Consider the following 72089-nt stretch of genomic DNA (forward strand, 5'->3'; position numbering starts at 1 on the left):
TCTGTAGTTTCATGATTTAGGATTTTAGATCCGTGCATTACTTGTCCTGTAATCGTGCACTGTCTATTCCAGTCACATAGGCTTGAAGTGTTGGATGACTTTTAAATGATACCAAGAGATATTCTCTGAGCACACACTGCAAGCCAGACAACATGCTAAGTGTTTTGTGTGTGGCGCTTGAGTTGATCCTCAAGACAAGTCTGTCACTGGGTGCAAGTGTCTTGATTTACGGAGAATAGGCCTGAATACTCTGCCCTGGTCACACAGCGAGACGCCACGGAGCTGGGCTCAGGGGTTCCGTGGTGTGGAGCCAGGGATGTGTGACCCCAGGATTCTTCCTCCCACAGTGATTTGTGGATTTCTTAGGGTTACACATCTGTGTCTTGTGATGATAGGTCATCACAGTGTGTGGTTTTTCACGTGTTCTAGACACTGCCAGTCCCCGGGAGCCCCTGCAAGCTTCGGAACTCACTCTGAGCTCTTCTTCCCCAGCACCCACAGACCAGTGGTGGCTCCTGACATTTCTCTCCATGTCAGAGTTGCCAGAAAGAGGTGACACCTTTCAGTCAGTTTTGCCTTGTAAGTGCAGAATTTTTATTTCTAAATTCTGAATACTTTGTACGGTTAGGTCAAGTTCAATTCTCTTACAAAGCCCTTTTTTGGAAACAAGCACCCACAAACAGAAATGAGAGAGTTTTTTTTTTTTTTCTCTATACCAACTTACTCTATTGAAAGAAAAACACTCATGGAAAAATAAACTTTCTTGATTAGCTGCTCGAGTGTTGATGTCTCTGCTTTGCTGAGGAAAGTTCTAGCTGGAAACACAGGTGGCTGCTGTGTTAGGCAACCTTCCTCAGGGCTAATTGGATTGCTTTAGGACCTTCAGATCCTACTTTTGGATTCAGAAAACTAAGAGGAGATGAGTGTTTTGAGCCCAGTTGTCCCTTGTGTCCAGTGTTACCTGCAGGCCACAGTCTGGCTCAGCATGAGCTGGACAAGCAGCTCGTGGGAAAGACAGTGGGTTTGTCTGCATTCAAACGCTCACCAGTGTCGTAAAGTAATTGAGGTAACGTTCACAAATATCAAGTTAACTCATTTTAAATGAACAGGACAGTGACATTTAAGACACACTGCACACAGGGGTTGTGCCAGCTCTACCTCTCCCTGGGTTCTTCAATATCGGCATCACTCCGTGTGCTCTGGGCTATCTGCTTGGAAGATTGCCGCTCCAGAAAAAGTCAAGTTGAAATACCATCTCTGATCTGTGAGAGCTGCAGATGTACCAAAGATGAAGGCTTCGGCTGACCAGGATCGGTCAGCAGGAGGAGGCAAGGAACTGGACATGGAAGAAGAAGGAGGCATTTCTGTTGTGCTGCAATCGCCCAGGACTTCCCAGGAAGGGGAGGAAGGATGGCTTCGCATCCCCGCAGAGGTAACTGCAGTGTGAGTGTGTGGGGAGACTCGGGGCAGGGTCCTCTCCCACCGCGTGAGTCCCCACAGCAGAGGGCAGCCGCAGCAAAGTTCCACAGGCTGAGAGGCTTAAAACCACAGAAATGCACCATCTCTCGGTCTGGAGTCCAGGAGTCTGAAGTCGGGGCGTTAGAAGGGCTGCCTCCTCTGCAGGCTCCATGGATGGCTCTGTGCCGGCCTCTCTCCCTGGGTCGTAGACGGCCGTCTTCCCCCCACGTCTTCACACCACCTTCTCCCTCTGTATGTCTGATCCTGTGTCCAAACTTCCCCATCAAATACGAACACCAGTTATTCGATTAGGGCCCACCCTAATCATCTTCACCATTACTTGGTCATCTGCAAAGATTCTAGTTTTAAAAAAGATGGCATTTGCAGGTACTGAGGTTGTGATTTCAACATCTTTTGGGGGAACAAAAAAACACAAACACATAGCACTCATTACTTATGATCTGGAAGGGGTGCAGCTGAGAGATGTGATGGCTATTAAATATAATCTGGGGGTCACAGCTGTGAGATGTGACCCCATTAACTATGATTTAGGGGTGCAGTTGTGAGATGTGACCCCATTAACTGTGATCTGGGGGGGTACAGCTGTGAGATGTGACCCCATTAACTATAATCTGGGGGTACAGCTGTGAGATGTGACCCCATTAACTGTGATCTGGGGGTATAGCTGTGAGATGTGACCCTATTTACTGTGATCTGGGGGTACAGCTGTGAGATGTGACCCCATTAACTGTGATCTGGGGGTGCAACTGTGAGATGTGACCCCCTTAACTTTGATCTGAGGGTACAGCTGTAAGATGTGACCCCATTAACTGTGATCTGGGGTGCAGCTGTGAGATGTCACCCCATTAACTGTGATCTGGGGATGCAGCTGTGACCCCATTAACTGCGATCTGGGGGTACAGTTGTGAGATGTGATCCCATTAACTGTGATCTGGGGGTGCATCTGTGAGATGTGACCCCATTAACTGTGATCTAGGGGTGCAGCTGTGAGATGTGACCCCATTAACTATGATCGGGGGATACAGCTGTGAGATGTGACCCCATTAACATGATCTGGGGGTACCCCATTAACTATGATCGGGGGCATGCAGCTGTCCGATGTGCACCCCCATTAACTATAATCTGAGTGTGAAGGATGCAAAGTACTGATCCTAGGTGTGGTCATGAGGGTGTTGCAAAGAAAATTAACATTTGGGTCAGTGGGCTGGGAAAGGCATGGGTGAACACCCTCTAGTCAGCTGCCAGCACAGCCAGGATATAAAGCAGGCAGAAAAACGTGGAAAGGCTAGACTGCTTTAGCCTCCCAGCCTACATCTTTCTTCTGTGCTGGGTGCTTCCTCTCTTGGAACATCAGACTCCAAGTTCTTTAGCTTTGGGACTTGGACTGGCTTCCTCACTGCTCAGCTTGCAGCTGGCCTATTGTGGGAACTTGGGATCCTGTGAGTTGATACTACTTTATAAACTCCCCTTAGTATACATGTATATGTGTGTGTGTGTGTGTGTGTGTGTGTATATATATATATATATATATATTATATATAATATATATATAGAGAGAGAGATAGATATAAAGGTATCTATCTCCTCTCTCTCTCTCTCTCCCTCTCTCTCTATGTGTATATATATATATATATCTGCTATTAGTTCTGTCCCTCTAGAGAACCCTGATTTTAACAGAGGGGGTGCAGCTGTGAGGTGTGCACCCCCATTAACTATAATCTGGAGGGGGGTAGAACTGTTGGTATGAACTCCCATTAAATATGATCTGGGGGGTGCAGCTGTGAGGTGTGAATCCCCATTAACTGTAATCTGGAGAGGACTACAGCTGTAAGATGTGAGCTCCTGTTAACTACGATCTGGGGGTGCAGATGTAAGGTGTGAATCCCCAAGATAAGGCCTAGGGAAAACAGCTCCCATCATCTCTTCACCACAAACACTGCTTCATTCTATAAAAAGTTAGTTTGTCTCAGGTGCGGGTGTTAGGTTTTGGCTGATTGTACCCTTCCAAGGTTGTGTTGGAATCTTATTACCATTGCCATAGTATGAACAGGTGGAGCCTTTGGAGGTGATCAGGACGTGAGAGCTTTGCTCATGAAGGCGGGCCGGGTATCTTATAAAGGAGGGAGTTCAGTCCCCACCGGCCATCTCTGGGATGTTCCACCCTCCACTGTGTGAGGCCACAGCACAAAGGCTCTCACCAGATGCTTCGGCCCGGATCTTCCACTTGCAGGACTGCGAAAAACAAGCTCCTGCTCCTTATACTCCACCCTCTTCTCAGGTGTTGTGTGATCACAACACAGTGAACCAAGACAAAAGAATCTGGATTTGCAGAGTCTTATTTGCTCATACAGGAAAAAAAATGTTCAAGACATGCAAATCCTACTTTAGCTCACCATTGCTCACACAGGGAGGAGCTGAACGCTCCAGTGTAGGAGAACTCCAGCACTGTGAGTTACCTTCACGGGCTGCAGTGTAGACAGCAGGCTCTCTGGGGATGTGTCACAGCCCAGGAAAGGGTAGAATGCAACACCGGCATGAGAGGTCCGCTGGCATTTCTCTGATGGCCGTTGTTCACTCTTCGGCCCCAGCAGAAGTTTGCTCATTGTCATCTAGCATGTCAGAGGTGAGTTTACGTGGCAAAACAGTGGAGTGTGTCAGATGCATGACGTTAGAAACGTCTGCACTCTCACTGAGGAAAGTGGTTGTGTGCAGGATTATGCAGATGAGTTAAAACATCCGAGAAATGCTTCCCAGCTTGAATACCTGGAGGATAAGAATCTAGCAGCAGCTTCTCTGGACCTGGAGGATACAGCTGAGGCATGCCTGGTAAGCCACCCTCTGTTCAGTCCTTGAATTAGGGGGGCTTCTGTTGCCTAATGGGGTAACATTATAGTCCGAATTCTCCTGGAAAACAAAACCAATAGGAGAGACATACATTCAGAAAGAGAGGGAGATTGAGAGAGAGAAAAAGAGACAGAGTTTTACTTCAAGCAATTGGCTCACCCAGTAGTTGCAGCGGCAAGTCTGAAATGTTCAGGGAAGGCCAGCAGGCTGGAAATTTCGGGCAGAGTTGGTGCGGCAGCCTTGGGCCCCAAATCTGCAGGATGAAAACCCTGGCAGAGTTTCCCTATTGCTCCCCGAGGCAGAATTCTTCTTCCTGGAAAACCTGAGTCTTTGTTCTTAAGGCTTTCCACTGATTGGACAGCATCACCCACATCATGGAGGATACTGGGCTTCACGCGACGTCTTCTGGTTTAATGCTAATGGCATCTAGAAATAGCTTCACAGCAATATCTATGCTGGTGCCTGATCCGACCTTTGAGCCCAGCTGACACATCCAGTTCACCAGCACAGTGAGCACGCCTGCTGCTCTGCCCAGGACCTTCTGGTTACAGAGTCTTGGTGTCATTGTTAGTAGTTTCCAGCACTTTTGAAAACTGTTGCCATTTGGAAGGTCCAGGCTCATCTCATTTCCAGGAAGTGGGCTGGGACTTCATTAAGCCTACAGAGCAGGTTATAGGAACTTTTAAACCTGCTTGTTAATAAGGTGTATTTAATAGGTTTCATGGGTGTAGCCTAATTGAGTCTAGCGTTTTTTCAATATAATTACATTATGAAGTTAGGGAATTGGGGAGTTCACTCTCACCCATCTAAGGTTTTCTATAGCTATAGTTAGCCACCACAAAGCACCTATGTCTTCCAAACTGACTTAGGTCTGCTTGCAACATCCAGAGAGAGAGAAGATACAGCTGTGGTAATTTTCCCCCTGGGGTAGCCCATGATGATTTGATTTGAAATAGACCTGAGCTGATGGTGTGTGATAACTGTAGCATCTGAGAGGGCTGTGGGAACGGCGTCACGGTTGCTGTTGGAAGTGGTGGTTGGAAGATGATTTTCTTCCTGAAACTCAAGTCTCACCAGCTGGTTATTTCCAGTTCATATTCTTCAATGGGATGTCTTTATCTACACTGGAGTTTCTCAAAGCAAGAGCCACACATCCTCTGAATCAAAATAAAATGACATCTTGTTTAAAATGCAGACCTCTGGAACTCCACTTATACCTGAGCAGTGAGAATGAGGAGGGCAGTTGGTCTTCGGGTGGCCTTCGGGGTCCAGCCTCCTTGTGTCATGCGCTTGGCAGCCCCAGGGTGTTAAGCTTGGTCTGTGTGAAGGCAGCAGGCACAGAGTGATGGTGTGGCTCTGCCAGCCCAGTCACAAACTACATCATGTCCTCTGCCTGGTGTGGATCATTCACTCGGTGGAGCCAGCAGCCATGTCAGGAGGATGCTCAAGCAGCCCTGAGGAGAGGTCATGTGCTGAGGCATCAAGGATCCCACCACAGCCGCATGAGGGGCCACTCTGGAAGCAGACCCCACAGGGAGCCTGAAGGTGACTGTGACTTTTTGAGAAGCTCCAAGCCACAACCATGTGGCTAGGCCATTCTGGATTCCGGCCCCCGCAAGAACTGTGTGAGATGAACATTTGCTGTTTCCAGTTTCACAGTGTTGGTTGATTTGTTACACAGGAGTAGGCAACTCACAGCAGGGCAGAGAATCTGTGATTGTCAGAAGCTGAGTCTCAGGCATCCTGAAAGGTGGGGCCCCTGGGGTGGGAACATCCGGGCTCCTGAGATAGACCCGTGAGACATCATCTACACCTGGGATCAGGCCACCATTGCCAGTCACCTGGGCCACCATAAGGACCCCTTACTTCTGTCCTGTGTCCACCATGCTCTCTGGAGCTGGCCCTCCACACATCAGCCAGAGTGAGTTCTTACCAGGCTCATGAGATTTGGGATGTTTCCTCCTAGATGTCTAGAATCCTCCTTGGCTCTCATCTCATTTACACACAATTCTCAGGCCCACCGTGCCCACCCTGGTCTCACGTCCCATGCTCTCATCCCTGCTCTCTGCCCTGGCTGTCCTGGCCTCTGCTCTCCTTTGACACAGCAAGGGAAACACTTGGTTGGGGATTTTGTTCCTGCTGTCCCAGGTCCTCCTGACTTGCTCTAAATTCCCATAGCACACACCCTACTCCAAGTGCCTGACTTGTCTGTTCATTCTCCTTCCCCACCCAGAAGGCCAGCACCATGAAAGTGACAACCCAGTCCACCTGGCGCATGGCTACCAGCTGCCTGATGCCTGGCTGTGCTTCTGCACACATTCGAGGCTCAGCTGGTGCTTAGCATGAAAATAGTGACAATACGTGTCTGGAAAATACCCTGGAAGCTGAGCTCCTGTGTTTACTGCTTCTGTCTAATTTTCCTCAGTGAATTTTCCAGTTCATTTTGTTTTCACTGGTTAGTAATTAAAATGAGAATAATGATAACATGTAATTGTATTTTAAATAAAATACTTATCTTTAACTCTCAACGTGGGGCTGTCCTCCTCTTGGTCCTCTGGACCTGCACATGCTAGTGGCTCCCGTGGGCTGACCTCTCCCGGCATCTGTGGTGTCTCCTGGAACTTGTCCTCCCAAACGCTCCTCTCCACCATGCCGAAAGCTCCTCTCCGGCAGGAAATGATCCCATTTCTCCAACACAGGTGTCAGCAAGCTGGCCCACAGGCTAAAGCCAGCCAGCACCTGCCTTTGGAGGTCAAGTATGCTGGAGACTCCCATTCTTTCATGTACTGTCTGTGACCACTTTCACGCTACAAAGGCAGAGTTGAATCTTGTGAAGCCTGCAGAACTAAAAATATTTACTATTTGGTCTTTTATAATAACAATTTGCCAGCCCCTCATCTAAGCCACAGGAGAGAATTGACTACATTCAAGTTCATAAAGAAATAAACATAGAGAATGAGAATGGGGCAGTAAGTCAATACAAGTAGGTTAAAAAGATAGGATCTGACCATTTGCTGAATCCCACTAAAGTAGCTCGCTTACTGTTACCCAGCATCAAGAAACAGGTCACGCAGAGTGTCTGTTATTCAGCAACACACATGTCACAGAACCCAGGGCCGAACATTCCAGCAGCTTCCATGTTAGTAAGCAGTAACTCTGTGCCCAAATATTCTAAATTAGAAAAATTAAGAATAACTGAGAAACCTAAAATAATTATGTTACATTTTATACCGAAATACATTCCATGATTAATGGATCCTTTAAAATTTGTCATTTTATTACTGTCATATAACTTTGATTTGCCTTTAAAATGGATGAATGGCCTGAGGAGCTTCCAATTTATGGTCATTTCTATTTGATACCAACACTAAATGCACGCACCTAATCTCCCACAGAAGTTGGATTCTCATGGTTCCTAAGAGCAAACCTCGGCTGCGCCCTGTGGGTTTCGGCACTCTCCCTAAGGTGCTGCGAGTGCCTTCCCAGGGTCACCTTTCCCGGCCTTGCCTCAGTCTAGGCTCCCGTTACAGCGCAAAAGGAGGCGTTCCCATGTTATCCAAAACGGCTGGAATATCCTCACTTACACAGAGTTGAAACTGAATTTATACGAGGAATGAGAGCAAATGAATATCAAAGGCAAGGCCATTAAACACCATTAAAGACAAAATTATGACCCTGCTCTTCCCAGAACACTCTGGGCTTGGGAAGACGAGAGGTTCCCGTGGGAGGCGGCGGCTCTCCGCCAAAAGCCCTCCAGCAAAGCCACCGCGCCCGGCTTTCTCCCTTCTGTGCTCATTTGCTTGATCTGAACCATGCAAAGTTTATTTTATTGTCGGATTTTTAGCCAGTATCTGTCTAGAAAAAGTGAAGAAGTGGCTGTGGTTTCCTCTTCTCATTTCTTCTCAACGTCTCTATTTTAGCCAAGTGACCCATTAGCGTGAAGGCGCTTCTGTGTATTATCTACGGATCAGTATTTTCTGAGTTAAGCCAGGCCCGTGAAAGGTCACAGAAACATTTTTTAAAAGTGACTTTGAAGTTTCTGGTGACTCCTCACTTGAGTGAGGAGCAGTGTCGCGGCCTCGATGCAGGGAGCGTACTGCTGGGGTGGGCACCTGCGGGGCACCTGCTGCTAGCCAGGCCTGAGGCGCGGCGCGAACAAGGGACACGGACGCTCTGCCTTCAGGGAGCCTCCACTCCGGCGACGAAGAAGGCAATAAAACGCAGAGAAGTCAAACGGACAGCACAGAATACGCGACAATGCGGGGCCAGGAAGCAGAGCGAAGCCGGACCTGGGCTCCGGACTTCCAGCGGAGAGCCAGGGAGAGGAGGGACTGAGCGCGGGGACAGATCCTCCCGGCCTCGGGAGCAGCAGCTGCCCAGGCCCGAGGCCCGGGACGCCTTTCCTGCGCAGGCAGAGCTGGGAGGCCCGGCGACCCCGGCAAGGGCCCGGAGCCAGGACAGCCTGAGGCCCAGCACCAGCGGCCCCGCCTCCCTCCCCACTGTGCCGCCCACTCAAGAACCAAGCGGTGGAGGGATCACATCCCGCTCTCCTCTGCCTTGCTCTGCAATCACATCGTTTACATCTGCGAGGGGTCTTCAGTCCAGTCCATCCCAACGCTCTTCAGGCTGTTGACATACTTATTTTCATCCAAAAGCGTGAGCCAGCCGGGCCTGTGGCTGACGCCTGTAATCGCAGCACTTCGGAAGGCCGAAGCGGGCGGATCACCAGAGGTCGGAAGTTCAAGAGCAGCCTGAATAACGTGGAGAAACCCCGTCTCTACTAAAAATACAAAAATTAGCGGGAGTGGTGACACATGTCTGTAATCCCAGCTACTCTGAAGGCTGAGGCAGGAGAATCGCTTGAACCTGGCAGGTAGAGGTTGCAGTGAGCTGAGACCACACCATTGCACTCCAGCCTGGGCAACAAGAGGAAATCTCCGTGTCAAAAAAAAGAAAAAAAGAAAAAGAATGATCCATCAGTGCACCTCAAGTGAATGCAGAGTGTCCCCCACTGCTTGAGAATACAGCACATAACATACCATGAGGCGGTCGGAGTTTGTGATCCCGGCGCTGACTACACCGGGCAGACACAGCCGAGGGCTGAAAGGCCATGAAGGGTCCCTGGTACTGTGATGTAAGTGAGGTGCACCTCGGTGACCTCAGGAAGGGGATGCCACCCTGTCAATGCAGCTGTCAGGGCCTGAATTTACTGAGGGCGCTGTGTGGGGGTGCAGTGCTAACTCTGCTGTGGGTTACGTCGAGCTGAGATGTAAACACGAGAAGCCTTAGTCCAGGGACGGAGGAACTCCCCCCAGATTCTTTGACAGTGAAGGGAAAACGCCTCCTGAATGGCAAAGGAGGTGCTTAGACCGGGGGCAGTGCCCTGCTTCAGGACCGGTCTGTAGCAGCTAGAGGAGTACCTGGAACACAAGTACTCAGGGTGTGTTTGTTGAATGAATGAATGAATCACTTTGATGAAAAAGTTTGGGTCTGGTGGTCTTGGTGGAAGCTAAATTTTGTGCTGGAAATCCCTCACCTCTGCAGGATACCGCATTGGGCCAATGGAATAGAAAGGTTCATATCTTTGACCCCTCTCATCTTTTTCCCACCTTTTGCCAATTTCATTGACAGTTTCACCCGGGTCCACCGTCTGTCTGGAGGGTTCCTTCGGGGGCCGGGGCCCCTTTACATCTGTGAACATTGTTGCCCTATGCAAACAGACAGTGGAGGAAGGGGTTGGTGCTGATTACGGAAGATGCTGAAAACCTCTCCCTCTCCTTCTTTTAATAGGAGATTTTAAAGATTCATTTCTGCTGGACACTGTAAATATTCACCAACGATAAGGAACACCAATGGCTGGGACTCTAGGGATTCACATTACACTAATTATTTACTTGGGCCCATTTGTGTCTGGGGCATTCAATTTCTTCAATGAAGGATTTCTTATTAGTAATGTATGCTGGATAAATTCTGAACTCCCTGAAATTGTATCTTGAGGAATTATGAAATGGTCTACAGGGTTGCATATTAACTGTGGAGTGGAAATTAACAATCTCTGACTAGGAACCATTTGCACCGAGGACGAGGAACAACCTGGCCTGGACTGGTGTGGCACAGACACGTGAGGCTCTTCCTCCACTCGGAAGCAGCCTCTGCAACGCTCGGAGCTTCATCATCTTTGCACACGTGAAAGGCATGGACTCTGCATTTTCGAAATAATCTGTATCTGCATAGGAATCATTGATGTTAATGTAATAGAATATGTTATTCCTAATTTCCTCTTGTCCACACAAAGATCAGTCTCTGTGATGATTTAGTTTTCGAAACCTTTATAAGAAAAAGGACTGCATTGTGACCAAGTACAAGTGGAGGACTTTGGATGAAAGCTCCCCATGTAGCAGTGCCCGCAGCACTTGAGCAAAGTCCTGAGCATTAGAGCAAAACCATAAACCCAGCGTCAACACTGCTGACTTAATGCTATTTTTACGTAGAATACATTGCAGTTTCGTTAAGTAAACCTGCCTAGCGATTGAGTGTTTGCCTGCTGATAAACAGCCAGCACTACTTGAGATGTAGAATGTTCACACTAAGAACTCAAAGATATCATTGAAATACAGACGAAAACAGAGGCAGCAAACAGGACCACCGAAAGTGCAGACTCCCAGCCCAACGCCTGGAAACAGAGCACTCACTGCGTGGAAGTCAAACACACTGGCCTCTGGGATTAGCACTGCTTACATCAAGAAGTGGAATGATACACAGGTGAGTGTGTGTGTGTATGTGTGTGTGTGTGAGAGAGAGAGTGTGTGTTTGTGTGTGTGTGTGTTTGTGTGTGTGTGTTTGTGTGTGTGTTTCTGCACAGTTTCTGCATTTTATTAAACTATCTTACATAAGTTATAATTTTTTTCTAATCATAAAATATTTGCCCAATGATGAAGAAAACTTCAAAACAAAGTTTCCAAATTAAGTTAGAAAGATACGTGTAGATTAAATTTAGTGTAAGCAAAAGAAAAAACTAAAATGAACATCAATTAAATAGAAAATCGAAAAACATACAAAAAATTAAAAAGTCAAAAGTTAGTTATTTTAAAATATTTAAAAAAACAATCTCCTAAAAAGAGTAATGAAGGCGGGAACAGAACTACACATCGTGGAGACATTTAACTCTAAATGATATAAAATAGCCTCTTAATATTCGTAGAAGTTGTAGCGTCCTCTCTTCCACGACAATCTTCTGCAAATGCTTTTAGGAAATACAGAAGAGAGAGCAGCTTCCCAGCTTTTATAAAGCTGATAATGCTGAGAATGGTTTTATGAAATCTTTTATTTCACAAAAATTAAAAAGTCAATATTCCTTATGAAACGTAACACACAAATTTTTTATAAAAAACTAGTAAATTGAATCCAGCAATATATATATATATATATATAATGATTTGGTTTGTTTTATCCCAGAAAAGCAAGGCTGATTAACAGTTGAAAATCAATTAGTGTAATTCACAGACTCATGAGGAATGGTGTGTCTACCCCACTAGCACCGTGACACTCACAGCCTCTGTGGGAACGGTAGGTGCATACGGACAAGCTGGAAGTCCAGCCTGTTATCAAGGAAGTCGCTGGTGTAATGAAGACTCTGTAGAAAAATCCTGCAGGTATGACTAGGTGATCAACAAAATGTAAGGTGCATGTTTGGTACATTAGATTCTAATAAAACTGGACACATGGGTTTTATAGGTTTTGGTTTCATTAACTTGAGAGTGCAGCTTCTCCTCATTATGGATTTGCACATGTTATTTCTTCTTGTGCTCTGTGTGCCCATATGGGTTTTGAGCTAATCCTTTTGGTGTGTAATGCAATAATTTCCTGGCTTATCCAGGCCAGAGGACAGTGTGACGATCTGCAAAGCCTGTGAGCCCCGCTCGGACTTGCTTCTCTACCAAGGATTTAGGAACGGACACTTTACTAATGGAGTTGCTAAGGCGGCATCAGGTGCAATTAACAAATGTTTTCTGTAATTGACTGCAACATAGTCCTCTTGCCATGATTGCCTGACAACTCCTAAACTATCCTATAAACTGGAAATAGAGCCTTTTACAAATAGATATTTATATAACATATTGTCTCAATACATAAGTGCTTTTAAGAACAATTATTTATCAATTCCCAGAATATCTCTGTGATGTGGTGGTGTGTGTGTGCCTGAGTGTGTATACATATGTGTAAGTATATACATGTAGGTCTAAGTATGTTATAAATCTATAAATATATCTTGCCCTTCTTATAGAAACGAATAAACTCTTGCATAGGAATCCTAACACATGCATCTGGCTTTGTATAGAAGGCCTAAAACCAAAACACAGATTCGTTGGCTTTCTTGCCCCATGGTGGGGTGGGTATTTACAGAGCTTCAGGGGTCAAAAGGTCAGGGAAGTTCCTGTGTATTTGGGAAAGTGAGAGTTAATGTTGATCCCTCTCTGAGGGTCGTTCCGCATAGGACTAGAGAAGGCATCGTTAGGAATGGGTTGGCGGTGGGAAGCTGAAACAGGCAGCCAGAAGCCCACACCAGGTTACCGGGTCAAGGGCTGGGCTGCGACCCAGCTCGGCTGAGATTCGTACCAGGCCAGGAAGACCTGCCAGTCTCCTACCGGGAAAGGGATAGTGGCAAGTGAGAGCCGGGCTCAGGCGTCTCATCTGAAGGCTCCCCTCAGCGGGTCCAGGTCTCACTTTCCGAAAGATTTCCTAACAGCACAGACGTGCTGGTGTCCATGGGCATGACGCTGTCTTTAAGGCATCGGAGGGTGGGGGCTGCAGCGTCGTCCGGTGGGGTCAGCGACTATTCAGTCGAATAATCCAGGTGTCCAGCAAAGTATGAAAGCGTGTATGTGTGTGTTTTAAAATGAATTATTTATACATCAGCAATGACTATGAGCATGAGGAGGAAGCTCTCTTTGGTAATATTCATACATTTCCATCAGTAAGTTGAAAATACAATATGTATTATATGGAAAACAAATCACTGGTTTGATAGTAGGGTCCTGAAATTCCTCGTTTGATGTGCAGGAAGGAAATAAGTCTCTAAGAAGCCGAATGCTCCATTTCTGGAGATGGCGATGTAAGCCCAGATGTCCGACATCCCTCCCCGCAAACCAAGAGCGATAACCAAAAGAAGTTAAAAATAGATTACTGCTGGAATCCAGGAAAGGGCCTCGACAGAGTGCCAGGAATGATAATGAATTTCTTCTACATAAAATGCAGCTGGGGCTGGATGGCAAGGAGCCCTGAGCACTGACAAGTCGCCTCCGAGGAAGACTCTCCGGCCTCCTGGCTGAGCTCCTAACACTCCTCCAAGGAGGGCATTAGACCTGGAAGAAATTGAAGGGATGCCATCTGGACGCCCACATCCTCTTCAGGGACAGACCGATGGGACTCAGAAGCAGCAGTGCTAGCAGTTCCTAGGGTGAGAGAGGTGGCACCCAGCAGAAACGCCAGTGTAACTGGTTTTTCCTGGGCGCAGGTTTCTGCTGAGAGGTTGAGGCCTTGGCAACCTGGAGGTTTCCTTCCTGACCCGCTGGAGCTGTTCTCCAACCACAGACAGCAAAGCCATTCGGGAAAGTCAACTTGGCCACACAAGACAAGAAACCCAGAGTGATATTCTACATAGGCTCTACCCGGAGGACACTGGTCCCTGGAAGAACCGGTTCGGTGAACACGAGGAAAATGCCTGGGAGGACAAATCGGGTGGGTTCTGTCCAACTCTCCATATTTCCCCCGTTTTCCCTAGGCCATGGCGTCACTGGGCAGGGAAACTGAGCTCAGCACCCGGTCCTCCGGGTGAGTCATGAGGACGCCTCCAGCGGCTCCAGGGCACCTGTGGAGGGAACCCACCATCTTGGCACCCCAAGATGCTCCTATTAAGGCTGGGAAATTCAGAGAAACCAGAGTGGAACTTAACAAAAATATGCTACTTTGTTACAAAAAGAGGGTATATGCCTAGACCTAAGAGAGGGAAAGAAAGTGTTTTGAAAAAGAAGTTTCCTGAAGGAAGTCTAAGTTACGTGCAATCAGAATCTTCTCTGTGCTTTCTCTGAGTGTGAAGAAAATACAAACAAGGAACAAAAAGAGGGGTGAGGAGAGACGAAGGCGCAGAGAGGAGGGAGTTCGGGGGAGAATGAGAAGAAATAGCACCCAAGGGCAATGAAAAAGCACATGGAACAGGAAGGGTCAAGCCACCGGCAAACGTCGGGTCGGGTTTATCAATGAGAAACTCCAGAAACATTTCCCAAAAGCCGGTGAAAAGGTCAAGGAGACGAACGTCATCAGAGAGAAAAAGGGAAGAAAACAGATTTTTAAAAAATCGTTTCCCGAAAACTTCCTCAGTGAGGTCCAAGCCCTTCTCTGCACTGCTGCTGTTGCTTCTCTTGACGTTTCCAATCCCTTTAATTTTTCTTGAAGAGCTGAGTTTCCATCTGGAATCTTTCATTAGTGTGAAGAACTTCATTCAGCATGCCTGGTAGCGCAGGGCTGCTCACAACATGTATTTCTAGTTTTCTTTTATCCATTGGTATCTTTATTTTGCCTTCTTCTGGAGCGCTTTTTGCTGAATGTAGAATTCTGGATGAACCTGGGTAATTTTAACGTTCCAGCACTTGCTGAATGTTATTCCACGGTCTCCTGACCTCCACTGTTTTGTATCAGAGGTCAGTGAACACTGGATCCCAGTTCCTTCTCACGCAGTGTATCGTTTCACTCAAGCTGCTCTGAAGATTTTCTGTTCACTTTTGTTTACAAAAGCATGGCTATAATGTGCTTGACTTCGTAGCTTTGTATTTATTCTGCTGGGTTCTACTAAGATTCACAAATCAATACATTTACATGTTTAAGCACATTTGGGAAAACTTCAGCCACTGTTTTATTAATAGATAGATACACATATGTATGCGTATATACATATATATATACACACACACACACATAGTATAATATGTATACACACAGCACATATATACACATAGTATATATATATATATATATATATATATATATATATATATATAGTATATGTGTGTGTGTGTGTGTGTGTGTGTATTTTCCCTTAGTCTCTCTTCCTCTGCCCTTTGTGACTCCACTATCTGCGTGTTAAGTACTATTGATAATATTCTCCTTAGCTCCTTTCAGTCTTTTTCTTTTCTCTCCAGTCTTAAGATTGAAACATTTCTATTGATTTTTTAACAAACAAATTCACTAATTTTCTGTCATGTCCATTACACTGCTAAGCCCATTTAGTGATTTTTAAAAAAATTTTAGATATTGTAACTTTCAGCTTTAAAAGTTTTGTGTTGTATTTTGTTTTAGTTTATGTTTTTCTGCTAATACCTACTATCTTTGTGTTCGTTATGAACATATTTTCCTTTACATTCTCGAGCAGCGACAACTGCTTCTTTAAAACCCGTGTCCACTGATGATAACATTGGGATCATGAAGCTGTTCCTCACTGATGGCCTTCTCTCTAGAGAACTTGACATATCCTCCTGTCTCTTCATCCCAAAGGTTGTAAAGAATATGTTGCAGAAATTATAGATTGTTTAAAATGCCTCAGAAGACTTTTGCTTTATTTTTAATTATGCAATTAACTTGACAAAATACACATTATATCTCTTCTGGGAGGACAACAATTTAACTATCAGTTTAATTCTTCTAGCTTAAGCAGAGCTGCTTGGATCATAGCCTGTGAATGTCTGGTTAATGGATCATCAAGAAATGTAAGCTAAATATACACACAAATTTTGTCTGTTTTTACAATATAGTATGAAGTAGCAGTAGAGATAGTAGACATAGTGTTTTGTTTCTGACTTTTATAGGCAACATTTAATATTATTTAAGAATTACTAATCAATTCCTATTTTTGAGTGTTTTCAATATTAATTGTGATAAATTTTATTAAATATCTTTTTTGCAAGTCTGAAGATGACTGTGTAATTTCTCTTCTTATCTCTATTTGATGACTTTCCTAATATTGAACAACCTTTATATTTTTTGTAATTTCCTAAATCGGCTATGTTGTCATGTTTAGAATGTATTTTGTGTTTTGTTTACTGCATTTCTTTTTAAGGCTTTTTGCACCAGTATTTATAAATTACATTGTTCAGTAGATTTTATTTAAATTAGTTGTTAGGTTTTAGATCAGTGTATAAATCACAAATTGGATTTGTAAGTTTTCCTTCTTTTTCTCTGCTCGGAAGTAACTGTAATGGTATGATCTTTAAAGATTTGGTAAATCTCTTCTGAGAAATCATGTAAGTGGTTTATGGTTCCTTTCTATGGGGGTCGTCTTTAATCATTAGCTTTTTCAGTAATTGTTTTATTGGACTTTTTAAAAATATCTACTGGAGTCAATTTCAGTAAGCAGTATTCTTATATTAATTTGTGACTGGTTTTAATGTTTTTTATAGATTTATAAAAAGTAGTTTCTTGTGCATTTAAAAAAATAACACTTTGCTGCTGTTTTTCACTGTGTGTGTGTGTGTGTGTGTGTGTGTGTGTGTGTGTGTATAATTACACTTTAAGTTCTGGGATACATGTGCAGAATGTGCAGGCTTGTTACACAAAAAGATCACTTTGAATGTTACTTCCGCCTCATTTTAAATTTCTTTGGATTAGTAGTCTCCTCCTTTCCCCCTTACACTTTTTTTCTTGAGTAAGGTAGCCAAGTCGGTGTTTTAATAAGCCAATTTTCAGCTGCTAAGCCCTGCAGATCGTAAAGGTTGGTGACCCGTTTGCTGATGCCTGCTTCTGCAGCCTGTCTACTACCTGCTCCGAATCTACCATGGTGCTCTTGCTCTTGCTTTTTGATTTGGGTCCTTCACTTACTTGTTTTTACTCTAGTAATTTTTGTTGATATTGTTATTTAGTGCATTTCTTTATCACCTAATAAGTATTTTAGCTATGTCTCATAGATGCTAACAGGTACTTTCAAGAAATTCTGTATTCTTTTAAAATTTCTCTTTTAATTTATAATTTGTTTAGTGATAGTTTTTATAAAATGTAAAGGTGGAAGAATACTTTTTGTTTTAAAAAAATTATTCTATTTTCACTGTGTGATAATTAGAGAATTCTGGTTATGTTTTTTTTCCCCTGTATTTTGGAATTTATTGAGTTTTTTGTAGTGGACGGAGACATTGCCAGTGTTGCATGTGGTCTTGAAGAGAAGTTTCATTCTCTTATTATTGGAAATTCAAGTTCAGTCCATAAGATTTTCCTATGGAGTCTGTTATTTAAGTCATCTACATTGTCGTGCATGCATTGTCCACTGTATCTCTCCTGCACAGATAGAAATGTGTCGATACCTCCTTATTAGGATGTGTTTATCTATTTCCCCTTACATCTCCTCCAGTTCCTGCTCTGCCAGAACTCTTAACAAGACTGTGAATATTACTTGCTGTTATGCCTTAATTGAGACTTGTAGCCATCAGAAGTTTAACGTGATTTCTTTCCCTTTAATATTCTTTGGTCAGATACAAAAATTGCATCTATTGTTCTTTTATATGTGTTTGTCTGATATGTTTTTCACTATCATTACTTTTTCAGTCTTCCTGGGTCTCTGTTTTAGATGTGTCTGTACTAGGAAGCACAGCTTGGGATTTGGCTTTGTTCGTTTATTTGAACAATATTTATTGTTCAATAGGTGACTTCAGCTGATAGATACAGGCACTCTATCTAGAGTCAGCTCTGTTACACTCTTAGGTTAATCATTCTTTTCTATTAGTATAGACACATAAGCCTTGTACATACTTATTCATTATATGGTTTATAATTTTTTCTTTTCATGTCTCTCCCTTTTTAGTTTATTTTTGGATTTAACTTTAATTTACATTTGTGTTTCAGCTACCTTTATATCAATCTTTTACCAATTTATTTCTATCATCTTCCCTTTTATTTCTCTTTATCCAATGAGAAACAATAGTTACATTAACTATAAACTTCATTCTTTTCTCTCTCGTTTATCTCTCTGGCCACTGATATGAAGTAATATCCTTGTTTTCCCATTAATAGCTTTAAGGCAACGTCATTTTTCATAGAATCTGTTCATCACTTTTCAGTTTGAACGACTGTAATTTATTTACATTTCCAAGCATATAGCCATTACACAATATAGTCCACACCTTATCATTATTATTTTTCTTTGTTCTGCAATTAAACATTTAATGCTCACCAACAGTTCCTATAGAGAATGTTTTGGTAATATTGGGTGTCTGAAACTAATTTGCTAAGAGAATTTTCAGTGCTCAATAGAACAACACATCCTAAATTTTTGCACGTTGATAACTATTTTTAAGACTGTATTTTATATTTAAGCATCAGTTCAGCTGGATGTCAAATCCATGACTCACTTCTATCTCTGCATACTTTAAAAGTTTCTATTATTTTTGTGATAAAGTTTTGCTGTCAAAAATTTGTATGAAAAATTGTTTTTTTTTCCGTAGGAAGCTTAATTTTTCAGTTTGAATGCAAAAGAGTTTTTCTTCTTGGTGTTTTTTTTTTTTTTTTTTTTTTTTAAATCTCAGTAGCTTTATGTTAAAATATTTCAATGTTGGTTATTGTGATTTTCTTTTTCTTCTAAGTAGACCTTTTAAGTGCGTAGTTTTTAGGCTTTCATTTTACACAAGTTGTTTTATTTCGTGTTCCTCTGCCCCCTTCCTTTGCTTCCTCCCTCTGGACTCCTGTTATAATTAGATCAGATCTTCCTGGACCGTTTTCTGTTAGTGTCATTTTCTTTCAAATTCTCTTCCACATTCTCTTCATTTCTTTCTTACTTGCTCATATTTCCTTCATTCCCTCTTCCATTTCTTTTAAGCTACTCTCTGATATGTTTATTCACCCTGTGTTACTTCTAGTTTAGTCTTTTAAAAAATGATTCCTTCTTGTTTCTTGTTACCCAGGCTGGAGTGCGGAGTGCGATGGTGCGATCTCTGCAGACCACAACCTCCGCCTCCTGGGTTCAAGCAATTCTCCTGCCTCAGCCTCTCGTGTAGCTGGGACTATGGGACTACAGGTGTGTGCCACCATGCCTAGCTAACTTTTGTATTTTTAGTAGAAACGGGGTTTCACCAAGTTGACTAGGATGGTCTCGATCTCTCGACCTCGTGATCCACCCGCCTCGGCCTCCCAAAGTGCTGGGATTACAGGCTTGAGCCACCGTGCCTGGCTCCTTGGTCTTTCTTAAGGTCTGTCTCCTTGTTTCTTGGCCTTTATGATTTTGTTTCTTCTTTCTCTATCATTCATCTATTTTATCAGTCTCTTAATTCTTTGACTGGTCTTAAAATACACTAAAATTTATGTCTCTGAAATCTAAAACTACCAAAGGAAAATGAACAGGAAACAGCCCTTTGGGAAAAGCTATTTGCAACATATAACTTATTTGTGATAAGTTGCCTAAATATATGAAGAAGTTTTACAGATTAATTTGAACAATTTTTAAAACCAATATAAGGATAGCAAAATATACATATAGACACTAGTCATTAAAATTTTGGCCTTTTCTTTCTTTCTTTCTTTCTTTTTTTTTTTTCAAATTGACAGCTACATAAGACAAAAGCTAAAGTCGTATCAAGACTGGTTGTGGAACAGGTGGAGCTTCCCGAGAACGGTGCGCCATTTCTGCCATGTGCAGGGTGCTGATGAAAGTTGAACTTGGCAACATTTCTAGAAAATTTTTAGAAAATATGTATTAAGAACCATTTAACAGGACCTTGTGAATCTAATTCTAGGAAATTACCATAAAGAAATAATCAAAAGTGAAAATAGACTTTAATTTTAGTTTCAAAAGATGTCAAAAAGTTAAGAGTGAAGATAATGTTAACTTTATATTTATTATATATAATTATGCCCCACCATAGAATATTTATTTTAAATCTTTGGGACTGCCAAAGTATAGACCATTAGACAGACGACAAAATAATGTTTCAGAAACATGTTTAGTTTTATAAAGAAATGCTATTCTATGCATTAGAGAAAATTATCCATTACCTTATTTATAAAATAAAAAATATTTTAAAAAACTGTACAGATAATATAGAATCAATTTCAAACAAAAATAGGCATAGAAAAAACATGTATATATATATATATATATATATATATATATATATATATATATATAAAAGATATTTGTCTGAAATTTGAGACTACAGGAGATACTTGTCTTCCAATGCTTTTAAAATTTTCTAAATTATGGAGATACAACAGATTCTACTTGAATAATCTATTTATCTAATGTTAAAGAAAAATCTAAAGGGAAAGCTTATTTCTGCTACTATTTTTTTCTCTTTGGATTCTTCTTTGCCAATTTTTTAAATTGAAATAATGCATTTATAATCGAATTTTTAGAATAAAGGCTTATTTGTAAATCAGAATATCTTTCTATGTTCAATCATTTGTGACCGTGATAACATATTAACATAGAAATATGGTATACTCATACTAGATTTTAAAATAATTGGCCACTTTGTTAACAGGGTTGCCTTCCAGTTAATTAAAATTAATTCATGTACCATAACTAAGAGTGATGGGATATTCATCGTTTTCTTTCATGGAGGGTCATCACACTATAGCTAAGTATAAGACAGTAAAGGCTTTTTTGAGGTGTAAACTAAGAAACACTTTGGCTTCCACAGAAGTTATATTTTAGTCTCTAAGTGCTGAGATACTCAGTTGTGTAAATTTGCAAACAAAGTTTAAATTTCAGGGTCATATATGAAACGAGACTTCCAGACGATTTCTTTTCTTTGCTACCATTCCCGTAATTCTGACTGCAGAGCCTTAAGTGTGTGGGTCTGTCTGTGTTTGTGTCTGTGTGTCCATGTGTCTGTGTATCCATGTATCTGTGTGTCTGTTTTTCTGTGTGTCTGTGTGTATCTGTGTGTGTGTGTATCTGTGTGCGTCTGTATGTATTTGTGGATGTCTGTGTTATCTGTGTGTCTATCTGTCTGTGTGTCTATATGTCTGTGTGTGTCTGTGTGTCTATATGTCTGTGTGTGTCTGTGTATCTGTGTGTGTCTGTGTGTTTATGTATCTGTATGTGTCTGTGTGTGTCTATGTATCTGTGTGTGTCTGTGTATCTGTGTGTGTCTATGCATCATGTCTGTGTATCTATGTATCTGTGTGTGTCTTTGTATCTCTCTGTATCTGTATGTGCCTGTGTGTGTGTCTGTGTCTATGTATGTCTGTGTTTCTGTGTGTCAGGTGTGTTTGTGTGTCTATATGTGTCTTTGTGTGTCTGTGTCTATGTGTGTCTCTGTAACTGTGAGTCTCTCTGTGCCTGTGTATCTGTGTGTGACTGTGCTTGTGTGTTTGTGTGTCTGTGTATCTGTGTGTGTCTGTCTGTGTTTTTCTGTGCATCTATGTGTCTGTACATGTCTGTGTGTCTGAGCCTGTGTATCTCTGTGTGTCTGTATGTGTCTGTGTGTCTGTGTGCCTGTGTCTGTGCATGTCTGTGTGTATCTGTGTGTGTCTGCATGTATCTGTGTCTGTGTGTGTGCCTGTGTCTGTGTGCATCTGTGTGTCTGTGTATCTGTGTGTGTCTGCGTGTGTCTATGTATGCCTGTGTGTGTATGTCTGTGCACTGGCCCCCGGGTAATGCGTCTGTGCTGTCCTGGGCCCCCGGTGCTCCCAGGGAAGAGACGCAGCTCCCCCATCCACATGCCCCTCCCCAGCCCCTGGATCCCCAGGGCCTCCCAGTGCTGCCACTGTCACCTGCCCACAGACCCACCCCAGGCTCTGCCTCTGGAGGAGTCAAGTGAAATCCGTCTTTTAGGCCTTGTTGTTGTTTAAATGAAGACATCTCAATTATTTTTGAAAGTGCCACCTCTTGCCTTCTCAATCAGAACGTGCTCAGCCGAGAGCCCTGGGCAGAGACAGCTGGGACTTGCTTCTAAACCTGGTCACAAAGAGTGGGCCGTGGGCTGTGTGTGCCTCTGCGCAGGGCATCACTGTGCCCTCCTGGCCCCGTTGAACATGGTAGAGCCACACTTCTTAGGCAGTAGGGTTGAGTGAAGAGCTGGGAGGCCTCTGTCTGCTATTGGGGACTTTTTTTTGTGTGCGGAAAATTCAGATTCTCCAGCAAAAAAGAGACATGGCTCCCCCCACCGCAAAGAGTTGTTCTCGCTCTGTTGAAAGGGACTTGGTTTACAGGAGTGGGTGGCTCTGAACCTCCTAACTGCTGCTACTGCCAGACAAAATCACATCCCTGCTACCCACAGTACCATCTGCTGCGAGTGTGGCCGGTAAACAGCTCACAAAGATGAGAAATATCCCATCGGGGTCCTTAGACACACACACACACACACACACACACACACGGCTTACACACACCACACTGGTACACACACAGCCCACACACATACACACACATATACACAAATATGCACACACCACATGTACGCACACTGCACGCATACCACACATGTACCACACACACCAGAAACACATGGAAACACACACAGGCTTTCTTTGAGGCCAGCAGACTTTGAAGGATTGGAGTCATCATTCTCAACCTATGTCATTTTATCTTTCTCCATGAATTAAAATCATTTCAATGAATGACTGAGTTTACACCGGTCCATACAGTCATCACTTCCAAAACTCATCGTCATTAGAAATCTCTTACAAGAGATCCGTCTTTGGCAAGGTTGCTTGTTTGGTTTAATTAAGGTGTTAAGTGAATTAGAAGTGACATCATTAGAGAGAAATGGATGAGTGGGCTGAAGTGGGTCAGGGCGCCCTCACAGGAACGCCGCGGAGGACCCGGAGGCCCGGGCACATTCACTTATTACAGGGTCATGTGTTTCATGCAATTAAAAGAAATCTTCCATGTTCGGCCTCCACGCCCTGCCAGTCCCCTTCTCTCCAAGGTACCCTGCGTTGTACTCTGTGAAAAGTAGCGTAGATGAAGACTGTGATGTTTCTAAAAATGTAGTTCATTTTACCTTTTCTTCCTCCCCAGGATACTTGGAAGATCATTTCTTAGGCTCCATTTTAGTTGTATTATTTGTATACGGTGTCATGTATAATCTGTGTGTAAGTCTCAGAAAAGGAAATGGTCCTTTGGGTCACTTTCTGATGTTTCTATCACTTTATACTGAATTATAAGCAGTATCACCCAAAAACGGAATGAGCTTGCTTCCTGCTCCAATGCCCGAACTTGGTCACACCTCACAGACAGGTAAGCATAGTCCTCTCCCTCTCTAAAAGGCCTGCTATTTGCTGCTAATAACACAACGCTCAGGACGTGTGCAGGGTGAGTGCAGACAGGTGAGTTTCAGATCCACGTTACAGGGCTGAGACAGTCTGGCCCTGCCAAACCGAGAGGCAGGAGAGGGGGCTCTGCAGGGCCAGGCAGGACCAGGGAATGTGCCACCGGCTGCCTAGAGGGGCCCCTTTGCTTTGCCAATTTGACGGCAGGTTTTAGAGCTGAGCACTGAAACTGAAGGCCGGGTGCCAGCAGCGGGGCTCCCACCGTCAGTGCTCATGCAGGGAAGTGAGCGGAGGCGGGCGCAGCCGGCCACGCCCAGGAGGAGGCTGTGCAGGTGAGGAGCCCCAGGCGGCCCTGGACCCCTCTTCCTAGAACGCTCTGTACTGTTAGCATCTCTGAGGCTTCTGTGTTACGAGACATGTCCAGAAAACATGTCTAATTCCCCTGCTGTAGTTATCTCTCTGCTCATCTGTATCCATAAATAAACTGTGCATTCCGGGTGCTGGGTCCCAGGGCAGCTGCCCAGAGACAAACCCCACGGCATGTGCAGGCAGCGTCCTGCTCCCCAAGCACGGTCAGACCATGTCTGCACCGGATGGGCTGCCGGCAGCTGCTCGGAGGCTGTGGGCCCGGCTGCATTTCACTGGGACGGTTCTGGAAATTCTGGTGTGCACACTGGCGTGGAGACTCCCAAGTCCAAGGTCTAGGGTGACTGTATCAGCCAGACTCCTCTGACGCCACGGGGGAGACACCTTCCAGATAGGAGAGTTTGATGGTCTCGATCTACGCTGGGAAAAAATCATCTCTGGAAGTCGGGAGATTCCATGAAGGGCGTCTGCAGTATCCAAGACCCTCTTTCTAAGACACAGCTGGGATTATCCGCCCACCGTCAGCCCCAGCCTGGGCCCTGGGCACCCCTCCCCCATCCTCAAGCCTGAAGCACCCACAATTCCCTTCTTTTCCTCCTATCCCCTCGCCCACTCCCAGGAACCAATCCCACAGCACTCCCCAGACCTCAGGATAAGCCTGTGCTCCTCCCTGGGACCTCTCGGGCCCGTCACCACCCTCCGCTCTCATTGGTCACCCACATGGGCTCTGCTGGGGCCCCAGTTCCCAGCGTGGGTGTCTCGGGGGTCAGCACCCCTTTCCATCTTCCAGGGCTTCTGGCCTCCCTCACTTGTGCTCTCTGCCTCACCTGTCAGGGCCTGGCACCCTTCTCCGTGCCCCTTCGGTGACTTGCCCAGGGTCTCCTCCTATCTGCAGAACCCCGACTGCACTGCTCCGGCTCCTCTACTGGTCTGACGAGGGTCGTCTGGCCTCCAGGGACACAGGAACCCAGAGAGACCCCATGGCCCCTGCTTCAGTTCTAGCACCTAGAGCTCAGCAGGGCTATGTCCACAGAAGAAAGGGTGGGGGTGGGTGGGAAATGGAAGAAGTCAGAGTGTGGGGATCCCCGGGATTTTCACAGGATGTGTGAAGGGGGCACTGAGTGCTAGGTCCACTCTAAGGACAGTGACATTCAAAGTGTTTCCCAGACAAGCCACAGCAGCCCTACCCGGTGACCGAGGAAGGTGGGTTCTTGGCTGCCAGCCCACTCCCCACCCCTGCTGGGCCAGAATCTTCCCCGGCCTTCCTCTTGACTGGCTTGCTTGTTGAAGTTGAGAATCCCTGGCTTAGGGGACAAGCAGGACTGGTGTTTATTTCCTTATTTTATTTCATTTCTTTTCAAGACAGAACAAGTCTTGCTTTGTTGCCCAGGCTGGAACGGAGTGTTGTGATCTCAGCTCGCTGCAACCTCCACCTCCTGAGTTCAAGCAGTTCTCCTGCCTCAGCCCCGCCACCCCCCAGTAGCTGGGATTATAGGTGCGCACCACCACACCTGGCTAATTTTTGTATTTTCAGCAGAGACAGGGTTTCACCATGTTGGCCAGGCTGGTCTTGAACTCCTGACCTCTGGCGATCCGCCTGCCTCAGCCTCCCGTGGTGCCGGGATGACAGGCCTGAGCCACTGTGTGCCCAGCCGCAGACAGTTATTCTGAAGTCCACCGACTGCAGAATTCCCTTCGTGGTCCGTGGAAGGCACCACCCATAGAACACACCTGCGTTTGCACTTTCCTCCAAGGAACATTTGGAAATAGGCACCACCGTTTATAAAAAGCTAGTCACAATACACTCTTTTAATTTCGGTCATGATCTGTTGGCCTGTGCCTTCCCCACAGCCCTGGTCCCAGGCTGTCTGGGGAGTCCTGGGGAAAGCTGCCCCAACCCCCAAGTCTGTTGTCCAAGCATCCTGGTGGCACAGGGCATGGGCTTTCTGGCAGCCTGGACATACTGGGGCCCTTTCCGAGGGCAGAGCTTACACCAACCCGCCAGGGGGCTTGCAGTGCCGTCAGGGGCTGAGGTTGTGAACGGCTTCATAAATTGGCTTACATCAGCTGGTTAAAAGACAAGATCAGGTTTCTGAGTTTGCCCTGCAGCTTTGTGGGAGAGATTTCTGTTCACTAGTTTTGCCTATCATGGTTTGGGGAATTTTTAGACTTTTGGAAATACCTCAGAGAAAGTCACTGTGGCTCTCTGGTGTCTTACAGTTGCTAATTGACTTAGGCTATAATCCACTGTGCGTTGTCAGTGTTCTCTCACCATTATGCTGCACAAAATAAAGCTTTGTGACCACGCACAGGACGTGTATCCTGTCTCGACAGGAGCAAATGTGCTCTCCTGTCTCTGCTCTCCCTCACCTAGGTCTCTTAACGGCACATCACACAAAATTCTGTGCCCTTTCTAAGCATTCAATTAAATCTGGGTAATAGCTGATTGATAGACAAAAAAGATGAGTAAAGAATGTAGGAGGTTTGGAAATTTGGCACTGAGAACAAATTGAATCCTAATTAAGAAACAGGAAGAACCTAAGTCATGCTTGCCGTGGAAACCACGTCTGCTTGTCATCAGAGATTGATGGAGATAATGCACATTACTAAAATGTAAATGTGGAAAGGCATGGCTGATTCAGAAATACTCGGCCAAAACCGGGAGGCAACCACCCTATATTCTCAACAGAATGTATAAGTCAAAGACACATGGAGAGGGGGAACGTGAGGGGTTGAAAGCACTTACACGCTTCTGTTCAGTCCAATCCCTAAGAAACAGCTTAATAAAATAGGTACGTCTCCGGTGACTGTGAGCTCAGAACGGAAATGAGAATATTGCTGGCAGCAAATCAAGGGAACCTGATTAAGCTACATTACAAGAGTTAGACGGCCCCACCCAAGTGGGCACGGAGGCACACACATCACTCCACCCACGGGCTGGTCACGAGCACCCCACGCCACCCTGTTTTCCAAAGAGAACTGGCTCTATCTTCAGGCCCCATCTAATTAAGGACATCAAATTTTATCTTATTTTTTCATGGAAGTGAGTAAAACACATTTGTTCTCCTTCTGTCCCGTTGGAGCAAATGGCTCGTCCATTGTTTTCCGGCCGTCACCGAGAACGGTACTGTGTCGGAGCTCCCTTTGCGGGGGCCTTTTCTTCCCTTCCTGTCTCCTGCTGTGGCTGCTCCCAGAAGTGTGGACAGACAGGGTAATGGGGATGGCTGTGGGTCAAACGGGGACTAGGAAAGATGCCACCAAAACTCAGGCTCTCACAGAACACCCTCACAGAGGAATGATTAATATTTTATTTCCATAACCAGAAGGAAAAAGTCCCTTGTAAAAGACATAATACATGCAAATCAAAGGGATCGCTTTTCTCTCAATAGGCACATTCATAAGTGCTCATGTGAAATAGCAAAGCAAGCGGAAGACGCTGCAGGTGCGGCCAGGGAAGCACGCTGAGCTGCCTGCCGTCGGGATGGCCTCTCCGAGGCCGGGGCACACCGCCCGGGTCCCTTCCCCTCGTACTTGCTGGGTTCTAGCTGTAAATAGATTTAGAGAATTCAGCAGTAACACATACCTTCGGAATTCTGTCCAGCAAGTCCAGTGTGCAAAGTGTTAAAATGCAGGTAGTTCTAAGCCTTACATGCAATCGTAGCATCATCTGATGTTAAGTATGTTTGTGCCTTCTTATTGGTTATCTTAAAACATAAAACTCATATGAACGTATTCATCCTCTTAGGACTTTTATTAAGCTTTAAAACAGTTCACCAAAAGAAAACATTAAACGGAACAGTGTGCTGATTATTTTGTATTATCAGGCTTCCAAAAGACCAATCTCAGTTTGCCATTGAGAAACCTTCAGTTGATTACAAAAGGCCAGCAAACCATGGGCATAAGGAGCTGTGTGAAGACAGGCTGCAGGTGAGAGGATGCAGGTGGATCACCCCATCCATCTGCAAAATACTGAAATCCACGTTCCCTGGGCTGTCTCTAGGATTCTGGCTACAGCCAAATCCGGAATATCAATTATTGTTGAGTAATACATGATAAAAAACAAAAACAAAACAAAACAAAACAAAAAACCAGCAGGTTCAAACAGCATGTGCTCATGACCTGGCTGTTCTGTGGGTCCGAGGTCTGGGCATGGTGTGGCTGGATTTTGTGCTCAGCTTCTCTATGGGTTTAGATGAAGGGGTCAGCCAGGGGTACTGTTCACGGCTGCAGCTGGGACGCTCTTTCAGGCTCACTGACTGTTGGCAGCTTCACTTCGTTAAAGTTGTGGGACTGAAGTCCCATTTTCTTGTCCTTCACCTGGGCACCAAAATTCGGAGCTAGAACTCCGACTCAGGTCCCCTCCCTGTGGCCCCCACAGGTGGCCCACAGGGTGGGTGTTTGCTGTCAGGCCAGCCCTGCCCAGTCCATCTACCTTTCTTTTCCAGCACCAACTGGGGACAACTCTGCTTCGTAAGGGCTCAGCTGATGGGGCCAGGCCCACCCACGGCCTTTCCTTTCCCTGTGGCCCAGCACAATTGTGAGGGCGGCACTGAGTCACAGTCACAGCTCCCGCCACCCTCCAAAGGCTGCAGCTACACAAAGGCCACCTGAGAATTCTGCCCATGGAAGATGGGCGCTAAGGAGGAGGAGAAATGCACGCTGCGCTCCAGAGTCGACCCCCATTGCCCCTGCTGGGGTGGCCGCCGCATGTCCTTCTTTCTGGGCCACTGTGGCCCAGGGATGAGCCCTACCTCTCAGAGGATGTCAAGGCCAGATTGTCCCAAACTTCCTCTGGTTCTGCAGGGCTGGAGTCAGGTTTCTTCTTCTGAAGTCCTTCACCATGTGAGCAGAGACAGCCACTCCCTCCAGCAGTCCCTGAAAGGATAGAGATGGCCCCGAGTGGCACTACAGGAGGCACAGGGGACCAGCGGGAGCGACTCCAGATCCTGAATGATGGGGGTACAGGCAGGACAGAGATTCATCTTTCTCGAGTGTGTGGGTGGAGAGGGATCTTTGAGGAAGTTCACACGGAGGACATGCCAGGGCCCAGTTCACCCACGTTTGACCGGAGCATTGACTCTGGCCATCACTTTGCCCTGGTTCGTTCTCAGGAGGTGAAGAAAGCAGAGGCAGGGACAGGAAGCACAACTACAGCCGAGGCCTTAGCCAGAGCCCTCTGCCCTCCAGCCACTGTGCACGGCTGTGATGGGGTCCCACGTCCCGGCTCCATGCCCTGACCCTCATCACACACACCAGAACACACCCACATTCACTCAGGTGTGCACATTACCTCCCTCCCTCCACTCCTGAGATAGCAAAAGCAAAGATACATGTGTGACCTGAAGTGAAAGGAGAGGAAACAAGACTTTATCCATGTCTCCTTTTGCTGTCACGGTAACCGTGTACGGGTACCTCTTCCTCTCTCTGCAGGTAAACATAGAGCGTTGCCCAACGCTGCCTGGCCAGCACAGCCAGGACCCGACCTGAGTCCACGGGATGTGCTCCTGGCCACTGATCCAAGTGGGTCCTATATCCCTACGTGGGGTCACCACCTGCCAAATGGCTCTGATGACTCCAAGCACCAACTGGAAAGAAAGATTTTGGCGGAGAATGAGAATGGGCACAGAACCTACTTCCCAGCAACCCACACAGGGCTACTGTGTTCTTCCAACCACACGGACTCCCAGGAGGGCCCCAAATGGTCCGGGGTTACATGACGGGTCTCTTCAGTAACGGAGGACAAGGTTCTTGCCCTTGACAGGGTGGCTCTCCCTGGCTACCCAGAGTGTTTCCCGTGTCCTACTAGGGAAACATCTTTATCTGTTCCCAGATAGAGATGCATTCAAACAAGAGTTGCATATGACCCAGCAGGTGATTTCCACTTTAAGGCAGTTCATGGGAAGAGGAAGAGCCTAGAGTGGAAAGAACTGAGAGGAGACAACAATATGAGGTCCCGGAGGGAAAACACGGTGGTTTCCAACTGCATCCCCAGCACCCAGAACCAGATTCTGTTCAGTAAAGCGGCATAGGGATGCTGGCCAGTGCTGAGTTCCCCCAGGACCCATGAGGAGGTGTGGTATGAAAGGGAAAACCAGGACATTTGGGGACACTTTAAGTTTCTACTAAGAATACTTCATCCATCCATCCATCCATCCGTCCATCCAACCATCCATCCATCCATCCATCCATCTATCAATCCATCCATCCATCCATCTATCAATCCATCTAACCACTCATCCACACATCCATTTACTCATCTACCCACCTATCCATCGGTTCATGCATCCATCCACACAACCACCCATCCACGCATCCATTCATCCACCCATTCACCCACCCATCAGCCCATCCACCCAACCAACCATCCATCCATCCATCCATCCATTCATCCATTCATTCATCCATTCATCTATTCATCTATCCATTTGCCCATCCACCTATCCATCCACCCACCCATCTATCCTCCCATCCACCAAACCACCCATCCACTCCACCACCTAACCATCCACCCACCCATTCACCTGTCTATCCATCCACCCATCCACCCACCTATTCATCTATCCATTTATCCACCTATCCACCCATCCATCCATCCATTTACATATCTGACTGTCCATCCACCATTCACCCATCTATTGATCCATCTACACACTCATCTATCCATCCATCCATCCATCCACCCATGTACTCATCCATCCATCCATCCACCTATCTACCCAAACATTCATCCACTTATCCAACTATCCATTTACAGAACCATCCATCCACTCAGCCACCCATCTGTTCACCCACTCATCCACCCAACCACCCATCCATTCACCCATTCACCCAACCATCCGTCCACCCAAACCATTCATCCATCCAGCCATTCACCTATCTGTCTGTTCATCTGCCCATCCACCCATTCACCCATCTATCCAATTATCCATCCACCAACTGTCCATCCACCCAACCATCCATCCATCCATCCAACCATTCATCTACTACCTGTTCATCTATTCATCTGTCCACCCACTCACCCATCCACCTATCTGTCCACTCAACCATGCATCCATATATTCATTCATCCATCCATCCATCCACCCATTCACCCATATATCCATCCACCCATCCACCCGGACATCTACTCACCCATCAACCCATCCATCTACCCAGACTTCTATACATCTTCCACCCATTCACCCATACATTCATATACAGACATACATACTCACACTCACCCATTGGTCTATCTGTCCATCCATCCACCCATTCATCCTTCCATCCATTCATTCATCCATGCACCCATCCACCCAACCACCCATCCACCTAACCACTCATTCATCCATCCACTTAATCATCCATCTACCCAAACACCTATCCATTGACCCATCCATCTACCTGTTTATCTATCCATCTGTCCATCCACTTATCCATCCACCTATCGGCCCACCCAACTATCCACCCATATATTCATCCATCCATCCATCCATTCATTCATTCATTCATTCATTCATACATTCATACATTTTATGTACATCAGACACTATTCTGGGCCTAGGATAAAGCAAGCCCTTGGCAAACCACCTTACCTTTCAACCTCAAGCTTTCTCCTCTATAAAAGCAGATAAGAGCACCTATCCCTCCCCACTTTCTCTGAGGAGGTGCCAGTACATGTCCAGGAGACAAACTCCCCATGCACATGCGCACCGCTCTCATGCACAAGCACACCTTGGGCAGGGCTTGGAGACAACCAGAGCACTATGCCAGGCAAGGCGCAAAACAAAGGCTAAGAAATGAGAGAGAAAGAGACAGAGAGACACGCATGCAGAGAGAGACAGAGAGACATGCAGAGACAGAGAGACAAAGAGAGACAGAGAGAGTCAGAGAGGAAGACAGAGAGAGAGAGAGACAGCGGAAGCTCAGATGCACCTCCAGGCCCTCTCCAGGTACCAGTGCTCCATCCATCCCATAGGTGCAACCCTTCTTCTTCACCACCTCCTGCAAGGAAGGCTCAAGAGACTGTGCAGCTCAGCTTAGAGGAGAGGCAAGAGGAGACCTCACTACACCCTCAGCCCCTCATTCCCAGAGCTTTTGCTGGGGACCTGCCATGTTTCTCCACCCTGTTCTGGGGAAAGACAAGAGTCAGTCCTGGCCATGTGACAGATCAGGACCTCTGGCAGCCACCCCAGGACCCACCTTCCTCTTGCCCCAACATCAGTTACCAGCCTCTGTGGGAATGTCATGAAAGCCAACATTGGCTGGGTGTGGTGGAGTTTGAGACCAGCCTAGCCAACATGGAGAAACCCTGTCTCTACTAAAAATAAAATAATTTAGTCAGGCACCTGTAATTAGGCACCTTTAGGCTTGCACCTGTATTCCCAGCTACATGGGAGGCTGAGGCAGGAGAATTGCTTGAACCTGGGAGGCAGAGGTTGCAGTGAGCTGAGATCACACCACTGCACTCCAGCCTGGGCAACAGAGTGAGACTCTGTCACAAAAAAAGAAAAAAAGAAAAGAAAAGAGAAAAAGGAAGGAAGCAAGGGAGGGAGGGAGGGACAGAGAGAAAGAAAGAATTATACCAATCCTAGCAACTCCATCAGATTTTTAGAGAATAATGGAAATAATTCAAGCTTGTATCATCATTGAATCTAAGCATTCCTAAATGAAACAAATTGTAGTTTAAGAAGTTCGATGGAGACTTAAGAACTGTCTTAAGATGTTGCTTTTATTAAAAAGACAAGTTCTTTAATAATTATAAAAACAACCTGTGTAGTAGCACCAATTTATTGCTATGCCCATGTTCCTCTCTCTCTGCTTTTTTGAACGCCTCCCTATCTTACACACACCCACACACACGCACGCACACCTGCTGCCTCTGGGAACTGAACCCTTCTGTCTAGCAGCTTGGGAGCCATTGTGTGTTCTGAGCCCCAGCAGAGATGGCTGGTCCTCTGGTATGTCACATGATCTGAGCTGGACCCTGGAGAGGCTTCACTGGGAACTGAAAATTGCAAGTCAGAGAGGCCGTTCTCTGGGAAGCAGGAGTCTGAGTTTCGGCTCTGTGAGCAGCAGGCATCTTCTCCAACATGTACTAGAGAGAGAGCGTCAGACGCTCAGGCACAGGAAGTCCTGGCTCCAGCTTGCCCCTGAATGATGCTGACTCAGAATTCTCAGGGACTCCGAAGTTTCCTTTGATAAAGTCACCTATTGCTTTCAGCCAGATCAAAGCTGATTTCTCGCATTGCATCCATGGAAATCCTCACTAAAACCACGAGAAGGAGTCAACCACAAGCTTCGTAGTGAGTACTGCTTCCTGATGGAATTGGGGTGGTTTCCATTTTTTGTTAATTCCATGGCAAAAGGCCTTTTGGAAGCTTTGATTTGTCTTACTCTCGGCAACTTGAGACTTCAAAAAGTATAAAATCAGAAAAACAAACAGATGACAAGGATTTCAAAGCGACTTAATAAATTGGCTATCTAGTTTATGTCTTATGCCATTGATTATTTTTGTCATAATTATTTTCCGTCAGGTAATGGGGCAAAAGTAACGAGATGTACACAGGACAGATAGCATTACCTGATAATAGACAGACGATCTACGGGAAGCGTCTATCTAAAACACGGGCTGACAGGAGATGAGATGTGTGAACAGAAGTAAGTCAATGACGCTGGTGCTGATGACCAGGCCACTTGACAGAACCTTCTGGAAGGTCTTTTGCTAGAGGAAGTATTTCGTAGCCCAAACCACTTCCACTTCTCTCAGTAATTTTGCATGCTTTTCAGAGGTTGTTAGTTAAAGGATGTAGGGGCAGGCCCTTTTAGGGAGTTTGCAAAGAGCTTATAATTTCCACCCTAAGACGACACACTTTCAAATGTCTGCTGCTGTAAATTCAGAAAGTAACAAGGTTATCTCACATCTCTCAGGTGCTCCTGTGCAGCGCCACAGTGATGCCGGCTGATTCAGAGGTAAGAGTGCCTGCCATCTACTGAATCTAAGACCTCACTTCCGGCAGCCCAGAGCTGATCCTTGAAGACCGTCCACCGGAGACCCCAGCAGGCCACCTGCCTGTCGGGAAAGGATGGGTGCACAGAGCACAGGCATCCAACGGCCCGAGCACGAGGCACGATACCAGACCAGCGCTCTCAGGAGGAAGGAGGTCAAAAGATAACGATGGCACCAGATCTGAGAAGACTCGAAGAGGTGACGTCATCGAGAGTGCAGCTCAGAAAGAAAGAAGACCACATTTAAACAACCGAGCCACGGATGGGGCTGGGCACCCCTTCCCCAAGGACAGGGACCGCTTGGATGCCTGGGGTTCCGACTCCACCGTGTGTGAGTGTGCGTGCACGTGTGTGGGTATGTGTGGTGTCCAGGGCATTCATATAACCACTTTTCCTTAGTTTCTCTGTGGGCAAATCACAGGTGATAATAGCACACCTGTGCCTCTAACTCACTTCTCGCTGTGGTGGAGATTAATTTGTTAATGTTTTCAAGAAGCTTTGAAGATGCTAAGCGTTATTATGATAATTGCCACATAGAGTTTCGGAAAGAGCTTAAAGCAAGCTTGAAGTCGATTTGTTTCACTTTCATCTACGTTGTTAAGCTACCCGATAATTTGTACAGATACATGATAACATTTAAAACAGCAGTGTCTCATAGAAACGTTACGTGACGTATGCAGTGCGAACGGCCACGTTCCATTGCGTTCGGTTTGGACCTCAGACTGCCTTCAAGTCCGTGGGCAGAGGGCGGTGAAGAAGTCACCTATCCGATTAGAAGCCTCCTCTGTTTTCCGGGGGTTGGGATTGGGGTAAAAGGATGGAGAAACCTGGACGAAATGGAACATGTAGTATTTGGAGAAACAGCACCAAATTCAGAGAGGAAAGCAAAGGAGGAGGCATCTCTCCGTACCTCAAACATTTTTAGAAGATATGGGCCCCCAGGTGCCCACCCGTCTGGGCTGAGAGCTAGCACTGCAGCTGCTGTGCCCATGGCTTTAAAGAACGCCTTCCAGGAGACAGATTTATCCTCCAGCTTCCACACTGCACTGGTCACTCTTAGGGGTTAGCTTGGCTTTTAGACATGGAGTGTCATCGATAAAGTTGGCTGAGGCTGTCCACAGCTCAGCCCCTACTTCCATGAGGAAACCACAGTCCTGCTCAGAAATCGAGGGGTGATCACCAACAGAAACACGTTCAAGGGAGTTGAGAATCCTTGTTTAGTTGACACGTGGCCACATGAGAGGCATCCAGATGATGTGCAAGTGGTCACCAGGCAGGAAAAGCAAGGGGGCAGCCCCTTCTGCCCCGTGCATGGGCTTCCCAGCTCCGCAATGATGCGGTGACCCCTGGCCTCGCTTCCACCCCAGCCCCTGAGCTCAGCACGGCTGCTCTCCTTCTCCTTCCCTAGGTGACACCTTGAGAGCCCCGACCCCAGCCTGGGCAGACACAAAGCTCAGCCAGTCAGAATCAGACCTGGAAGGCGAGACCCTACATGTCAGCAGAGGTTCCTCGAGGGAGATGGCATGACTATACAATGGCTGCAGACATTGCTTTAAACCTCTAAATGTGGGTTGTGGCTCCGCTGTGTCAGAAATTCAAGGACTGTTGGCAGGACACAGGGAGCTGAAGGCAGAGAATGGAGGGGGTCCTTTCCATGAGAATCCTCGGGTCACACGGGCCCAGCAGAGGACTCCCAGGCTGCACTGGCTTCCCAGGAGTCCGCCAAGGCCCTTTCTGGGCAGCGGTGAAGGGGGCGCTCCCAGAAGCAGCTCTGGATCTGCATGCTGGCACGCAGCAGGCACAGCAGGGGCACAGGGACAAGGCAGACCCATGTTCACAACCTGGGCTTCTCAAACATGGCTGGAGCCACTTTGGGGCCAGCCACTCACCATGTGGCCAGAGGCTTGAGGCCCCCATCGTCAGAGCTGGAACCCATCTTCAGCTGCAGTTTGGAAGGGCTGCAGTCCGCCCCTGGCACTGTAGACAAGAGGATCCCATGGCTCACAGTCAGAGTCAACAATGTAAGCATGAGAACCTGCTAGGGGCTTGTCCACCACTGGATTTAAGTCCAGCCTGGCATCTTCCCTCTCCAGAGCTGCATTTTGTTACCCAGAGGGGCCCGGGATCCGGGGCTAGACACATTGCCCTGTGATGGTCTGCCGGGGCTGTCTCAGCACAATGCCACAGACCAGGAGCTTAAACAGTAGGAGGTACATTCTCCCAACTCTGGAGGCTGAAAGTCCAAGATCAAGGCATCTGCAGGCTTGGATTCTCCTGAGGCCCCTCTCCGTGGCTTGTAGACGCCACCTCTTCCCTGCCTCCTCCCACGGTCTGTTCTCTGTGTGCCTGTGCCCTCATCTCCTCTTCCTGTCGGGATAGTCGTGTTAAATAGAGCCCACTGATATGACCTCACTTTACCTGCATCACCCCTTTCCAAACTCTATCTTGAAATATAGTCAGCCAGGCATGGTGGCTCATGCCTGTAATCCCAGCACTTTGGGAGGCTGAGGTGGTCGGATCACCTGAGGTCAGAAGTTCGAGACCAGCATGACCAATATGGTGAAGCTCCATCTTTAAAAATACAAAATAAATAAATAAATAAATAAAAGAAATATAGTCTTCAGTTTACTCTATCTCGAAATACGCTGGACCTTCATTACCCCTCTAAAGACTGTCTTGAAATACAGTCATATTCTGCACCTGTGGAGTTGAGGGCAACACAATTAATTTGGGGGACGGCAACATCACAGGGAAAGAACAAAGGGAAACAAGACAGCTGTGATTTTATGATTCTATGAGAAGCAGGATATGAGAGATTCTAAGTTATGCCATCAGTAAAGGACCTAGATAAGGAAAAGAGATAATTTTTTGCATCACCAAACTCTCATTACATTTTCTTTGATGTCTTATTGCTAAATTCTTTTTTGCATGGTGATATTCTGATTTCAGAGGAGGCAGTACACGCTGCAGCCAAGAATATATTCAAGCTACCATAAATATGTTAGCTACTATTTTCCTTTCCAGGTTATTTTGGAGATAATTGATGTGAATATTTTGTAGTCCACTGAATTTTCAGCTGAATGAAGGCTCATAAGGGAAGTTGGTGCTGAAATGTTTGAAATGGTCAAAGCTTCTTCCTTGGTAAAATATTAGGGCCGTTTCAAACTTTCCAGGAGCAAAACTCTGCTTCGGTTCTGCCTTTGATTCAGCGGCCTAGTAGCCCATAAAAATATGTGATTCAGTCATGACTCAAATAGTTTAGTAAGGAAATTATTAACTAATAAAATGTCTTCTCCCCCCACAACGTACTATCTGGAATAACCTAATCACGGAGACGCAAAACCAATGCTTAGTGTTGCAAAAAAAGATAAAAATCATTGAGACGTATGCACAAATGTATATAGGAAAATGTCTAGAGTGTCGAAGACTAAGTGGAAGCCAAGTACTGGGGAGAACACGGACTCGCATGCGAGAGGTCTCTGCAGCTGAGCGGGTTCCCGGGTCCCACCCACACGCCCACGCATTCTTTGGACGGTGAGTTGGTCAGCCTACTTTACTCTACTCTTGAACCTCATGGCCAGTGTGCACACAAATAAAAAAGGTACAACCTGACTGTTGGGTTAAAGCAAAGAACTTTTGAACAATCTGAAATTCCAGTGAGTCTCATTTTCTCTTGGAATGCAGCGATCAATGTGCAGCTAGAACTGCCCAGGAGGTGAAGTGCATGGAGCAGACTCCTGCCCCTCTTGAGGGGCAAGTGGTAGGAGAGCCTTCCTGCTGGGTCGGGGGGACCGTTCTGTAAGCTCATGTGAAGCTGGGCCCAGAGGGAGGCTTCTACCAGAAAGGACAGAGGTGGGGCGCAGCGGGGCTCATGCTCAGGGGTCCTGCCTGAGATCAGGCCAAGGGGGTGAACTATATCATAAAAAGTGACGGCTTGTCTTAGAGGAAAACAAAAGGGTATTTATTGTCAGGGGCATCTCAGAGGCACTTTGATTTGGCACGCAATGCATCATATTTTCAATCCTAAACATATGTCACTATTAAACATCGCTCTTAGTAATGGAATTTGACCCAGAAGTATCCAATTTCTTAAAGGGAAAAATGGCTTTGAGTTCACAGTAGCAGCATCTTTTCCTTCCACCCCCCACGCCCACCCCTCACTGCTGCCTCCACGTTCATCCTGGGACTCCACAGCGGCCTCTTTTCTGGTATCCTTTTGATCCCGGGCCGTCTTTCTAATTCTGTCTTCGTCTGACCACTAGAGTGATACAATGATGTATTTACTCAGGTGTGGTGTATGTGTCGTCCCATTCACCCACCTTAAGTGCACGGCTTGATGAGTTTGTATACCCTGTGTGGATACCATGTGACAACCACCACGATAAAGACTTAGGACACTTCCCCATCCAAAAAGGTACCTCGTCCCTCATGACCCCTGGCAATCACTGACCTGTTCCTGTGAGTCGAGTTTGCCTTTTCTAGAATTTTAGGTGAATGGAACTGCTCCTACAGCCCTTGTGCTTCTGCCTGGTAACTTTCACGTAGTCCCACACTTGGGGATCTGCCCGTGGTGGCCACGTCAGTGGTCTGCCTTGTTTAGTGCTGAGTAGTATTCCACGGTGTGCTGAGCCACCATCTGACTTTGCACCCATTAAGATGATGAGCATTTGGGCTGTTTCCAGTTTTCGTCTATTAAGAATTAAGCCTCTGTGCATATTCGGTTATCATCCTTTGTGTAGATGTGTTTTCATTTTCCTTAGGCAACTGCGTAGGAGCGGGATGTTCGACTCATGTAAAGTGTATGTTTAACTTTATAAGAAAATGCCAGCTGTTTTTCAAGGTGACTGTACATTTTGCTTTCCCCCAAACAATGCGTGGTTTCAATGGCTCCACAATTTCATTAATGCTTGGTATTATTATCAGACGTTAAAACAACTAATTTCATTTCATTTCTAATTAACCTGTGATTAGTGAGGCTGGACATTAATGACTGGTTATATGTTGTGCTTATTAACCACATATGCATCTTTTGTTTCATTTTCCTTCAAATGTTGTTCCTGTTTTATTTTTATTGGGTTGTCTTGTTCTATGTCCCATTATCAGGTTGTAAAAGTATTTTTTATTTGCAGACACATGATGTTTTAAAATAACATACATGATTTTTAGCTATTTTCCCCAGGATGAGGCTTCTTTTTCATTTTTCCTAAAAAATGTCTTTGAAACAGCACATTTTTAAAATTTTAACAAAATCCAATTGATGTATTTATTTTTGAAATTATGTAACTCAGACTTGTGGCGCGCTATCTAAGAACTCTGACCAGCCCAAAGTCACAAGGGCGTTGCTCCTGAAAGGTATTACAGAAGTTTTAGGGTTTGTGTTCTTACGTTTATGTCTATGAAATATTTGAGTTGATTTTTTTTACATGGTATAAAGTAAGGATACACATCTCTCACTCTTTTTTTGTATTTTGTATACAAATATCTAATTATTATTATTTCAGCACATTTTGTTTTTCCATTGAATTTCCTTGACATCTTTGCTGAAATTCAATTGACTGCCTATATGTAGTTTTATTCTTGGGTTTTCTAATAGATTCCTTTTTTTTTTTTTTTTTTTTTTTGAGATGGAGTTTTGCTCTTGTTGCCCAGACTGGAGTGCAATGGAGTGATCTCGGCTCACTGCACCCTCCGCCTCCTGGGTTCAAGTGATTCTCCTGCCTCAGCCTCCTGAGTAGCTGGGATTACAGGCATGTGCCACCACACCTGGCTAATTTTGTATTTTGGTAGAGATGGGGTTTCTCCATGTTGGTCAAGCTGGTCTTGAACTCCTGACTTCAGGTGATCCACCTGCCTCGGCCTCCCAAATTGCTAGGATTACAGGCGTGAGCCACCATGCCCAGCCTCATGTCTCTCTTTATGGTAATATCACACTTTCTTGATTACTATAACTTTATATAAATCTTAAGTAGTAGTTATGCCCTTCATTATTTTTCCTCAAAATTGAGTTGGATATGATAGGTCCATTGCATTTTTCTTTTAATATTTTTAATATATTTTGTTAAACTTATTTTTAAGTGTTTGATGTATTTTGATGCTATTGTAAATGGCATTAACAGTTAGTGTCTAAATAATTGTAGCTGGCATATTAAAACACAATAGGTTTTGGTACGCTTTCCTCTGCCCAGTAAACTGCTCTTAGTTTTAGTACTTTTTGTGAAGATTGCATCTCATTTTTGACAGACACGATTGAGGTACTGAAGCTGAAAATATGGTTCTTCTTCCCTTCCAACGTCTGTGCTTTTTTATCTCTTGTTCTAGTTGCTGAGAGTTATCACGAATAAGTGTCAGATTTTACCAAATATTTCTGCAGCTATTCACGGGATCATGTAACTTTTAATTATTTTAGCCACATTGGTTAAATGTATTGGTTGGTTTTCAAATGTTAAACCAACTTTGCATTCCTGGAATGTATGAACCTTTGTCACAATATATTATATTCTTTAATTGCTGGATTTGATTTTTATAAGAAATTTTATTTAAAAATTGTATAAGAAAATGTATAAGAAATTATATCACTATTAATGTATTTATGATCTGCAGATTCTTGTAAAGTCTTTGTCTGGTTTTGTTATCAGTGTCGGATTCATAAAACGAGGTGTTAAATGTTCCTTCATTTTCCAGTTCGTAGAATTGAAACCATCATTTATTTAAATGTTTGATAAAACTCGCCACTAAATCCACTGGGGCTGGCAAGCTTCTTTGTGAGAAGGTTTTAAAGTATGGCTTCAATATCTTTAATAGAAACAGAGCTGTGCATAGCAACTATTTCCTCCTCAGTGAAATTTGGTAGTTTGTATCATTTAAGAACTTTGTCCACTTCACCTAAGTTTTTGAATTTTACAATATGCCCTTATTTTTCTGTTACTGTCTGTGGGAGCTGTAGTGATGTTTGATCTCTCATTCCTGATTTTAGGGCAGGATGCTGAGAAAGCCTCATGCCTGAGGCTCAAGTGCACGGCGCTCAATTGAGTTGATATTAAAGTACTTGAGTTTGTTACATTTCCTCACTTCTTCTGTAATTGCCTCTGAAATCATGGCAGAAGAGGGACAGCACACATTGACATATTCATTCTCTAAAACACTCCCAAGAGGGGTGCCTCACTGCACGCCCAGGCCTTCCATTCCCAGTGCCTCCAGGTCTCGAACATCTCTCCTTCCAGCTGACTCAGAACCTCAGGAAACTTTGGGCAACAGTCTTCATGCTTCCCTCTGCGTTTCTGACTGCACGCTGCATCCTCAAGCACTGACTGCATGCAGGTGGGTTTGGTACTACCAGTAAGATCTCCAACTCTGAACCTAGCATCGGAAGCATAGGGGGTGCTTAGCACATGCTCTCTGAGAGTGAGGGAGCGAATGAATGAGTGAGTTGAAAGGCATTAAGGAAGTGGAAAGTTAGGACCAGAGGCATCCTATGCCCAGGGATTGTATATCCCTAATGTGAGTTCATCAACATTCATTTCTCAGCATGAGTGGCCTAGGTCTTGTGTTTTTTCGGTTGGTTGTTTGTTTTTCTGAGATGGGGTCTCACTCTGTCCCCAGGCTAGAGTGCAGTGGCGCCATCTCAGCTCACTGAAACCTCTGCCTCCCAGGTTCAAGCGATTCTTCTGCCTCAGCCTCCTGAGGAGCTGGAACTACAGGCACACACCACCATGTCAGGCTATTTTTTTTGTATTTTTGCAAGGGTTTCACCAGGTGAGCCAGGTCTTAATCTCTTGACCTCCTGATCCACCACCTCGGCCTCCCAAAGTGCTGGAATTACAGCCACTTACAGTAAGGGAAATGAATGTTCATTTGTAACAGTAAGAATCTGCTCAAAGGGTTGAATAAACATTGTGAGACAGAAGTGGAAAATGTCTTCATGTAAAAGCAAAACAAAACGAATCAAACCCCAATTCCCACTGCAGCTTCATTTTGCAACCCTGTAAAATGACTATTCAGCAAAAACTTATTTCTCTAATAAAAGCAGGACTGCATGGGATTGGTGGACTGAGAGCTAATGTCTTCACCTTCATCATTCATAGAGAAAGAGTCATACTTATTGAGAGTTCGAATAGCAGAAGTATTTTAGAAAACTTGCTTTAATGAACAATATTAATAAGTCCATAAAACCAGTAGCTCCCTGTTGAATTTCTCTAATACTTCAGCACTGCGCTAAGTATTCCATATTTATTAACCCTTTATATACATAAACAACTGTGAGATGGCTGTCTTTTATCCCCACCATAAACAAAACAGAACAATATTATGCACTTAGAGAGAATATGTGATCTGTCTAGACTTCACAGTGAGTCGCTGGAGAATTGGGACGTGAGCTGAGGTTTACTGACTCCAAAAGCACATTCTCACCCCTGTGTATTACTGCATTACCAGAAGAGTTAGGAATGATTTGTTACTATCATAACTGTTTAACTACAAGTGCTGATCTTGAAAATCTTCCTCTAAAATGTTTGAAATATTTGCCTTGTAATTCTAACCAAGCAGGGGGATTCTTAGGGTGAAAGAATTGTCTGAAAAGGCTCAGAGATTTGATGCTTGCAAAATGAGGTTGAGACATTCTTATCCAACGTCTGTTCCCTCTGACGTCACTCCTTGCAAGACCGGGCGCTGCCTGGGGCTGATTGCAAACATTCGTGAATTAAATGTGGTAATAGAGAGGGAAGCAGCGGCACACACATCCTGACGCTGACACCCTGATTCTAATGCCTCTGTTACAAGCAGTGAGTACATCTATGAACGAAGAGCCTGGTGTTAGTCTTAGCGCTGTGCTCTTCATTTGTCTGATTTTGCTTTCTAGAATAAAGCACCGGTGACTGGGAGTGAATTTAAATGCGTCTGGGCTTCCCGGTGTGTTTTAATTTCTCCTGCATTGCTCTGGACAGCGGGGGTCTGGGCTGGCTTGGAGCTCATGGACTGACACACCAGCCTTCCCCTAGCTTTGGATTTTATTCTGTGTCTGAGAGTGAGACCGTGAACAACACAAAACAAAATCGAGCAGTAAATGAAACGACAGCGGCAGGACTCCCCGTACCCTGGACCACGTGAGCGTGGCCAATGGTTGTGCAAAACTGTTTCTCATTCAAATGTCCGTGATGGGGACAGGTGTGCCTGTGTTTAGCTGACCCTTATATCAGGGAACAGGCAGCATAGAGGTGGGGCCTGGGAAGGAGGCCCTGAGGGCAGGAGAGGGCCAAGGTCCACCCAGGCAGGTGGGTGAGCCGGAAGCAAGGCTGGCTTGTGAGAGCGTGGAGAGGAGGAGCTGGAGAGGTTGGAGGGGGCGGAGGAGGTGGAGGGAGGGTCTGCCGGGGCAGCAGGTGCAGGCCGTGAACTGAAAGAACACGGTGCCTGGCTTTACCTTCCAGCAGCCACGTGCTGATGGTTCTTCCTCAAGACTGCCAAAGGAGCTGGTTAGAGAGTAAGAGAGACTTGGGTTGGAGGTTCTAAAGGCACATTGGCCATGTTCAGAGGAGATGGTCATGGACATGTGACCTCCGAGAAGAGGCCACGGCTGGAGACGGCATCAGGAATATTTAGCCACGTGTGTGGGCCCAGGCGGAGGCGAGAATCAGGCTCCGGGGTCTGCTGAAGAGGAGGGACCCGCCAAGGGAGTTCCTTCTCGCCATGGGAGCCTGCAGAGCAGTGGACAGGCTGGCCCTAGGGACATGAGCATCACAGTGGCCCCCAGCATTCCGCCTTCTGGAAGGTTCTTGGCTGCAGAGTCGTACTCGCTTGCTTCATCCTGCATCTCCGCCTCTGTCTCCCAGATCCCTGCCCTCACCTGCTTCTCCTGAGACTGCTGGGAGACGCCTCCCGCCCCTGAGAGGTCCCCGCCCACAGGCACTGCTTTCAGCTTCCTTGGCAGCTTGTGCAGGGAAGTCCTGCCTGGCCTGAGTCTCATTTGACCCCTGTGACATTCACCAGGGTTCGCTTGGCAAGTCAGGAACCCTCCTGGTAGGCTGGCATAACACTGAGCATTGTCCTGAGCGAGCAGTCGGTGACATGGGGGGCCTGGCATGCCCAGGGAGTCCTCCTGGTCTTGATCTTGGAAAAGCTGCCTTAATACCTAAGCTGGCGTGTGGCTTCCTCGCCGCTGTGGTTCACCTGGGGAACTGTGTTCGGTCCAGGCCCACGAGCCTGTGGAGGAGCCCCTGGGTGCGTTTCCTGCCTGTGGGTGCTTGCTCAGGTCTGAACTCACAGCCGGACACGCCCTGCTGCCCACCATGGCCCCTGCAGCCCAGGCCTCCGCTTCTCCTCTTCAGCCGGAAGGCCACACTTGTTAATTGTATTGCTTGTGTCTTCCAGATCATTACTCAAAATTATCTGCTTGACCTATCAGTCTCCGAGAGCAGCCTGTTACAACCCCCCACGCTGACTGCGGATTTAAAAGCCGTTTTTGCCTTTCTCTCCACATCTTCATCGGGCTCTTTGACGCTACCTTGACAAGTGTGTGTGCAGATTCAGGATTTTCATACCCCTGGTGAGATGATACCAATCTTTTTCATGGTGAAATGATTCCTTCATCTTAACATGTCTGTCTTAGAGTCCATTCAACCAGTGCTAACATCCCAGCATGTTCTGTGATGATTGGACGCAGAGGGGAGTGTGGTTAGGGACAGTCCTGTGTGAGAACGTCCGTGTTTCCTTCTGCTCTACAGCACCCAGGAGGGAACCTGTGCTGGCCACACCATCAGCTCCCAAGATTTCTGGCTTCCCGTTGGCTTTAGCCATGAGAAGCCACAGGACACAAGATGGAGAGATTGGAGGGGTCAGGGATTGACTCCTGCCTCCCCCTACCCACCCTACCCCTCGAAACCCACCAGGCTGCTCCCATCTGTGGGTTCACTGTGCCTCTCAAGGCAGCTGATCCTACAGGGCACTCGCTCTCCCAGCTCCAGGGAGCACCCCTCCTTCCCACCCCTTCACACCTGGAGGCGGCATCTGCTGGGTGTTCACCTGCCCCGCTGCCGCATCACCCCTGTAGATAGCTTGTAAGTTAACTGTCCTCAGTCCTGTTTATCCTTTTTTTCTTTTGGGAAAGGGTCTTGCTCTGCTGCCCAGGTTGTTGGGCAGTGGTGCCATGATGGCTCACCGCAGCCTTAACCTCCCGGGCTCAAATGATCCTCCCAACTCAGCCTCCCAAGTAGATGGGACTACAGGCAGACACCACCATGCCCAGCTAACTTTTTATTATTTGTAGAGACGGGGTCTCACGACATTGCTCAAGCTGGTCTCAAACTCCTGGGTTCAAGCAATCCTCCTGCCTTGGCCTCCCAAAATGCTGGGATTACAGGTGTGAGCCACCACGCCCAGCCTCTCCTCAATTATTCTGAGTGTGCTGCCTATTTTAGGGGTGGATACATTTGACATATCTCTTTTCCATTTGTTTTCTTCCAATCTGTCTATGTCATGTTTTTTTTTTGTACTTGCTTCTTTTAAACACTACTTGACTGGATTTTTAAAAACATCCAACCTGAGAACTCTTTGTTTTTGAACAATTGATATATGATTCACATTATGGTGAATTTATTTCCACTATATTATTTTGTGTTCACGATTTTTCATGCCAGTTCTTTGCTTTTATTTCTCCTTCTCAATCTTGTATTGTATTGATTACTTTTTTCATGGCTCTTTCCTCCCCGGTTTGTATGTAAGTTATGTATTCTATTTATATTCTTTTGGTGATTACCCTTAAAATGTCAACAAGCATACTTGACCTACAAAAGTCCGAAGTTAATCAATATCTCTACTCTTTACTCCAACTCTCTAAGGATATCTCGACTTTCATGTTATTCTTTCCAGTATTTCTCCACCTCCCCTTAACCCCCAAATTATTCATCTTGATTGCTTTTGTTCCTATAGTCACAGTGTGTTCAGATTAACCAAGAGTTTCACCACTTTCATTGTTCACTATTGCTTCTAATATCTAGTCCTTTTATTTGGGTTAATCTTCTCGTTACTCAAGTGCATCCTTTGGTGAGTCTTTCAGTGAAGGTCAATTCATCTTAATATCTTTTTTTATCTGCTTTACTACCCCACCCTCACCCTTTGATAACAGTTTGCTGGGTACAGAATTCTCTCTGGACTAGGATCCTCTAGCAGCAATTGGCAATCATACTCCTTCCTTTCTGGTCCTTATAATGCTAATGAGGCCGACTTGATTATCTCATTGTCACACTCCCTCCAGGCCCCTCTTTTCCCTGGATGCTCCTAAGACTCATCTTGGGGATTCTCCAGTTCCACCAGAATGCCAGTGTCAATGTGTTTCCACCCCCGTCACTTGAACTCTGGGGTTCCTTAGTAAAGCTCTGACTCTTTCATGACGCCTTGGACAGTGTATTCATTCTATCGTCGAGAGCTCCTCATTGTGGCTTTCCTGCTTTCTTCGGGAACTCTATTCTCTCTTCATCACCTCCCTGACTCCCCTTCTTCCTTCCTTTCTGGGCCACACTGCATCGTTCATTAAATCTCTCTCACATATTCACTTTGCTGTGAAATCCATCCATTGAACTTTACATCAGAGTGACTGGAGTTGTTCTCATTTTTAGAAATTATATTTTATTTTTTTCAGGTGTATCTTACTTAAAATGGATTCCTAGCTCTTCTTTGGTAGCTTAAAATAATGGAAACACACATCCCCCACAGTGTCCTAACAGTCATACTGACGCGCAGTGCCTCACACCAGTAATCCTAGTACTTTTGGAGGCTGAGGCAGGAGGATCATTTGAGGTCAGGAGTTCAAGACCAGCCTGACAAACATGGTGAAACCCTGTCTCTACTGAACACACAAAATTAGCCAGGAATGGTGGTGCATGCCTCTAACCCAGCTACTCAGGAGGCTGAGGCAGAAGAATCACTTGAACCCGGGAGGTGGAGGTTGCAATGAGCCGAGATCATGCCACTGCACTCAGGCCTGAGAAAAAAGAGCAAAACTCCATCTAAAAATAAAAAAGAAGAAGAAAAAGAAAAAAGAGAAATCCACACACAGAAAAACGTAACGACACTTTTTCTTTCTGTTAGGGGGTCACACTTTCAATTGTTGCCTCTCCTGGTTTTTCCTCACGGTGATTCGTGATCTTGGTGATTCATTATTTTGTGCATTTTCTATAAGAAAACTGTGTGCTGGATGGATGGCCCTATAGAGTTTCGGGGTGTGTGTGTGTGTGTGTGTGTGTGTGTGTGTGTCTGTCTGTCTGTCTGTCTGTCTGTCTTTCTGCCATGGCATAGATAAGTCTGTAGTCCCTGAGCAAGTTATGTCGTAATTCATTGGTTTGCATTTTTTACATGATCCCAGTCATATGCATGTAGACCTTACTCGTAAGTCACACACTGGAGCTTTGATTGAATGCAGGGTCTTTTTTTTTTTTTTTTTGCCTTAAGTTCTTGGGTACATGTGCAGAACCTGCAGGTTTGCTGCATAGGTATACCCATGCCATGGTGGTTTGCTGCACCTATAAACCCATAACCTAGGTTTCAAGCCCCACATGTATTAGACATTTGTCCTAATGCTATCCCTCCCCTTGTCCCCCAGCCCCCTGACTGGCCCTGGTGTATGATGTTCCCTTCTCTGTGTCTGTGTGTTCTCATTGTTCAGCACCCACTTTGAGTGAGAACATGCAGTGATTGGTTTTCTGTTCTTGTGTCAGTTTGCTGAGAATGATGGCTTCCAGCTTCATCCATGTCACTGCAAAGGACATGATCTCATCCTTTTTTATGGCTGCATAGTATTCCATGGTGTGTATGTGCCACATTTTCTTTATCCAGTCTATCATTGATGGGGATTTGGGTTGGTTCCAAGTCTTTGCTATTGTAAGTAGTGAACGCAGGGTTCTTTTTAAAACATTTTTCTTTAAGCTTCCAGCAGATGACCAGCTATCTTCTTGCTTTTCCAGGCTAGCAGATGGGGTCTTCTTTTGTTCCTCAAACATCTCCACCGTGAGAAGCCATCTCACTTCACACAGTGAGATTCCTGCTGCAGTCTGCCCTCGAAGAAGCAGAAATTAGCATGGGTCTCACTACGGGAAACGCTTGTGTACAGAAAAGTCAGGAGAGAGGCGGCCAGGCTGCCCAGCATGGAACCAGGATGGAAGGGTCCTCGAGGGGAAGGTCCGGGGAGAAGGTGGGGGAAGGGACCCAAGGGAGGCTTGGTTAAGCTTCATAGGGTCTTCCAACACGGATGAGCTCTCCCAGGAGGCCCAGGTGTCAAACAGAGGCAGTCCCCGGGCAGCTTGGTGTCTACACAACTATGCCATGAGTCTTTGATCACGTCAGCAACTCAGGCCTCCCACCCACGCTTCATCTGGAGCCTTCGAGGCCCATCCTCATGACAGCCCCAAAGCCAGGAGAGAGGCCTCTCATGGAGGCTGACCAATCCCAAGCCCAGGGCCCATTCCAAGGGTTCTCTGAGCCAGCTTTGAGCTTTCCGTTCCTTTCTGACATGCAAGGACTTCCTGTTTTTACCTTTTTTCTGACTCAGCTGTGTGTAGGCACATTCCCTTACTTTAATTCATATTTCTTGACGTATTGTTGGGGAGACAGTTTTGGTTTTGGCGGGAACCAGCACAAGAACAAAGTCATGTTTTTGTTTACAATTGTAGACAAAGTATGAGGCTCTCCATTCTAGCAGTTTCTTGGAATGCATTGCCTTGTTCTTGGTGAGCATCTCACCCGTCAGCTGACACCAGAAACCATCCCATGTGGATCCGGAGCCTCTCTGGAAAAGCGAATTGCTGTGTGTTTATGGCCACAGGGAAGCCTCGCCCATAAGAATCAGGTTCGGTTGTTCCTTCCTGTTATTTATTAATCCATCAGTCCTCTGTAAGGCTCTCCTTCCTTTACACTTAGGAACTTACAAGGATCTGTTTTAACAGACATCTTCCAGAAGTGTCACAGGCATCCTTGACGTGGTGCTGCAGTGAGTTAGCATAGAGCTTTCTGCAGGTGTGTTCTTCCGGCCCCTGCACTCATTACCGCCAGCCGCCCTGCTCCCTGCGGGCTGGGAAATCACCACTTCTCCCCTTGGGACTTTCCCTCCACCTGCAGCACCCTCCAGCCCTGAGCACAGGCGACCTGCAGAGCCCCCAGTCCAGTCCCTCCAGTCCTGGCCCATCTGGATCCAGTCCTTTGTTAACATGACTATGAAACCTTTCTTTAAAACAAAAAGATTCCATAAACATCACCCTCTCACCTCCCCTAAGTCAAAGAAGAGGAGAAGGAGGCCTGCTGCCAGCAGTGATCCCGTGACCCCCGGCTCCAGGCTGTTGAGGAAGGCAGAGCTGAGCTCCGGGTTGAGATGGGTGGGAGCCATGGGTCCCCGAGTCCAGAATCGAGCCTGAATCTGCCTTGACGCTGCCTCTCCACGTGTGAGGCCCGCACATCCGGTCAGACCTGTCATTTCCTTGCCAACAAACGCATCCTCTCCGACAGGTAACTTCAGGGCTGCAGCCTCACTGCTTAAATTAGTTCACCCTTCCCCAATCTCACCCCGGTGTGCTCAGAGCCCCCAGCTTGTAATCAGCTGATGATAAACATTTATTGAACTGAAACGAACTCTCCAGAAACAAAATTATTTGAACATGATTAAATAGTTTTTTGATGACTCAAGGTCATCACTGTGAACCGTAATTATTGTATTTTGTTATACTGAAGAGGTGCCTGGAGGGACGATTAATCCAGCCAGATTACCCCCAGGAGCTATTCCTTTGGGGTTGGACTTTTCTTCTTTCCTCTCCTTGGAGCTAGCTGGCTTTTGCCGCAGCTGCTCTGACACCATGCCCGCTGCATCTCCCCACCCTGCCACTCAGGGTAACTCAACGTCAGGACCGCACAGAGGCCACAGCCCTGCAGGAGAGACGGGCCCCTCCAGTTCCTTCAGCGTACCAGTCTCCCTTGGGTACAGCGTGCTCTGGTTGTGTCTCCAGAGTGTCAGAAACTGAGGCTCCCAAAGAGGGGAGCATGCAAAGGCTCCCAGCGCCAGGCCCCCACACCTCGGCATGTCCTGCTGACCTGCCCACAGTGGCCGGATGTCAGAATGTCCAGACCCCTGGAAGGTCTGATCCCTGGAGGTGGGGTAATTACAGCAGCTACTTATCAAAAAGTGATGCCGGGAATGACTCACCCAGCCCTGCCCAGGAGTGAGAGTGGCACCAAAAGCTCTGGAGAGCCTGTCATGCTCAGGAAGAACTGAGGCCCCCAGATTCCCACAGCAGCAGAGGCCCCGATTCAGCAGGGCCGGCTCCCCAGGGTTGCCGCGGCCTTAAGAGCCTCTGCAGCTCCCCACCCGCAGCACAAAGGTGGGTTCTGTGGTCACCGAGCTGGCGCTGGGCTAGCCATGCTCACACCCACTGCCTGGACCCTCCCTGCTCTTGTCTGCCCTCCCTAGCTCCCTTGCCTACTGGCCAATGGTTCTTGGTGCCCACGCCATGGCAGGCACAGGCAGATGCTGGCAGGAGGGTGGGAGAGGGGAGCCAGGGCGTTCCTCCTCTTCCTTTCTCCCTTGGCCGCACCTCCATCAGCATGTGCCGCTGTCTGCGGCTCCTCTAGCTGCAGATGGTCCCCCTCTGTGAGGTCCCTGGTCCAGCCTTCCTCAGCCCCAGCAGCCCTGCGCTCCGGCAGCACCCCACCTCAGTTCCTCCTTCCCGGAAGCACTGAGTGGGTTGCTGCTGTGACCCTCTCCATTGCTGAATCCTTTCACTTTTCCGTTTTCCCAGCACCTTTGTAACCCCTCGTCCCATCAGCTGGCTTGGGCTGTTTTCTTGTCTGGGCTGACATGAATACATAGCTTTTGAACAACCTGCTGAACTGGGAGTCTATGGTTCAGAGCCACAATGACTAAATGTTCATAGGATGTTCAGCGAAAGCCAGGGAAATGGAAGGTCACCTCCTTCCCGCCACTGCTGTCAGTTGGTTTTTGTTTTTTAATCTCTTCATCAAGGATCATATCAAAAAGTTGTCACCTTGCAAAAAGACCTAAAATCCACTTATTTCACAAGTACAGTCGAGTGGGGCTCCAACTCATGCCCTGAATCAGCAGTGGGTGCAGACGAGCTGGGCCCTCGCTTATGACAGTGTTCACGGTGCCTGCCCAGAGAAAGTGTCGACACACACGCAGAAGGCGTTCAGTGTGATGGGTGCTGCTGGCAAGGCACAGGAAGGACACACACAAGCTGAAGACGCAGCGCGGAGCTCCCGGGCCAGCAGCTGCACTGCACCCTTCAGCTGGGCTCAGAGCCACGCGGGCTCATGGCTGTGGCTGCAGGGGAGCATTAGGGAGCTCTGTTGGCATGATCGAAATTTGGACACTCACATTTTGACCCTGGAGAAAAAGTCAGGATTCAACCTGGAATATTTAAGCTGGAGTATTGACAAGTAGGGTGTATGTACCCAACAGTTCTTTTTTCACTGGAGTATCAATGTCTTATACACCAAGGCAGCTGCTTTGATGTTTAGGCAAATGAAGAAATAAAGTCAACGTCTTCATCCTGTACTTATTTAATGATATAAATTTTCACTTTATTAATGAAAATAGCTTAAAAAGATTAATAATGAAAAGGAAAGAATGGAAGACATTTCCAATCCTTTGGGAAAAATTTCCCCACAGTAGATAGCGTGTGTCTGTAAATTGCTGCACCAGAGGCCATGCCTGTGTGCATGTGAATTGGCCAATGTTTTAGATGGTCCCAATGTGCCGACAATGGAAAAATAGTAGATCTCTGTGTATCATCAGTGATGATGCCCTTTTCTGTACGTGTATAGCTATAAATACAACCATACAAATGTTGATTAAAATTAGCTGCCGGGCTGGGTGCAGTGGCTCATGCCTATGATCCCAGCACTTTGGGAGCTGAGGTGGGCAGATCACTAGGTCAGGAGTTCAAGACCAGTCTTGCTACACATAGTGAAACATCTTCTCTACTAAAATTACAAAAAACTATCCCGGTGTGGTGGTGTGCACCTGTAATTCCAGCTTATCAGGAGGCTGAAGCAGGAGAATTGCATGAACCCAGCAAGCAGAGGAGGATGCAGTGAGCTGAGATCGGGCTACGGCACTCTAGCCCGGGCGACAGGGCAAGACTCCATCTCAAAAAAAGAAGAAAGCTGCCCAACATAACGACTCTCAATGATTTTAATTCCTGGGAAACAAAAACATGTCATGCTCATACGTAGGAGTGGTTGATCTTTAGTGCCTGTGGGATGAGGAAACGCCCCCCTTCTGCTCCGTGCTGAGGAGGCGCAGCCCTCCCACAGTTCTGAAATACTTTCCTTTTCTCTTTCTCTCAGGACTCTACTGCCCCCACTACAGCAGTGGCCATTACGACACATCACCTAGACACAAAGTGTCTTCCTTCTTTTGTGACAGTTTGCGATTCTGTTTTCCCATTCTAGTGCTCCTCTTGCATGCAAAATAAGCCTTTTGTAAATGACTCAGTGCCTTGCGCCCACACCTTCTCAGTTTCTAGGGAAGGACTCCTGGGCCTGTAGGCCCCTAAACACGCAGGCTTGCTCTGAAGCTTGCAGAAGCAGCTTGTAGCACAGCTGTGCCACGTGAACCCTCATCCGTGGGTGGACGTGGCTGCAGAGGGGCATGTAGATGCTGGGTCACTGCTCGAGACCCAGGCGCTTCCCCGAGAGTCTGAAGCTGTAAGCGTCGCTGCCTTTAGGGTGCTGAGACTTCGGTCTTAAAGTTCCTGCAGTCTCCACAGCAGCCAGAGCACATGCGATCTTTGCTTCTGCCACGCCTGTCAGTTAAAACCAACGTTTCAACTGTGTCTTCCCAGGCAGCCTTTCAGCCGGTCCACATTCTTAATCAGAGGTATCTCATCAGGCCGCACGCTTGGGCCCTGAGGTCACTTCCTCTTCTGCTGAAATTTAATTCCAGTTAACAAATATGAATGACTGGTGCTCACACTCTACACGAAGATAAGCAAGGACGTTGGGAGAGGTGCCCTTCAGGGAGGGACAGGGTCAGAAAGAGAAGGCTTATGGGCTGGTGGCACGGGAAGGGGGCTGGAGGGCGTGGGTATCTCCCTGATGGGAGAGAGTGTGGGATCCTTACAGTCTTTCAGGGAGTGGGTTTCGAACCCTCTGCCCCCGTCTCCAGAGCCAGGAATTGGATGCCCTCACCCCAGCCTCATTCAGAGACCCCACTGACCTAGGCCCAGTATGCCCCAGTCTGTTTGAAACAGGAGGGGAGAACCGGCATGATTCTGTGGGAGACAGCAGGGGACCTCACAATCCCGGACGCACCCACGTTCCAGCTCATAAGGCTGGGGGTGTCGATCAGGAACAGCCCACTGTCGCTTCTCACAATAAAACACAAAATAGATTTTGCATCAAGATGACTGACCCCACAGCGTCATAAGGAATTTTGCTAGACTGGCTTGACTTACTGCCTGCGTTGAATTCAACTCAGATTTCATTCATTCCAACACAGTTTCATGGACTCTCTCCCCACAGACCGACCTGAAGCATATAAAGTTAAAAGAATCTGCTTCCCACCTTCCTGGAGGCTGCTGTTCCCTCAAAGAATCAGGAAGGAGCTGGAAGGTAATCCCAGTGCTGAAAAACACCGCTCAACTGTATTTCATATTTATCCCTTAGAACTTTTCATAGCAAAAGCTTTGTCCTGCTTCAATTAACTTGGACTCTTGTAGATGCTATCTTATTTTTGTCCAGGGAACTACATGACCGAAACACGACTCATGAGGGCATCTGATGACTTTGGTGTGGAATAACAGTCTCTGGGATAATATAACATTTCAGACTCCAGCACTAAGCAAGGTTTTTTTCCTTACGGGAGGGCGGAAATTGAATAAATGAGTTAAACGTGAACGAACGATGGTCAAGAACAGACGCCTCCATCTCTACGTTGGCGACATTGTCAGGAGGTCCCACCTTATCGGGGTTTCCGCGTGGCAGCGCGCAGCTGGGACCCGCACTGTCTCGTGGTCACAAGCCTGCGCGGCCCTTCAAGGCTGACAAGTCGTTTTTCTTTTCCTGATTTTTTTTCTTCTCGTGAGGCGCACACAACCATTTGCAGGGCTCTAGCAGAGACGCGGCCACGGCGTCTGCTGTGTGCCCTGAGATGGTGTTTCACACGGTTTAGATTACGGAGCTTAAATTAGCATGTGTGATAAGAGACGCTGCATCTTTTCTTGTCATCAGGACAGCCTGTGCTGGCCGCAGAGGCCGGGACGGTGACCTCCGCCCTGGCGGCCTGCAGTAAGGAGAGTCGCTGCTGGAAATTATTTATCACCCGAGCGGGTCATTCCGTTTCAGCCTCCGAGGCCTGCACATCTAATTGACTCAGCAATAATGGCCTATGAACTTTTGATCCAATTAATTGTTAATGAGAGGTTTGATTAGCAAATAAAAAGCCTATTAGGTGAGCTGGTTCTCTTTCTTTTCTAATAGCAGAGGTCCACATCTTGAGAAAAGAAAAATGAAAGTATTGCTTGTGTTCCTCCCTTTTAAATAAGCCACCTGTATGTCTTCTTTTGTAAAGTATCTGTTCATATCCTTTGCCCATTTTTGAATGGGCTTGTTTGTTTTTTTTCTTGTAGATCTACTTTAGTTCTTTGTAAATTCTGGATATCAGCCCCTTGTCAGATGTTTAGGCTGCAAAAATTTTTTCCCATTCTGTTGGTTGCCGATTCACTCTACTGACTGTTTCTTTTGCCGTGCAGAAGCTGTGGAGTTTGATTAGGTCCCATTTGTCTATTTTGGCTTTTGTTGCCGAGATAGCATGGGGAGAAATGACAGATACAGGTGAGGGGACGGAAGGCAGCAAACCACACTGCCATGTATGTACCTATGCAACAATCTTGCATGTTCATCACATGTCCCCCAAAACCTAAAATGCAATTAAATAAATAAATAAATAAATAAATAAATAAGCCACCTGTTCTTTGATGTTAAGTAAAGTTAACTCCGAAGTTTGGACATCCTTGAAAACTCACATGTAAACACAGACGCACAATATGTATTTTTGAAGTGTGCTTATAAATGCATTTTTATCATCATAATTCTCCTAAGTCTTATGGTGTTTGCCCTGTATGAATGCAATTTAGAATCTCACTGGCTCAGGGTGAACTGCAGAGGAAACCATAGTTTCAGCTTATGCAATTGACTTCCTTTTTGTTTTTTTTTCAAGAATGCAATAGGATTTATGTTTTTCTGATAATTAAAGTACTATATGCTCATTTTTACAAAGCGAAAATCACCTGTGATTCTGCCTCTGAGAGATAACTATTGCTGACATAGCATGGACCCCTGGGCCCGGCTTGTGCCCTGGGCAGCTCCACAGAGCCCGTCTTGCCGTGACCTGCTTCAGTGGCTCCAGAGCTGCACACAGCACAGCCTGCTGCACAGTCCCGAAGCAGCCTGCATGTGTTTGTGTAAATACTGATGTGGAATTGAGGGTCTGTGTGATGCTAAAAACGTGCTTATATTGTTTAGAGTCAGTTTTCAATATAATGAAAATGTCAGTGGCTTCCCTAAAGAGATAGCATTGTGTTCCAAGACCTCAACAAAGAACGTCAATCCTTGACGTGTCTATACTGCTGTCTTTAGTTGTCAGGTAGAAATGGGTTCTCTGGTGGTTGAGTGAGTTGTGGGTCAGAGTGGATGCCAATGTGGAGGCCAAGCATGGCAAGGGCTGCTGTGTTGCTCGGCCTGCGGCAGGTGGCAGGGACAGGCAGGGCGCCTCACGGGAGCCACCCTGCACTCTGGATGCTGTGCGCGGTGTGACGGGAAGCCCCCTGGAAAGGCTCTGCTGCCATGTCACTGTTAGGGCTCAGTGGGTGCCGTGCTAATACATGCTTGAGAGTGAAGACCTCAAGTGGTCGTTCTTCATTCTGGTCCCTGACTCATGCAGCATGCGACCTTGCATGAGTCACCCACTCCCTGGGCCCCCCACACCCCTTCTCCATGTGCACCACAGGGATTGAGGTGAGCCTCAGCACCTGTCTGAGACTGGAACATGGAAAGCACTCTGCAAATAAGGGCATGAACTCTGTTGTTCTGACTTACAATGCTATTTGCAGTCACAGAAATCAGAGTTGCGTGTTTCTGTGATTTAGTCAAATAACCTAGTTCCTAAAAGCCAGACAAGATCAGCTGTGGTGATAACACGGGAGGCAGGGCAGAGGGCGAGCCTCAGCACATGAGAAGCTGCAGGTGTGGCTCACCTGAGTGGGGTACTGGCAGGAGGAGCTCCACGGAGCTCCAATCAGCAGGTGGAGGGTGATGGCATTGACTCACGCTCCATACCCAGCCCTGTGGCGTCAGCATCGGGTGATAGGTTTTGCATATTTCAGCAGACTGTTTTCATCCTCAGTTATCCCTGGCTCCAGGTTGTCTAAGGCTGATAGATGCTATGCTGGACTGGCCCAGCTCACAGCCTCCATCCACCACGAGAGGAGTGGCCCTATGTGTTTTCAGAGCTAGACCCAGAAAAGATGGCCACCTGGCATGGGGGAACTCTTTTCAGGGAAGTGTGTGTGGGGAGAAAGTGTCTGCAGGAATAAGCAAAGGGGCAAGTGTGAGGGAAGAGGTGCACAGGGAAGACACATCCAGGAGGGGCCAGGGCCGGGCTTGGTCCAGCAAGGGCAGAACACTTCTGGGAGAAGCCAGGCTCATGACCACACCCCATGGCTGGGGCACCAGGACAGCAGCTGGGTGCCTCAGGGGCACAGCTTCTCCAATGTCCATGGTGCCTGCTCATGATCTGGTGGCCCCAGCCAGGGTGTGGAGTTGCAGAGAGAGCTGGGCGACAGGGAGTGGCCTAATGCCACAGAGGCCGGTTCTTTGGAAACAATGTGAATGGTCAGGAGGTGACTCTGGAGAAGATGCAGGCATCTCACTCCCGGTGACCTGATGGTGCCTTTGCTTCTTGGTGGGCACCAGTATGCACTCTGGACGGGGCTTACCAGCCCGAGTCCTCAACGTGGTGCCGGGAGCCTGCTCACGCTCACCACCGTGAGCTCCTTGGACATGCCCATCCTGCCCCACGCTCCTATGCGCCCTCAGAAGAGGAGAAAGGGAGGGCCCAGTTCCTATTCTCCTCTGAAGTTTACCAGTGCCCCTGCCGCCCAAAACATACAACGTGTCTCTGTAAGACCACTCATTTTTTAGCCCCAAACGTGCTGTTTTCCCCTATTTTCTTGTATCTTGTGTTTCTCTCCTGTTGTTCTATAAGCTTCTAGAAGGCCAAAAGCATAGTGTTTTGGCCCAGTCCTTGTTGCCAAGATGTGAGATGCATGACTGAGTCACTGAACAGGTGAACATCAGTAGAAGCTTCGCTCTTCAACACCAGAGCAAGCAAACCAGGAGGGACTTCAGTCGCGGCAAGCATTCTGAAACTTCTGCACAGAAGCAGAAGTCATTTTCGATGTTCTGATGTTTGTACCGAACCTCCAAACACAATTTAAAAAGCAGAGTGAGAATGGAAGTGTGAATGGTCACGTTGGCGTGCTGGTGTTTAGTTCCATACAACGAGCTGCAATTCTGACCCGAAGCACCTCCACTGGACGCCAGTTCTCCGTGGGAATCACCCTGTCAATGTCACTGCCTCTGTCACATTCTCCACGGGGAATCATTTGGAAGGCGTGGAACACAGCAAAGAATGAAAATTTTGAAGTTAAAACATGAAAAAAATGTATATTAAAAATTAAGTTCTATCTGAATTATGATTCCATGTGAACAAAGAAGACGTTCTTAAATCAAGATAAATAATTTGCCTAACGGCATAAATATATGTGAAGCTGATAATAAATTAATGAGTGGAAGGGAAAAAATAACGCAGAGACTAATTATTTCCTCATACGAAGATTGTATCTCAAACCATGTCTACCTGATGCTAAGCAAAGTGCAAACTAGTAACTATCACGTTATTTGATCATGAAGAGTCAACTCGATTATTTCAAGCCAAACAGTTTAACTCTGAGAACATAATTACTTGAATTACTTATCTACATTGAATAAATTAAGCAGCTAATTGTTGCATTTTTACTTCATTTTCTCGTATTGCAGCTTTAGATGAGATAATACAAATCTGTTACTTCCTGAAACATGCAAATCATTTCTCTTTACCCCCAAAGGCTCATTTGTCACCATAAAATTTTCAGGCCAGAATTTCACATCCATGATGGCGTAACTGATACTGGAGCAGCCTTCCCCCTGTGAACAGCTGTAAAAATGGACAAACGAGAGGAGACAGTGGTGTTCAGCCAATGTCGAGGAAGCAGAAGAAGGTAAATTGAGGATGTTTTACCATGGTCACCGAGCTCTCATGTTGGACAGTCCACAGCTGAACAGTGTGCTGATTTTTGCAAAGTAAGATGATCCCACTGAATTGAGGAGGCAGAGGTCAGAGTTTAAGACACCAAGACCAGTGTGAAACTGTGGGATGAGGCATTGAGACCAGAGACCTTTGTAGTGAGGGATCTCAGAATTCTACAAGGAGATCCCCCGGTAAGTTCAGGTATAGAAGCTGGGCTGCACACATGTGGGGTGAGAACTTCTGAGGCTTGAGGCACAGCAGCTGCTACAGACCTGAGATGAGACGGGAGATGCTGGAGATGGGTCAGGGATGGCCAAGCGCGGATCCAGGCTACATTTGGAGTTCCAGCCCTGCCAGAGTGGAATGGTCTCTGAAGACCTTGCTTATACCCCTGACATCCAGCAGACACATCCAAGGCTGAGCTCAGCAGCAAGGAGCATCAACCAGAGCAAGGAATGCTCTAGATCTACCCTAACAAAGTGCAAAACCAAGTCTGCACAAGTTAAATGAAATTAGCCAGCTATTTACTGCCTGGGAAAATAAGAATCATAATCTTTCAGGGAAAGAAAATGAAGGCCAACATTTCTAAAACATACTGTGCATTCTGACCTCATTATTCCTTAAAAAGTAATCAAGGTATAAAGAAAAAGAAAAATGGCATTAGTCACCACAGAATTGAGGGCTATAGACATAAATATGTGTACATGCATACACCACACTCTCATGAAGTGCAGAACAATAAGGTAATGATTAAATAATGAAGGGATCTGAGTAGGGAATAAACAATATAAAAAATCAAAAGAATATTTTTAGAGGTGAAAAATGACAAAATCCAGTGGATGCTCTTAGTAGATTGTAGATGATGAGAAAGAAAAAGTTTTATCTGAAGGCAGAAAAGTAGAAACTGTCCAATCTTAAAATGAGACAGAAAATAACTTGGAGAAAATTAAACTGAGCCTCAGGATTTGCATTAAATTATTACATGGCCTCACATTCAGCGAATCAGAATACCAGAAGGAACAGAAAGCGAGTTTGGGGTAGGAAAAAAATATATTTGAAAAAAAGTTACTAAATCTTTCTGAATTTGATTTTGAATATAAGATGCTTACTAACAGATCCAAGAATATCAGTGAATCCTGTGTTTGTGTGTGTGTGGCAGGGGTATGGGAGAAAGACAGAAAGGTGCAGAGAGAGATAGAGAGAGACAGAGGCATAGAAAATGAAGATATATCACAGCCAAATAACCCAAAACAAAGATACAATGATGGTCTTGAAGGCAATCAAGAAACAAAATAAAACACGACAGCGAAGATGTACAGAGAGCAAGGATAAGAATATCACCAATTTTTCTTCAGAAACAATGGAGACCAGCTGACAATGGAAGACCATCTTTACAGTGCTAAAAGTGAGAGGAAAAGAAAGCCTATATTCAAAAATAAAAATAAGAGTGAAATAAAGACATTTTAAGATTTAAAAATCTGGGAATATTTGTTGCCAGCAGATATACACTATAAGAAATATTAAAGATGTTCTTGAGGCTGAAGGGAAATTATACACAATGGAGACTTGAATGTACAGGAAGTGATATATTGAAAGTGGAATCCAAACATAAATATAAAATAATTTGTTTTCTTTCTTTCATAATCTATTTGAAATGCAACCGACTTTTGCCAGTGTGAAAAACAATAGCACTGTATGATGGGGATTTTATCTCTGCAGAATATATATATGTGATATATAATTTATATATAATAAGTTATAACATATATAAGAAGTTGAGGATGCTTATTATTGGCCTTAGATTATTGGTAATAATAATAATAAATAATTATAGATTTAAAGCTAAAAGGTGAAATCAAAAGGAATACTCTTTTATTAGTTCAAGCAAAATGGCAATAGACTAGCAGAACTAAAGAGTAAAGGAATAAATCATGACTGAAGAGTGAAATGGTAGATTTAACATAATCATAGAAAGTCCAGTAAAATCAAATGGACCCAGTACGAATAATTATAAGACAGAGACTTTAGACCGATTGGAAAAGCCAGATCTGAGTAACTTCTGTCTACACGAGATACGTTTTAAATATAAAGACAATCATTGAAAATCAAAAGATGAGATAGATACAACATGCAAAACTTATCATGGGAAAGTTGATTTGGTTATATAGATATATAACAAAATAATAAACTGGATGTCTCCAACTTTAAAATGTTAAGATCTTCAAAAGACAGCTAGGCTTGGTGATGCATACCTGTAGTCCCAGTTACTTGGGAGGCTGAGCAGGAAGGAGGGAGGATTGCTTGAGCCCAGGTGGCAGTGAGCCATAATGGCTTCACTGAACTCCAAATTCGGTGATAAAGCAAATGTGTCAAAAAAAAAAATGATGTTAAGGACATAAAAAATGGGATAAATAGGACATACAGATGGGAGAGACAGTCGCAGCACACGTGTATGAAAAAAGACTTGTATCCAGAGTTTCCACATATTTATTTATATGTATGTACACACGTACATTTGTACAATACTACTTATAGGCATATACATATATATTTATATAATGCATACATCTCTGTAATATATCTGTATCTACATATATATACATAAATGCATAGAAATGAACAATAATAAAAAAAATTTTAACAAGATAAACATCTTAATAAAAATGGGTGAGCTATTGAAAGTCATTTCACAAAAGAAAACACGTAAGTGATCAAGAAGCATTTGAAATATGCTCAATATAAAGTTGTCACATATATTCACAGTAAATTCACAATGATCCCCAATGCCACCGAAGTTTAAAAGATTGGTAGTGCAAAATCTTGAAGTGTGCAGAGCTAATGGAAGTCTGATATCCTGCTGGTAAGAGAGTGAAATGTTATAACCATTTTGCACAACAATTACAAAGTCAAGCATACATCTACTTTACACTTACTGTATGACCTGCTTCTAAATGTTTACCCAGAAGAAATAAAAAGTTATGCCCATAAACAATAACTTGTAAAAATATGTTCAGAGCAGCTTTATCCATAATAGCCACTAACTGAAAACGACACCCTTGTTTATCAGTAGATGGAGAAATAAACAAATTCCAGGGCATCGGTGCAACAGAAGAATGTTCAGCAATTTGTAATTCATAAAACAATGTAATTGTAATAAAATAAAATAAAGATGTAATACAACAACATAATTCAATAAATTCAACGTAATTCAATAAAACAATAGTTATTCATAAAACAGTGAATTACTGGCAAACACAGCATAGATGAACCTCATAGGCTTTATGTTGAGCAAAAGAGCCCAGACACAGGAAGAAAATACGATTCAGTCCCATTTGTATGAAATTCTAGAACAGGCAAGATCAAAATCAATCTGGACCACTGGAAATCCGATCAGCGTTGACCTGAAGAGGCGTCGTTTGGTGGGGCAGAGACCTGAGAGCTTTCTGGGGCTTGAGAAATGGGCAGCATCTTGCTTAAAGTAGTTACTCAGATGTGCATGTCTATTAAAAGTCATCATACTGTAAGCTTAAAATGTATAACATTTTTGTGTGTTAATTACACCCCAATAAAGCAGATTAAAAGCTAGTTAGCCCAAGTGAGAGTTCACAAAGCCATCTGAGCTCTCTATGTGGTATCCTCCGCAATCATTGGTGCTGTCCTGCATCAGACTTTGGGCTGGGGAGACGGGCAAGCATGCAGCACCCCCTGGGCAGCAGCAAAGCAGGGCAGAATATCAGCTGCAGGCTACCCTGTGCAGGAAGGTGGAGATCAAGGGCTAATCAATTCTCACGGCATCAGCAGCTTCCATCCGGCTCTCCCCTCTGCCAACTTGCTAATTGTATTGAGAATAGACCTATTGTTTGGGAAATCTGACAAGTAAAATTCTTTCATCCAAGACTGTTCATCCATGGCCATGCTTCCTAACACAGACGGTGTAAGACGGTGTAAAAGCACACTGTTGGTCACCACCGAGTGGGCACCGTGGGCTCCTTACTTTGAAATTTCTTTACTTTCCTTCAGGATGCAATTTTCTTGTAGTTAATTTTCTTGCAGTTACTTAAAACATCAAACATTCATGCTATCTAAAATTTTAACCAATTATGCTTCTAATTTATTGCCTAAAGGGGTGGGCATTATCTATAAAAAATGTGTCAACTTCATTCACAATTTATGTCACCTGTAGTTTTCGAGCTTCATAACCTTAGAAGCACTGCTAATTTTGCTTTTTTGTTTTCTTCCAAGGCCCATAGAGTCTAATGTTTCCGACTTCGCTTAGATTATTGTTTTGTCATTAACATTTGTTCTGGCTCTGCCCCAGCTCTTCCATCAGCACGTTACCATCTCACAATTAAAATGTCTAATTTATTTCCTCATGTTCCTGATGTTATTGAAGTTGGCCAGCACTCTCTGGAAAGGGTGCCAAAACCTTCATAGGTACCAAGGTAACAAAACGTTTGTCTCCTTTTATTTTTCTGTTTGCATTATACGCATAAAATGTTTCACCTATAGTCAGATGGAAATTAATTTATCTTAATTTTTTATGAAGAAATTACTTTCCCTTAAATAGAGGTGCTTTTATAATCTCTCATAATCTCATTAAAGAAGGAGGTATGGTTATGAAATGTAATATTGAGATTTTAATTTTAATAAAACAGTAATTTTAAAAGCTCCCTTACAGCTAAAGATAATGCTTCAAGGGAAACAGTTTACCTTCATTGTCTTTTTAGGCTGACATGTCTATAAATTATTAACATGATAAGCAGAATAACTGTACCGAAATTTTAAAAATGTAACTAAAATATAATTGCTTTGCCTTGCCACTAAAGATTTTCCTTTGCAAAGTTGCATTTATTCCCAATATAAACACTTAAAATTAATAGAAGTGACTGTCAAATTCATCTCAAGAATAGACAGACCTGAAGCTGGCTGGGCCGAGTGCAGCCCGTGGCTGGGTTTGGAAAGCCGGGTGTTTGTGATCGATGAGGCTCTCAGCCTGTGAGGTCCCTGGAGCCAGCGATCTGGGCTTCCACCCATCGTCACTCACTGAAGCCAGCCTGCCGGCCAGGAGACAAGACAGTGTCACCAAAGATGAGAGCACAGCATTCATCCACAGTCACTGATTCTGCAAATGTTTCCTGCGATCCCACCAGGAACTGGGCTCCAACCAGCGCTGAAAACAAAAACAACTAGTCCCTGTCCTCAGGGTAATTTCAGTCTAGAGAGGGAGAAATAATAATTGAGAAATGCCGTAAGAGGCAGTGACCAGGGCAGAGCTGACCTCGTCAGCGTCACAAGGCCCTGTGAGCGGAAGAGAAAGCTGAGTGGGTTAGGACTCTGCTTTAGCTTCAGCTCTCAGGAGTCTCGGGGTTGCCAGAGCTCAGCTGGGCAGCTGGCAACTGGGGCGTCTCACGCTGTTGCAGTCAGATGTTGACAGGGCTGGACTCACCTGAGCCTCAGCCATGCTGGATACCCAAGATGGCGCACTGGCACAGCTGCCAGTGGATCCTGGTCATAGCCCGGCTGCTCAGAAGTCAGCCAGAGCCTGCAATGTGGCCGCTCTATTGCTTGAGCATCTCAGGACACAGCGGCTGGCATCCCAGAGGGAGTGTTCCAGAGGGAGCATCGACATTCCCAAGGGCAGGAAGGAGGAGCCCAGGATTCTCAAAAGTCTCCTTCTCGAAAGTCACAGGCTGAGGTGGTTCGTCAGAGCAAACCCAGATCCCACCCAGATGAACGGGGGTCAGAAAGTCAGCCTCTTTTCACCACGGGAGCTGGGAGCTGGGAGCTGCTGGGAAAGATCCTACTGCTGAAGGGCACGTGGGATGGAAGAGACTGGTGCAATCAGCTTTGGAAAACACGATTTATCACCGGTTCTAGGAAAGCTCCTGGGACCTAGTGATGTTCATGCAGAGACCATCAAGATAATGGGAGGTAAAGCCATTAAACATCGTGTTTATGAGCTGAGGGTCCAAGCACCTTCACACATATTCCCTCATTTAGTCCTTACAATCTTCCTAAGAGGTAGCTAATATTTCATGTTAGAGATAAGGAATCTGAGGCGGAAGGCATCAAGCAACTGCTGAGGTCACGTCTGCTAAGAGGCTGGAACCACCCATTTGCTAACACACAGCACGAGATTTATCCCCTGTGATGTCGCATAAACTACTGGGTAGGGTTTTCCCACCTTAGTAGCTCAGGGGTGTTGCATGTACCTGTCCTCAGGTGGGCCTGGACTCCGGGAGGTGAAGAAAGGCAGAGCCAAGGGCCGGCGTGAGGGCAGGGGCCTGGCACGAGGGGTCTCGGGCATGTGGCAGGGGCTCTGAAGGCAAGTCTGGGAGTTTAGATTTGCTCAGGGGGAAGGAAAACCTCTGAAATATTTTTAGCATGGGAATTTTCCAATCACATAAGTCATCCTCCAAGGTCACTTGGCTTGCTGTTGGAAAATGAATTTCGAGGAAAATGGGACATCAGGAAAAGAAGCCAGCATCCAGGTGAGGCTGTAGCACTTTCTTGTGGGGGAAGATTGAGGGTGGACGAAGGCAGAGCCGGCGGAGACAACGCAACAACGTGTTTGGAGGGGTACAGGACGGGACGGAGAGGCCGCGTGGGCCCAGAGCTGGAGGGAGGCGGAGGCAGTGCCAGGGCCTCAGGTTTCTGTAATGAAGGCCATCTTGATGGTGCCACCTGTTTCTGAGAAAGGAACTAACACTGTGGAAAAAGCAGATTTGGGGAGAAAAGCAAGAGAATGTTGGTCCACTTTCCTGCCTCACTCTACTGAGAGTTTTCCCTGAAGACGGAGCAAAATTGTTATCACACCCGCAATGGACTGTTCCACATGTTTTGAGCTTATGTGCTCAGGCGAACCTCTCCAGGTGTTGATGTCTCAAATCTTGGAAAACAGGATCAAAACGAGTCACCTTTTGGCTTGGGAAGGGGGCAGATTTCAGGTAACATGGAGCCTGATATCACTCGCACCGGGAGCGTCTCCAGGGTGTTGGCCATGAAGACCCCCGGGGTCCTTTTGGGGATGTCACGGATGTCACACAGACTGTCAGGTGGGGTGGAGAAAGAGAGAACAGAAGTGGTGCTGACATGAAGTGAGAGGGGCTGGAGAAGTGGGGGGCGGGATCAGAAATGGAGGTACAGGTAGAATTTATCTATTGCTTTTCCCATGTTAAATTTTTTTTTAAAATAGTGCGCCTTTCAGTTCATTAAAATAAAAACACCAAAGCAACACCTTAACCTCCTTAAACTGACAGACGAGGCCCAGCTCCATGCAAGAGTAGGTAATGTTTTCCAGCTGCTGGGGGAGAGGACCAGGGCTGTCAGGGGCATGAGTTTTTGGGGCATTTTGCAGGGCACCTCTCTAGAGAAGAGACGTCTCATTCTTATAAAAACACGCATTTCAGGGAGAATCAATTCTGTCGCATCGGCCATTATGTTACTTGGTGGTTCAAGACCTTAGGGAAAAAGAAACAAAAACCATTTACATCAGAGCTATAGATAGAATTTTCTCATTAAGATTGACATCATATACAGCTTGAAAGTAGCTCTTTCAGTTCCGAAATGGGTCAGATATACTCACTACACTGACTTTCTTTTAGATCTTGATGCTCAGACAACAGTTACTTATTGGTATTTATTTTGCTCTAAATTAGCTATTTGCTTATTGACCCAAAATAGTTATCATCTCAGCTGGAAATATATTGGAACTCTGGTTGCCAAACAAATATTCTGCAAAAGATGAATAAAAGCATATGGGAGGAAAACCCTACCAAGCCTGGCCTGCCGGGGCTCTGGAAGGCGTTCTGGCTGGCAGCCATGTGCCCCGCTGCATGCCGGCATCCGGGGATGACAGTGATCGATTTAACAGTGGGAAGGTATTAATGATATTCAGCGCTGATGGCTGAGGCACTTCACCGTCATTTGCATTTCGATTCATCATCTCTGCATTTATCATTATGAAGAGGATGCCAGAGCTAATTAAAGTCTGGGCTAACAGGGTGACCGGGGAGGCTGGTGGGCACCAATGCCGGGGAAGACCTGGGAAAGTTTCCAGCAGGAAGGACACCAACCTTACAGCAAACCCAATTAACTTAATTCCTAACGACACCATGTGAGGCTCTTCCAATTGGGTAGGCTGGGAGATTTAAAGCACACTTTATATTTTATGCTTAAATCCAGAGCTCGGTGCTAACGTGGCTTGGCTGGCGTCCTCTAATGCCACCCCCCAGACCCCAAAATACTCATCTTTGAAAATCCTTACATTGTGAAATATAGAATACACATTTTCAGTACCCATTTTTAAAATAGAAACATTGTATTTTTTGTTTGCATGGCTCTGAAAACTCCTATATCGCTGTTTCAGAATTGAAAGAAAAAATTGTCTACGAACGTAATTCAAAGAATAAATTCTGAACCATTTATTCCCTATATTAACACAAATCACTGATGCATATATTCAGAATAAAATGACACAATTATAATTCAGTTGTAGAATAAATACACCACAAGTTATGATTCCCAACGTCTATTTCTCACCATGTGCAAAATTTCCTTAATGCATTTTCATCTGTGTTTTCCACCCTTAGTATCCATGACAATAAATGGCATCATTAAAGGAATTTAATTTTTCTTTGTGGGTTTTAATTAGACACTGACACTTTCATTCTTCTTTGCCACTGCAGAGCAGATCTACAGTAGGTTGTTTTGGGGGCTCCAATTCAGCTGTTTACTCTGAAGTTGATCCAGGACACGGAAGACGCCCTTTGATACGGTTTGGCTCTGTGTCTCCACCCAGATCTCATCTTGAATCATGATTCCCATGTGTGGAGGGCGGGGCCTGGTGGGAGGTGACTGGATCACGGGGGCGGCTCCCCCATGCTGTTCTCTTGAGAGCGAGCGCGTTCTCAGGAGACCTGATGGTTGAAAGGTGCCTGGCATTTCCGCGTTGTGCTCTCTCTCTCCTGCTCTGCCGTGGTGGGACATGCCTGCTTCCTCTTTGCTTTCCGCCATGACTGTAAGTTTCCTGAAGCCACGTGGAACTGTGAGTCAAACCTCTTTTTTTTACAAATTACCCTGTCTCAGGTAGTTCTTTAGAGCCGTGTGAAAATGGACTAATACAACTTTGGAAAAATCTCTCTGTGAGGTCATATTGAAGAGAAATGGGGAAAACTGATCTTGACTTCTTGTAGAACTGGGGTGCCTCTCTGGAAAGTTCCCCCCTCTTTTTTGTTGAATGGAAATGGGTGGCCCTATATAGCCCCTGACCTGATGGCACCACAGAAAAAGGCAAGATAAATAGTGGCCACATTTAATGATGTCCATCCCAAAGCATGGCTTAGTCCCAATTTAAGGCAAAGGTTTTATTTACAAAGGCTCTTCTCCCCGTGGAAGGAGAGTGGGTGAAGCATTGCTTGAAAGTAACTGGGAAACCAAGCTTTGTGTCCATCTGTACCGTCGCTGTGCTAGGGCACACCATGGATTCCTCATGGCCACCGCGTGTGGGAGTGACTCTCTTCCTTTGTCCTACAGATAAGGCAACCACAAGCTGGGAAGTTCAGCCCTGTCACCTGGGCAGCTGGACAGTGTTGAAAACGGCTCTGCTCCTTCATCCCTGCGTGCCCCTCATGTCCAGCAGTGGAGTTAGGGATTTTTGTCTACTTCAGCCTGGAGCCTGGGTCCCTCCCCTGGAAAGGGATCCCAAGAGCACTGGGGCCATGGGAACCTCACTCACAGCGGGGCTGTCTCTCCCCGCCCTGAACAGGGGAACAGCGCAGCACCTGTGCATCGGGCACTGGGGAAGGGAGTGACAGAAGAACGAACGCACACGCTGGGAGCCCTCACCCAACTTTCACCCCTGCACACCTGGACTGCGCCATGGGGTGGCGGGCTAAGGTCCCATCTGTACCCAGCCCTCACTCCCGCTCTGAGAAGTTTCATTTGTTTTTTGTTTGTTTGTTTGTTTTGAGACAAGTTGTCTTTGTTGCCCAGGCCGGAGTGCAATCGTGCGAATGCTGCTCACTGCAGCCTTGATCTCCTGGGCTTACGCAGTCTTCCCAGCTAAATCTCCCAAGTAGCTGGATGACAGATGCATGCTACCACACCTGTCTAATTTTTTAATTTAATTTGTAGAGACGGAGGTCTCACTATGTCGCCCAGGCTGGTTTCAAACTCCTGGGTTCAACTGATCCTGTTGCCTTGCCTTCCAAAGGGTTGGGATCATGGGCATGAGCCACCGTTTCCAGCCTACCCCTCCCCTCTTAAGCAGCCCCCTGGCTCCCAGCTGACTTGATTCCTGCCCAGGGAGCGGCCCCTGCTGCCAGCACTCCCTTTTCCGAATCGCAGTTCCGCAGAGCTTCCCACGGGCCTCTGGAATCACAGCCGGTCCATCCTGCTGGTCCCACCTCTGCCACCCTGCCCCATGAAGCCCATCTGTGATGTCCCCATGGAGGGAATATGCTCTCTGCAGTGAATATGGCACCCAGAGCGCGGTAACAAGGAAAGGCCGTGTGACGCCATAATCAGAAATACTTGTTTAATGAAAAATAATAAAGTTGGAAATTGATGAAATTAAGCTTTTTGTTGTCACCAACTTAATATTAATCTAGGAAGCTCACCTACCGTCTTCAACATTGTGTTTCTCTACTAACTTATCTCACAGATGAACTACATTATTCTGAATTCACAAGTAGGAGCATGTGGAATTAAAATGGTCTGGGCAGAATTAAACACTTCTGAGCCAGAGGTGAACGCTTAGCACAGACATGCAGCACGTCATTCAGCACGGCATCCATTATCCCACCCTTCATTAAGCCACTAACCTTGTGGTTCACCCAAGATCTACAGCGACCGATTTTCCATTTCATAATTCAATTCCAGTGAGCCAATTCTCAAAGTGTGCAAACTTCTCCCAGGAGGGAGTTCAGCACCATTATCATCTGCGTGGCCATTATTACCATCAAAAGACATTTATTAAGTACTTAATTGTGCATTGCGTCAGCTAGGTGGTGAAGAGAAACACTAAATTTTCTGCCTTCTGTGAGCTTACTGGGCATACGAGAAAGTGAATAAAATGACAAACCAAGACAAGAAATAGTGAAAGGGAGCACCAGGTTAGCGGCTGTGGGTGGGACCCAGGAAGGGGACGCAGCCCATGTCCCAGAGCTGGAAGCCTTGGTCGGGCCCACTGTCTGGGAGCTGTGCAGAGACAGGCCGTGTGACAGCAAGTTTCAGGAACCTCAGCGCGTCTTCAGCTGATTTCTGTGTAAGGTGGGATGAGGTTGGAGACGATGATTCTAGGTGAAGTCACTCAGGAATGGAAAACCAAGCATCCTGTGTTCTCACTCCTAAATGAGAGCTAGGTCATGAGGATGCAACGGCGTAAGAATAGTACATTGGACTCTGGGGACTCGGGGGGAGGGTAGGAAGAGGCTGAGGGACAAAAGACTACAATTCGGGTACAGCGTTTACTGCTAGGGTGATGGATGAACCCAAATCTCACACATTGTCACTAAGGAACTCAGGCCATCCAACACCACCTGTTTCCCAATAATCTACGGAAATGTAAAAAATTAATAAAAAAGAAACCTCAGGGCAGAAACTGTGGTGAGAAAGAGGCTTGAGGGGCTCCTGCGGAGCTGAGGAAGAGAAAGGCCTGTTTGGCGTGTGGAGGAAGGGCCCGGGGATGCTGGCGTGCCCCGTGCAGGCTCCAGCGATGCTCCGACTTCTGGGAAAATGCCTTGCTTGGCTGCACTTGAATAAGCACAAGGATATAAAATAATGAAGACTTTGAATAGCAAGAACCTTGTGCATGCCTTTCAGAGGTCTCGACTTTGTCCCTCGTTTTCATCTCTGGTGTCACAGTGTTTGACCTTGCTTACAAAGCCGAGGCAGTGCCCCATGGCCGTGCAGAGAGGCAGCAGGTCCCTGGAGAGGATGGGGACAGGTCAGAAGCAGTCTCCAGCCTGGCTCAGCCTCTGATGCCACGAGAACACCACGGCAGTGGGCATTTGTGTCTGTCCTTCCCGGGCTTCGGGGGTCCCACCTGGGCAGGGTCGGCCGGGGGATGGCACGGCTTCCTTGCGAAGGTCGGCTGGCTACAGAAGAGACTTAGGATTGCTGGGAGCCCTGCCTTTCTGTGTTTTCCAGCCTGCTCTTCTTCACGCAGTGTTCTCATCTCAGTTCCAGGCACGTGCGGACCGACACCCTCTCTGATTCTTGAATCTCCACTGTAAATTCCTAGAAAAAGTTGCTGTTGGTTGAGGTTTGGTCAGACCGGCCGCCCGGGGCCTGCGACAAGTACCCACTGATGGATGGGTGATCTCGGCGTCCTGAAACACTTCCCCACCTTCAGGATTTGCTGCAGAAGTCACCAGGCCCCTCAGAGGATGGTCACCAGGCCCCTCAGGGAATGGAAACCACGAATTCTGAGAAACTTCCTAATCAAATTAATCAACATGTAGCATTTTAGTCAGGAGATAACACACCATTTTACCTCTGAAAACTTTTTCTCGGCTTTATTTAGTTTTATTTTACTTACTTTATCATGCAAAATTAGTTGTGTTGTCGTTATTGAGATATCAGTTGCTATTCAGTGAAATCTGCTCGTTTCACATGTACAGTTGGATGCATGTTGGCAGCTGCATCTCATCGTGAAACGCTGCCTCCTGCCCATTTGCAGTGGCCCCTCTCTCCCCAAGCCTGGCCCCTGGTGGACACTCATCTGCTTCTGTCACCATATTTTGCTATTTCTAGGTTTTTTCTTCTTTTGTCGCCCAGGCTGGAGTGCCATGGGAGGATCCTGGCTCACTGCAACCTCTGCCTCCCTGGTTCAAGCAATTCTCCTGCCTCAGCCTCCTGAGTAGCTGGGATTACAGGTGCCTGTCACTATACCCAGATAATTTGTGTGTGTGTGTGTGTATTTTTAGTAGAGACAGTGTTTTACCAAGTGAGTCAGGCTGTCTTGAACTCCTGACCTCAGGTGATCTGCCCGCCTCGGCCTCCCAAAGCGCTGGGATTACAGGTGTGAGCTGCTGTGCCCAGCCTCTAGATTTTTATGAGATAAAATTATTTAGTATGAGTTCTTTCTGCCTGGTGTTTTTCACTTACAACACACTTTTGCAATGCACGCTTGCCATTGTGTGTCATGGGGCTCACCCCGTCTCCTGTGAGAGGCACTGCCTATAGTGGACACAGCACGACGTGATCCTTCATCCACAGCACAGGGACACTGGGTCCCTCCCAGGTGGGGCCACTGTGGATCCGGCAGGTAGGCGCATTCGCGTACGAGTGTCTGTGTGGGTGTGCACCTCATTTCTCTTGCGTAGATCCTAGGAGCGGAACCGCAGGGTGCTAGTGACGTTGACTTCATAACATGCTGCCAGACTCTTTTCCAAGGTGGCTGCACCCTTTTGCATTCCCACCAGCAAAGCAGAGGGTTTCCATTGCTCGTCTTCCTCACCGACGCTCCCTGAGATCAGCCAGCTTCACTTTATTCTCCTACTTGGTGGGCAGTGATGACCTCCCTCCTTTTTCTGATGAACATTCTTGAGTTTTCATGGTCAATTCATGCTGGTGCATTTTTAAATGCTGTGTTCACACCATCAGTACGGGCCGTTGTTAAAGCAGCTCCATGCTTGGCTCACACGCTGCAGGTTTATTATTACCTGCTGCCGTGACTGTTGTTAGAGCAATTGACTTTGCCAGTCCCGGCAGTGGAAGTGCAGCCAAGCACATTTTAGAACCCCCTGTGCTGCCTGTGGCCTCTAAGACATGTCTGCAAGCGGCCTTTGGAACCCTGAGCATCTCGTGGGTCTTGTGTTGGGAGACAGGC

Source organism: Saimiri boliviensis, chromosome 1 (assembly GCF_048565385.1).
Source record: "Saimiri boliviensis isolate mSaiBol1 chromosome 1, mSaiBol1.pri, whole genome shotgun sequence".
NCBI classification, from domain to species: domain Eukaryota; kingdom Metazoa; phylum Chordata; class Mammalia; order Primates; family Cebidae; genus Saimiri; species Saimiri boliviensis.